The sequence below is a fragment of the Momordica charantia genome (assembly GCF_013281855.1).
Source record: "Momordica charantia cultivar OHB3-1 chromosome 6 unlocalized genomic scaffold, Mcharantia_2.0 BLBB01000006.1, whole genome shotgun sequence".
Lineage (NCBI taxonomy): Eukaryota > Viridiplantae > Streptophyta > Magnoliopsida > Cucurbitales > Cucurbitaceae > Momordica > Momordica charantia.
In genome coordinates, this window is record NW_028275164.1 from 8796979 (window position 1) to 8869067 (window position 72089).

Consider the following 72089-nt stretch of genomic DNA (forward strand, 5'->3'; position numbering starts at 1 on the left):
TATAGAGCAGAAGGATTAAGTCCTATGATAGTTTTTTTTTTAACTATCAACAACATTTTTTTAGATGCCGACATGAACATAATTAGTCAAGGCACACTTGAAATTTAAATATCGATGCATTCAATCTTAAAAATTAACAATAAACTAGCATGACAAAGAAAGAAGTCATTTTTAGATAAAGATTCATCAGGGAATATCGGCAAGGACTTCTCCTTTTCCTTTGATCGATAGTCTTCAAACCAAGCGATTTGGCCTCCACCTACGTGAACCCTCCTCCAGGTCTCATCATTTATTTAGATTTGTCTTCAATAATTACAATCGATTCTTCTTTACCATGAGTGAAAAAAAATAAAAATAAATAAAAAAAAGTACCTTAAATAAAGAATCTTAAGAAAAAGAAGAAATATTAAATAAAAAGAGGAAAAAGGTAGTGACATTGTGATCGAACAACTTTTAACTTATGGACAAAGTTAGGCTACATGATTGGTGAACTTGTCTATTCAATTGGATAAAGAAGAAAAAAGAAAGACTATTTGTAGTCTATGTTTCTTTATGGTCCATCATTGACATAGTGGATGAGAAAAAGTATGACCCATGAAAAAGAAAATGCCACTACCCCTTTCTCTTTTTGTTTAATCTTTCTTTTTCTGAAAAGATTCTCTCTTTCCTTAAAACACGGTGGTTCTTTCCACAACCTACTTCGTAGAATTTCATTGAAGTCGTGTATAATACACACGATTTCACTGAATTCGTGTACATGTACACGAGTTTTGTCTCCACCCCACCCCTCCCCCATCTCTAACTTTCAAACTAAAAACCCTAATCCCTCCCTCTCTTTCTCTCCTCCCTCAACTGTCTCGCTGCCATCCGTGTTGCCACCGTTGCCCACATCAGATTTAAGCGAACATGTGTAACTCGTATACGTTGTCCACAAATTTTGACTTTGACCATAACCAGCTAAACTAGTTTTGTCTATCCTATTTCGAATTTGTTATATTAGTTTATTTACTTTTTTTATTATATTTTAGTCTGTAATTTTCCTTAAATTTGTAATTTATTTTTAAATTACATTATTTATGAAATCAATCATAATATATAGTGCCTCCCCATCCCCATCCCCATCCCCATCCCCATTCCCAACTCAAAACCCATTTTGTGTGTTGCAAAAAATGTCAAAGCTTTTCAAGTGTGCAAGTTGTTGCTCCAAATCATCGTCTCATCCTCTAGACACCGAAGAATACGACCAAGTGGGGAAAGGCAAAGATGTTCTAACATGGAACATCCCCACTCTCCCCACTTCCAAAATCTACAGAACAAAACTCTTCAATGGCTCTCCTTTTTCCCCAAACTCCCTCATCAGAACCAAGGAGGGTCAATGCTCCCTCGACGAAGCTGCATGCCTAAACTTGTTATGTGGAAGTGACTTCTGGGTCCACAATAGCAGCCACACATCGTCATGGCACCTCCAAAACGAGTACCACTCAATCCATGTCGGAATGGTCCAAATTGGAGTCAAAACCTTAACAAGAAAGCCCTTGAATGCCACGCTTCTTATGTCCCTTCGCGACGCCAGACAAGGCAAACTACAGGACTCTCTTCTGGCCATGGTGGAGACCAGTTTGAGCCACGGTCCTGTCTACTTCAATGTCTTTCCCAACATTACGGAGTCGCTGTCCAAACCAGCTCGGCTGTTGGATTTGCTGTTGCTGGATGTCAAAGTTAGGGACTTTGAGAACCTGCCCGCTGTCCCCGATGACATTGTTTTTATCTATCGAGTTTGTTATAAGGTCGTAAAACCTGGGATTCAGACGCGAGGTTTGCTTGAGAGTCCCAATGAGAGGACTGTTTTCTTCGTGGACACTAATAATAATGTTTTGGATCAAAAAGTTACAGTGTGGGATAAAGTTCAGCTGCCCCAAAACTGGCCGCTCGCACTGTAACTCTGATTCCATCCATGTCTCATTGTTTGATTCAAACTCTCAATTTTATGATTGGATACCTATATTTTAATTGGCTAAATTTGACATGTTTGGAGATGTTACTATGTGTATATATATATAATTTTGGTATGTATGTGAGTTTTGGAAGGCTTTAGTTAATGAAACTAGTTATCTACATGCTGGTTAGTACAAGTGTTCTGGTAACTTTTTTTACCTTTTTTTTTTACTTATTTTTGATGCCACAAAGTTTTAAGCCAAGAGAAACATACCACGTTAGAAAAAAAATTAGTTACTGGTTTAATCTGTTAGTGGTTCCGTTCGGTCTGAAATAACGAATAAACCGAATTATTGGATTCGATTTCGATTTGAAATGGTAAAATGGAACTTCAAACCAAACCAAACTCGTTACATTTAAATATATATAATCTTTTTATATTGAAATATATGTATATGTATATTATATGTATGCGTGGTTGATACATCAGTTGTGATGTGAGTGGATGACAAAAAAGGACAAATGGATGACGTGTGCGACATGAAAGATGAGTAAGTGTCAGAAATGTCTTTTCCTTTTTCTTTTCTTTCTTCCGGTGAATTTCTTTCTTTATCCTTTCTTTTTCTTATTCAAAATAATTATGACTTCTTCCCCGGTGTAGAATTGAGGTTTTGATCCACCAATAGTTCAAATGGGATATTTGTCCTCTTTTTAAAAAAACATTGTATCTAACTCCAACGTCCCTTAATTTTAACCTTTCTCTAACTGAATTTACCATCGTACTCTCATGTTTAAAAAATCAACTCCCTCCAAGTAAAAGCGGCGAAATTAATCTCTTTTAACCTTAATTTCCACCCATCTCGGACGTTTCATGGCCCCAACGAAAATTTCCACCCCATCTTAGACGTTTCCTAGGTCCCAACGGAATTTTTCACCCATCTCGGTTCCTAAAACCCTAAACCCCATCTCAGATTCAATGCTATCTCGGACGTTGGACGAGTCATCCACAACATCATACAATCGCTTCCAAGACTTTTTCTTCCATTGTTTCGCACTACGAAGTCATCAATCACAATGTTAGTTTGGTCGGGTCAAATATAACGAAAATTTTAATTATTTGTTGTTCTGAGTATCATTATCGTCGCTATCTGAAGCAGCCATGTAGATCTAGGGTCAATTTCATTTTGTGCTTACAGGACTGAGAAATCAAACGAAAAATTCAATCTCGAATTCAATCTCGGATTCAATCCTGGAGGCATCTAGCTCGGGATAGAATCCGGGTTTGAAGCCGTCGTTCCGGGATTGAGATGACGTTCTGCCTTCCATCTCGGATGTGTGTCCCCGATCGATATCATCTTGGATGAGGCTGGCCTGCCTTTCATCCTGAAACGAAACGGTCCGGGATACAGTCTGAGATGTAAGGCAGAATGACGTCTTCGAGATGATCTTGGATGAGGCTCTCTGCCTTCCATCTCGGACCTTATCCCGGTCTGTTTCGTTCCTGGATAAAAGGCAGAAAATAAGGCTTTATTTTGCTAACAAGTTCGTCTTAATATGTTGTATACAAAAGCAATGAAATGCAGTGGGAAATACCTTGTCAATTGCCTTACAAATAGTTTGATGTCTATCGGAAACGAAAACCAAATTGTTCACTACGCCGAGCGCACCTTTTAATTGAGTCATAAACCATACCCATCATGCTACGGTCTCACCGTCGACAATAGCAAATGCAACCGGGTAAATCTAGTTATTCGCATTCGCACCAGAAGCTATTAACAATACCCTTCTGAACTTCCCTTTTAGGTAGGCCCCGTCGACAACCAACACTGGTCGAATACAAACCAGAAACCCTCTAATCGATTGACCACAAGCCATAAAGACATATTTGAAATATTTGTCATCTTTCAGTTCCAATTCGAAAATAATACCTGGGTTCATGAATTTTAATGCTTCACCATAAGCTGATAATAGACGGTATGACGATGCTGGATCCCTTCTAATAAGTCGAAGTACTTCTTCACTGGACCGCCAAACTTTGTCATAACTTAAATTGACACTATATACTCCTTCCTTATATCTTGTATGATGTCCTTCGATCTATACGTGCGGGAGAAGTCTGTAAACTTCGCTTGAACAAGATGTCCGACCACCTAACTCTTGGCTTGCCTATGATCCTGTTTCAAAACTCCACCATTGCATGTATGGATGATATAGTATTTTTTTTTATCTTAAACAGATTGCAGTCCATCAGCTTTGTAGCTCAAAGTCTCCAAGTGCAACTAGTATCAACGTAGCACAGTATATATAGTTCCGGTGTCGACTTTTTTACTTTAAACTGAAAATTCATCCGCATTGCAACTAAATGCATTCTCAAACTCAACTTCTTCTTGGTATCAAATACTTCGCCCTCCTTAACATCATTTGTTCCAAAAGGCTGTACTATGAATTGTAACTCTTCATCATTATGCTGTCTAGTGAGACCATCACACCCCATTTGTCGGACCGCTGCTTCATCCCTACGAATCTCAGCTTGTACCTGTTCCACATCGGGCTCAGACTCTTCATCAAGTGCATCGTCATAGTCATCATTCACAAATTCTCTCCTTCTTCTGACTCTCCCAACGAGTCATATGATTCATCACTTTCATCTTCATTATCATTCCATAATCTCGACACATTCCAATCACATACCCTGTCATCTCCTAGGTTACATGGAACAACATTTGATTCCAATGGTGTTAAACCCGCTATATCATGACCTAAATGCCCGTAGTAGGGGTGTGGTTGTTGGGAAGAAGAGGGGTTCGATGATGAGGAAGGAAATGAAGGTATCAGATATGTGGGGCTCTGGAATGGGGAATACGAGTTGTGGGCATACAAATCGAGGACACGTTTTGGCCTACATGATATCGGAAAAAAGGCATGTACGTTTCATTCACATGTACCTGCTTTGGCATGGTAGATATGTATATAGGCAATTCAAATACATCCTCACCAATTAAAAAAAAATTCAAGTCATTGTCATCAGTTATCTCCATTACACAAACTTTAGTTTTAAAATGATATACGTGTCTAAGTATAATATCAAACTGAAGGGGGTTTATATTACTCAATCTATACACGTGACCTAGAAATTCTTTGTACGTGGTTGTACTATCTACTGTCAATCCTCTCGTGCGACCACCAACGTAATCTTTTTCACTATCGTTCCATTCTCCACCAAATGTTATGAAAACACGAGGCATCCTGCAAATAGATAAAATCAAGTGAGATAAGAATATCGTTGAAAAAAAGTAATAAAAAATTAACAAAAAACACATGTCATCTTGGACTGTCTCGAACCAGTCTTGGTCCGAGACATATCTCAGACCACAGTGGTTTGGGATTGGTCCGAGACGTATCCTGGTTCATTCTCGAACAAAAATGAACTGGGATTTTTTGGGGATTGAATGTTCAATCCCGGATCTCGAACCTTCAATCCCGGACCATACTTGGTCCGGGATACCGATTGAATTTTTTTTTCTTTTTTCAAGAAGCCAAGTGAAAATGTATGAATGGAAAATATTTCAAATCATTTCATAAATTTTAATGTATAGTGTAACGTACCTCTAATTCTTTAAATGTGAAAATGTGGGACAACGATTTTGGATACTGTGGAGACAATGATCAAATACGTGGTAATGTTTCTTTAGAGGATTTTAAAAAACGTGATCTGTTAGGATTTTGGATGGTGTGAAGATTTTAGATTGTTTCAAATTCAAAACATAAGTAAAATATGAGTTTTAAAGTTTGGTGAAATGGTTGGGTGGAAGTTAATGTATCATAAATGCTATTTATTAACCATAAGGGTAAATTCGTCTTTTCACTCGAGGTAGGTTCAAACTTAAGTAGAGATGAAGTAAAAAATTAGGTTTTTTAAAAAGGACTTCATTTACCCCATTGGAACTATTGGTGGGGATAGAAACCCCAATTTTTCTTCCCATATCCACGAATTTATTTTTCTTATTTTATGTTGGAGGCTTGTGATAGACACTCACAACATTAAAATTAATAAAATTTATTCGAGAATAAACAATTTTATTTGAATTGAAAATTTATGACAAAATACATTTCATTCACAAACTTTTTTTTTTTCCTACTCCATACACTTGCTTAAAATACAATAAGAGATCATCCTATTTATAAAAGATCTAGAACCATAAAACTTCTATCTTATGAATCTATACATACATAAACCATACAATTAAATCATAATCTTAAAAAACTAAATACACGAATGTATTAGTTCATGTATATGTATCATGTACCTAAGAATGTACATGCATAATGTATCTCGAAGAATAGTGGTTCATGTAGTACCATGTTTAATTTTCAAGAGCCCGCTTAAACATGTCTTCCTTATAACTCCAAGTAAATTCTCTGACTTATTAAATACATCAACTTTGAGTGGATTTGTGAAGATATCTGTCATTTAATTTGAGTCTTCACATAATCAACTTAGAATCTTCTTTTTTGAAATGCATTCTCTGATGAAGTTAAATCTTTCATATCAATATGCTTACTTCGATCACAGAAAACATTGAATTTTTTGCTAGAGCAATTGCTGATTTATTGTCCATATTGACCATAGTTGCATCTTTTTTCACAATTCGCATTGTTTTCAACAAATTTCTAAAACAAACTATATGACACACACATGACGATGCAATAACATATTCCTCACAAGTAGATAGTGTCACAATAACATGCTTTTTAGAATTCCAGTATTGCCAATAAATAACACAAATGCATTTGTGCTTTTTCAATCATAATTAAGATCTCAAATCCAACCACTATCGCAAGAACCTTCAAGTTTGAATTCTCAAGATTATGAATAAAATAATCCATAATCCAGTACGAAGGATTGGCTTCGCTACTTTCAAATGAGTAATTGTAGGAGATTCCATAAACCGACTAACCAATCCAATACTGAAAGGAATTATTATTAAAATATCTATAAAAATTATTATTACTTTTCTTCAATGGAGATATGTCTCAATCTGTTTTATAGTATCTTTCCATTTAGATACAATATTAAATCTACAAGAATATTAATAAAATTAAAATATAAAGTTAAAATATAAAATATGAATGATAATAATTATATGTATAGAAGTAATTAACCAATTTTATAGGATAGTTCTAACTTTTTATTAACTATTATATTTAAAATAATTTTTCACTAATTTATATAAAAAATTGCAATTTCTCTCTTTTTTTTCATTTAAAAAAAATGGACCTAATTTATGATTTTTTGTATTTATTTAAAAATAAAATTGACAAAATATTTTCATTCTATAAAACTAACAAGAAAATTAAATAGGAAAATTTTAAGGAAAATCACGGAAAAAGATAGTGTTGAGAGAAAAAATTAAAAAGAAAAAAAGAAAAAAATAAACGCGTACAGGGGCTAATTCATGAATGTGCCATTGAACTAAAGGTAAATTTGTTAAACATTATTTAGAGTTTTATTTACTTATTGAATACATTAAAAAATTCAGGGGTTTCGAACCTTTCGGGCTCGACGTAGCTCCACCTCCGACCGAAATTACTTTTAAGACAGTGAATTTCTTCGAACGGCACAACAAGTCTATTTTAATTTAAATCTCCTTCAATTCCAACGTTATAAACCAAATGGATAACATTTAAAAAATATATATTTTAACTTTTATAATTAAAATATACATATATTATAGGTATAAGTGGTTGCTACATTGGGAGTATGACGTAAAAAAATACAAATAGGGTGGCGTGCGTGACATGAAAGATGGATAGATATCGGAAAATGTCTTTTCGTATCTATTTCTTTTTTTATTCTCTTTTCTCGTGAGTCTCTTCTTTCTTCCAATTTCTTTCTTTCTTTTATTTTTTCCTTTCGAAATATCTTATGAATCTCCTAATTCCTCTAAAAAAACCCACTAATTTCTTTTATCTTTTCTTTTTCCCTTTCTCAAAAATCAAAATACTTGCTCAACTAAGTTATGAAATTAGTTGACAAAATATATATATATATATATATATATATATATATATATATATATATATATATATTTACTTGCTCAACTAAGTTATGAAATTAGTTGACCATATATATTGGATAGAAATTGCGGTCAATATATATGATTTCTATCGTGACTTCTTAGAAGTCATGTCACACTGAAGTTATATTCAATAGTCGCGTCTTCATACTTTGGTCGCAATTTCGACTTAAATCGTATCCTATAACTGAAACTTATATGTCATTTTCTTTTTTAAAAAAATTCCTCTCCTTCTCCTCGATATCCAACCATTTCTTTTTTCTTTCTCTTCTAGGAGTCTCTTCAACTTCCATGATCCACAAATTTCTTTATTTTTTTTTAAATTCTCTCAAATGGTTCAAATTATAAAGTTTTCATAGATGTTTGTTATTTTAAATATTTACCAATCTAGATTTTTAAAATTTAATAAAGCTTTATTTGTTCTTAAATTGTCCTCAATGTACATCTATTATTAATATTTTAAAATGCATTCTTCCCTAATTCTATAGTTATTTAATGCAAAATATTTATATTAATGATTAACTTATAATATTTTAATAAATAACTAAACAAATATAGTAACTAAATAATGCATTTAATCTTACTTAATTTTCCGGCGTATATTATTTTTTTCGACATCTTTTTTTTTTATAACTTTTTGCCATTATTTAGTTTCTCAAACTTATGACAATGACTCTATCGTTTTCTCATAGACTTGATTTTTTCCGACGACTTATTTTGTTTTCTCGTAGTTCGTTTCACTTTTCCAACAAACTTTAATTTTTCAGTGGCTGAAAATTCCAACGACCATTATACTATATTTTTCATTTCAATCTAATATACAGTATAATAAACATATACTCGTCTAAAATATTATATAATATATACTTTTTATAGGTATATATTAAACTATTAAGTTATATAATATATATTGTTAATCTAACCTACAGTATGATAATAATATACCGACCTAATATATTATATAATATATAACCTTTAGTGGTATATAAAGTATAGGATATACCTAAATATACTCAGTAACAAACATGAAAGAATAATACACAAACTATGCCGGCTGAAATTAGTGAGATTACATATGTGACTAAAATAATCAAACCAAAAATACTTCATACTATTATTTCTGAAATTAGGGTATAAAAATACTCAAAACAAAATTCAGTAATGTATATATATGATACAAAGTTAAATAACACAACCAAAATTCAAACGAGTCGAGTCTCTTTCTCCTCCTTCCCAATATCCACCAGTTTCTTTCTCAAAATAGTTTAAGAGTCTTCTACTTCCAAGATCCACAAATTTCTTTATTTCTTCCTATATATATATATTTTTTTGAAAAATTCTCTAAAATAGGTCAAATTATAATATGATGTTTCTTTATGTCCAACCTTGATTGACTGCTGCCGGTGAAAAATCGAAAATCCAAGTTCCTTTTCATCCGTGGAAATCAAAAACATATTGGGAAATTAGGCGCTCGAAACAATTTCTCCATTCTACAGTTATCTCCAACAACATCACAATCAAACAATACATAAGAGATTAAGGGAAAATCAGAAAACGACACAAAGAATTTATACTGATTTACCCCAATAATTTATAGGCTACGTCTAGTCTTCCGCTCAGATGTCGGTTCCACTATAATAAGAGATTGTATACAAAGCATTCAAATATCCCACCCCGATATTCACCCTTTAGAGGTCCCAACAAAACCCCTCTAACTTCTAAGTATTATAACACACTATACTTAGGTACAGAAATGAAAAACTCATAAAAATCAAGATCTAATTACCCCGAACACGACAATATTGATCTATCTCAATGCTGCTGCCAATACTCAAAGCTGTCGCCTTAATCTACCACTAATTAACTGCTTTGAAAATTGACTGAAAAATCAAACAACATGGCGTTAGAACCATAAAATCGCAAAACAGCGAGACATTGATACAACACTACAGCACACTACGGACGAAAAACTTCATCTGCGCGCCTCATCAGGACAGCGCTGCGACGTCGTCCCTAGCACTGCGACGCTGCCTCCTTGGCCCTCCTGGCCTACAACGTCCCACTTCAATTGTTTTCATTCCTACTTCGTCCCGACGTGTCTAGCTAGATCCCGACTCGTTCCTAGCTCATTCGATGTCAAATTGGCTCCACCAATCCCAACAATCTCCCACTTGGAGACAAAGCGACCACCTCGCTTCCAACTGCACCAACAGTATCCCATCATCTTGGCAACCCTGCCAAGGTTCATGACTGCACCAATAGTAACTGACATTCATCTGCTTGGCCCCACCCAAGCTCTGTTTGAGTAATCTTACGTGGTCTTATCTCCCAGACGCTAGAGACACAGTCACGTGCTCACACTCGATCTAAATGGTCCACAATGCTTCATTTCTCCATCAAACTCAACAACCTCTAGAGGTAGATCTCCCTGTAGGTTGGAACCACCAGTGCTGTTGCTGGAGAGAAGAAAGTCGAGAAGGGGTTTGCCGTCGTCTGGTATTACTGCCGTGGTGTCTCTAATGCTTGCTATGGTGGGAGGAGGGCCTGGGGAAAGGGAGCGGCCATCGTTGCTCTTGGATTTCTGTTAGCGAGAAAAATAAAGAAAGAGAGGGAGAAGTATGGGAATTTTTACTAAGAAGTGAGAAAGATATTAGGGTTTAAAGAATTTGTAAAACCATATATGGGAAGTTTCCTAAAATTTAGTTGTTTCATTTTTTTTTGTTTGTAAATTATTGATTTATTTTATTAAAAATATATGAATATTTGTAGTTTTGTAATTTGTAGGTAGACTCTATTTTGACAAATATGTAAATATTAATGTTTTCAAACCTTTATGCAATTAGGGGTCTAAAAATGGTCTAATTGTATTCTTATCCCTTTGTTATTCTTCTTCAAAATAGCTTAGGAATCTCTTGGGAAATTGACAGATTTGACCCTTAAAAGTTTTCACTTTGTCCAACCAATCTCAATAAGAAAAAAATTTTCAACTGACCCAATTTATTATTTTCTGACGTATCAGAGAGGATGTAATGGCGAATATACCCCTCAATTAATGAATTTATAACAAATATTGCACAGATAGCGAAGGTTGAGGACATTAAAATCCCAGGCTTGGTGGACATGATTTTCGGCTGTGAATTAAATGAAGTATCACCAACTTATTAAATCCCCACCTCACTTTTGTACTATCACTTAATATATACCACACATTCGCACGAATTGCAGAGAATAAATTTTTGTTTTAGTCCTTATGGTCCTCCCGCACATCTTTCACGTTTATTTGAAGAACGTCCATACTTTTTCCAACATTTTCACATCTTGAACACCTTAAAGGAAGCCATTGTTGACAACCCTAGAGGGGGGTGAATAGGGTTTAATTAAACTTTATAAACTTTTTACTACGGTGGGTCCAAATTTAAACAAATAAGTAAACTTTTTTAGGAACAATTAATTTTATCACAAATTAAACAATAAATTAGAAATACAAACACCCTAATTAATTTCATCACCCAATTAATTCAAATATAAACATTGAGCATAAATATGAATAACAAATTCGAACAATTAATTTTATGCAATTTGTAATAAAGAAAATTAATTGCAAAAATTAAATAGAGTAGGATTAGAGAAAATTTTATCGAAAATTTTATAGTGGTTCGGCAACAACCGGCCTACTCCACTCCCCAAGCGCCTCTTGGGTATTCGATTAAGAAACTTTGACTCTTTCCACGGTAGGAGTCAAACCGGTATAAACCTTCTTTTTCCGGGAGCAAGAAGAAACTCGATCCTTTCCACGGTTCAGGATCAAACCGTTACAAATGCTCTTTTTAGGGCTTAAGAGCAACCCTTACAAAGGATATGAAATTTGAGAACGAACTTACAAACTCTCTCAAAGAGTGGGTATACAAATATTTGCTCACAAATTTGTAAGAAAAAATTCTTACAAATAAAAGCCCTCAAATTGGCTAAAAGAAATAAAATTGAAAGCTCAAATATCTCTCAAATAAAAAATCTCCCTCAAGAATATAGAACAAAAATTAAAGCTTTGAAGAGAGATTAACAATGTAGAAAATTGGAAGAGAATGAGTTGTATAAAATGTTGAAGGAAGTGAGGTTTAAATAGGTGAGGAAAAGTTGAAAATAAATTTAAAATCGAAATTGAATTTGGACCATTAGATCTTTCATGATTGAAAATCAAAGGTTGAGATTTAATTGAATAAAATAATAAAATAATAATAAAATATTATATATGGATGTGTCAAACGGATATATATATATATATAATATAATATAATATAATATATATATATTTTTTAAAACAAATATGCATTTAATGTGATGTGACATATATATATATTTTTACTTTTTATTATTATTTTTTTCTTTCTTTTAAGTTACCCTCAATGGTAACTTTGTTTTTTTTTCTTTTCTTTTTTTTCAAACATCATGCCACATGTCAACATTTTGTTGGACCACTTAGTTGATTCAACTGCCACGTCATCTATCTCGGGTAATTTTTCTTCCAACTTCTTTCGATCATAATTTCTTCGTTTGAGCTCCGATTTGGATAATTCAAAATTCGTTGGAATCATCTTATCGAGCTTTGCGCTGTGGACACTTTAAAACACTAAAATTATCAATAAACAAAATATGTATTATCACTAAATCATATAATATTATTGAAACTCAAAATAAATTTATGTTCTATAATAATAATTGTTACACACCAAAAACAATTAATACTAAGTGTGTTTGTTATCATCAAAATATTAATTAATTAAATTAATTAACCGAGATTAAGGGCCAAAAAGCCAACAACCATTTGTTCATCTTTGACATCCTGAACGAGGTTAGTCTTTGAGTTGTTTATAATATTGTTTTCGATTCTTTCAGAATTTGATGTATATAGTTGTAGTTCGAAGTGAATGTAATGTCTGATCTTTTCTGGGTATATTTGTTGGTTAATAGTTCACTAAAAGAAAAGAAAAAGTTTAGAAGTCAATGAAACACGATGGTGAACTTTCGTCACACGACCGTGGTTAATGTTTGTTTGATTCACGGCAGTGGTTGAAGGTGATATTGGCCGTGGTTGTTTACAGATACACTTTAATTGGTCGTGTTTCTTAATTATTTGATTCATGACCGTGGTAATTAGTTCCTTCGGCCGTGGTTGTATACGGATACAATTTCTTTGTCCCACGACCGTGGTCAGCTGTTGGGTAATTGTCTGCTGTGGTTGTGGGTTCTCATGGCCGTGGTCATTTGTTAGGTAATTTTTGGCCGTGGTTATGGGTTCTCACGGCCGTTGTTGTATATTTATATATTCACGGGCTTGTTTTTAACTATCATGGTCGTGGTGTGCAACATTGATTACTAATTACATGTGTGTTGTTATTATTATGTATGCTGAATGCATCGACTATTCGTGATCTACGGTGGCGAGTGGAACGAGGCTGGTACAATGTATGAAGGTGGCGTTATGGGTGGGCTAAATATTGATGAAGCAATAACATATGTCGACCTAGTAAGTGCATTGCACATGCTTACTAGAATTGATCTTGACCGATCTAATTTTGTTATACAGTGTGTATATAGATCTTATTTTCAATTCGAAGTCCCGAGCTATCTGATATTTGATGATGCCAGTTTGAGATTCTATTTGAATGACCCTCCCCATCCATCACAAGTACCCTTGTACATAACCGTCGAACCTAAAGCATCATATAGTAGTGGGAGCAACAGAGGAAATATTTTCTTGGAAACCCATATATCGTCTTCATTCCCATACTACCCAGGCCAGAATGATCCATGTTTCGGCCCTTCTGTGTCTATGCACTCTCCCTTAGAGGGTGTATATCCCCCTCATTCGTCCCACCGATTACACCGTTGATCGATAATGTTGTCCCATGTAATCTAGAAGACGATGAATCTGCATATTATGGTAATTGTACGAGAACAATGTTGAGTATGTGGATCAGAGCAACGTTGAGAATGATTATGATGAATATCATACTGAGGAAGGTGGGAATGGGTATGACAATATGTACGAGGATCTCGTTGAAGACCATTATGAGAATGGAGGTCAACTAGTCCATGAGGTGCATACAATGAGTGGCAATGCACCTACACAGACAGTTGAAGGACTAGTTTCACATCCGATGCAGAATATCATATCTGGCGATGAGGTGGACTATGTAGGTGACATTGCTGTTAAGGGTATTTTCCGTTCTAAGGGTGAACTATGCTTCAAGTTGTCTATGTTAGCTATGAAGCTTAATTTTGAACGTCCGATGCAGCATATCATATCTGGCAATGAGGTGGACTATGTAGGTGACATTGCTATTAAGGGTATTTTCCGTTCTAAGGATGAACTACGCTTCAAGTTGTTTGTGTTAGCTATGAAGCTTAATTTTGAATATAAAGTAAAAAAATCGACGAAGATATTGTACAACGTTGGATCTATTGAAGAAGGTTGCAAATGAGGTTTGCGTGTGAAGTCTATTCGAGGTGGTGACTTATTCATCATCTCGAAGTTCACTGATGTTCACAAGTGCAAACGTGAGGTACTGAACCATGACCACAGGCAAGCTCGAAGTTATGTGGTTGGTCAGTTATTGAAGTCCAACCTCGAGGATGTCAGCCGTCAGTACAGACCCAAGGACATTATTAACGACATGTGGAAGGATTATGATGTGAACATTAGATATGGAAAGGCATGGCGGGCTAGAAATGTTGCGTTGAGTCTGCTGGTGAGATCACCTAAAGATTCATATACTCTGTTACGCAAGTATGGTCAAACATTAAAGGCTGTTAACTCAGGCACCGTTTTTGAAATGGAACTGGAGGAAGATAAGTATTTTAAGTATGCGTTCATGGCCCTCGGTTGCTGTATTAGAGGATTCTATAGTTGTATCCGCCCAGTGCTCGTGATAGATGGTGCACATGTCAAGGGTAAGTATAGGGGTGTTATTCTTATTGCTTCTTCAGTTGATGACAACAATCAAATCTATCCTCTAGCATTTGGAATTGTCGACCAAGAGAATGATCAATCGTGGACGTGGTTTCTTAATATGGTCAAGCATTGTATTAGAGAGGTTGATGGGCTATTTTTCGTATTAGATCGACATGTCTCCATTACGAAATCTATTAGACGGGTCTTTCCTCAAGCATCTTACGGAATATGCCTGCACCACTTGTCCAGGAACCTTAAGGACAAGTTCAAGGACGATGCCATTCAAGAAATGTTCATATTAGCAGCAAAGTCATGCCGGAAGTCAGAGTTTAGGTACTACTTTTCCCAACTAGCCGAATTTCCAAAGGTTCAGCGGTACTTGGAAGGAATCTGTTTTGAAAACTGGACTCGTTCCTTTCAACCGGGTTTGAGGTATGACCAAATGACATCTAATATTGCAGAGTCTATAAATGCAGTCCTCGTCCATGCACGTTCATTGCCAGTCATTGCACTACTTGAATATACAAGAGAACTCTTACAACACTGGTTTTACGAGAGAAGAACATATGCATCCAGTCGCGAAACTATTTTTATTGTCTACGATGAGACTAAAATGCGTACTGCGGAGAACCTCTCTCGTACTCACTCCATAACACCAATTGATCACCACGAGTTAGAGGTGAGCGCTGGACTAAGAAGGGTGCAGGTGAATTGAAGTTCAAAGACATGTGCATGTAAAGAGTTTGACTACTTCCAACTTCCTTGCTCGCACGCCATTGCAGCGGCAACCTATCGGAACGTGAACAGGTACACACTATGCTCATCTGCATATAGTCTCGAATCTTTTATTAATGCATATGCTGAACCTGTTTACCCTCTCGATGATGAAGTGGATTGGATTTTACCTGATGATTGCGTTGAATTTAAATTAGAGCCGCCCTATGTTAATCGTGTTGGGCGACGTCAAACTGTACGGATTCCATCTACTGGGGAGACACTCCAAGTCCGCAAATGCAGTCGGTGTGGCAACATAGGTCATAATAGAAAAACATGTCGTCAACCAGTTTGAAATACGGATGGGGCCACGTAAAACATTAACTGATATATTTTTCATTTTACTCTTCTAAACGTTGTACTCTTATTCTTGAGTAACATTATTTTGGATAACGTTGTACTACTATTCCGTGTTCTAATGTTCGACGGAACTAGATGATTTATTTTTTATTACTCAGCATACTAACACAGTCGAAATATATCTAAATAGCCCGGCAAAACTAATGTTCTGGACTAATTCACGACTGAGGATTGTCGATCACGGCCGTGGTTAAGCTATGGAAAATGACCACCACGATCCATAATTCCAACCACCATGGCCACGAACTCTGCCTCTATTTCTCAGTCACGACCTCTATTTCTAAACACGACAGCCGTGAATTTTATCAAACCCGACCTATAAATAAACACCACGATCATGATTTTAAGCAAACACGACCTCCATATATGAACACCACGGCCGTGAATTTTATTACATCACGGCCATGAATTATGAATAATTAGGTCGTGGTTCCTGTAATATTACATCAACCTCAAATTCAAGTTATTTCTTTCATCAACTTATCCTGTATATGAAAGACGAACCCACATTTGACTATATACGATTCGAAAAAAAGTTCAATCATCACAATAACAACGTTCATAAATGTCACAATCACCATCCATCCATTACAAATGTATTACAAACATTCATACGATTCGAAAACTATTACAAATGTATGGTTTACATAATAGACTTGTTCGCCCAAAGCTGAACGGCAAATTGCCGTCTAAAAAATGACATCCTAGACTGCGTTAATGTATCAAAGCTACATGAAGTCACATCATATTCAAAAAAATTTATACAAAATATACCACAATCACCATCCATCCCTTGTTGGGGTGCTGATGAGACTCTACGGATGCGCCATGGTGTGAGTGGTATGTTCGGTTTATATAAATGAACCCCGACCCTGCAAATAAGTGTCGGGATAATAGTGATCATTGGCTTCAACTCCTGTTCCAACTGCGGTAATGGTGTCATGTTCATGAAGGAGTCCCACACGATGAGCTCACCCTCATCGAAGTCGATACAAATCACTATCCAGTGCACTCCACCGATGTTGTACGGTAGATATACTGCATCGACATCCATCCACCGCGTATCATTGTCAGAGTGAGTACCATCGATGTAGCTTAGCATAGACCATGCTCTTCCCTCCCAATCATAGTCCGATGCAACCCGCGAAGCAATGACGTTAGGTGATTGCATCATGACATAGACACCGTCGGTGCTTCTGAGGAAGTTCTGTAACAAGTACGACTATTAATTAAAATGTGGGTAAATAGACATTGATGAATGACCAAATAATAAAACTTACTGAAATCAATACGTCACCAGTGGTGAACTTGCGACGACATAAGTTCGGTCGCAATTTGAGCTTATTACACACGAACATGACCAATGAATCAACTACCTGTGAAACCAGTCACATATTTAGGTTCGGTCGGACATTAATATAGCAAATTTAAGCTACGGAAAATGGTCGTACCTCACACGAACACCATTTTTGTGGTGTTAGAATATCCCGGAACCATTGCTTTTCTCGATTTGCGTAGCACGTTTTCCAGTCAATTTAGGTTTACTGTCGTCATCTAGCCACTTCTGAAATTTGGAGTCTTGTTTATTCGGGATATTAGCAACCAAATTGTAAACTATGACCTTCTTTCATTTCCCTCCAACCTTAACTTCGAAGCACCCTTTAAGCTTCCATGGGGTTTTTTTTCTTCCGTTCCTCCCTACGAGGTGGAGGGTGATTATGTGGCTAGGATAGAATGCGCACGTCCCTTGGGGTTGTGACTGGACATCGAGGACATCTGATTCCGTGTCCGAAAAGTCATCAAAGACTTGGTCCTGAAAAACATTGTGTGTGGTACGTGAAACCCTAGTTAGTGAGGGAAGTATATCAAAACACTAAAATTCGTACTTACCTCGCGTGTCTGTGGAACTGGTACCTCTTTAAGATGTTCGGTATCTTGTTGTGCCCCACCGGCCGATACCATAACGTCCACATTTGACTACTTCCTGTCAACAGGTTCCGGGTCTTTCAAAGTCCCACCGACGTCTCCAGACACATCCGCAGCCTCTAATGCATTCAACTCTTCCCCAATCTCACCTCCCTGGTTTGTAGTCTCCATATCCATCGCGTAGGTAGGGTCCGTTTCCATCGCGTCGGTACTTTCACCACCGCGCTGGTCATCCTTATCATTTGTCGGACCACCGCTACCATCTCCCGATCCTGCAGTATCACCATCACCAGTGCCACCTTCATCCCCACTAGTGTTCTCTCGAAGAACAGAAGTTTCCACTGGTAGACCCTATATGCAGCAAACATGATGTAAGAGCAAATGTAATTGAGATATATATAACATTAATGGAGTACGCACCTTAACTAGATGACGTAGGAACTTCCGAATGCTTTTTAGATCACCCTCCATGCTAGCAACACGATCGTCAATAGAGGTGACTACCTGTTCCACATTGGCAAGCCGCGTATCTATAGCAGCCACCTACTCAGTTAGGATCCTCAAGCCATTCTTACATTTGCACCGATGCTTCTTGCCACTCTTGGTCTTCACTGTACCTCGTACATCAGGATTGACATGGCTGGCATCAGGCTGCATGTTACGACCTTCCACCACAGGGACCACTTCCTCCATTCCATGTTCATCGTCTACAAAATCATCACTCGATGGTGGCTCGAATTTCCTTGCCATGAACCTCTCCTCCGCTTTCATTGCGAACAGTCTGACGACCATTTTAGCCTGCACATCGGTATACTAATGAGGGCACGTTATGTGAAAAGAAATACTGAGGTCACGTTATATGTTTGAGTCCGAATCTTACCGAGGTCGACTGGAATATCTCCTTCTCCAGGACAACCCACGCAGGTGAATGTCTGCACTTCCACTTCAGTATGTGTGGGACAGCATCCGATTTTATAGGGTGAGCAACCCGCCCAGTCAAACAAGATATAGTTTCATATCCCCACACCTGTGTAGCAACATCAAATTGGGACAACGTTACATAGAATGAAAAAAATATAATATAATGTATAACTAAAATAATAAGAACAAATACCTAGAAGGCCCAGGGGAAACTGTACAGACTATACGTCTTCCTCAATCCCCCATCTTTCGCCTTCATATTCAGTACGCGCTTTAAACTTCTTATAATCTTCTCAAAAGACATCTCACCCCAGTCATAATTGCAACATACCTCTAGGTCATCCACGACTCCTAAGAGGCTATTGTCCAGCTTCAGAGTCCTCTCCCTCCAAAACAAGACAAGATCCACAAATAATAACATTGATATCTTCACTGCATCAAGGTCGTCCTCAAATCGTATCACCATGTACTTCGTCTCGAACTCACTTAGTAAAATGTCAACTTTGTCATCGAAGTACAACTTCGTAAGCCTTTTGGGAGAAGTGTCTCTACGAATCGGTCGCCTACTATATTTTAGTCCCATAATCAGATTAAATTCGCTCAATCCAAAGGATACCCTATTACCAAGGACGTCCATAGTAATTACGTCGGTCTACTATTATCCAACTCCCTAAGCAACAGGTTGTGTATAAGTGGCCCGTTAAGTACGAGCTCTACGTCTAGGAAATGGCCGAAAATGGTATTCCTAGACATACTAAGTTGTCTATTGGTTAGTTTACTTTTAATAGCTTTTACCGTGCTCCCTATGTGGGATTGGCAGGTCAAACTGGCTGAACGATAGCTAGAGGGAGGAATCTTAGGTACCAGTTCCATTTTATAAACCTGAAATACATTAACAATATGTACACATCTTAGTATTCAGCAAATCAAAAGAACAGAAACCAAACAATAGAAGGAACATATGAAAACATGAAAAGAAGAGTAACAAAACCATGTGAAACCATGATTTTGTCAAAATTCTCGGTCAAACCACGACCTAAATCGTGACTGAAAATTATGGCAGAATCTAATTCCCCTGCCAACGTGAATGGGATTTTTAATTTTGTCGAAATTCTTGGTCACGATTTCGGTCGTCGTAAGACCGAGGTTATGCATTTTCGAAAATGATGATTGAACCACGATCGTGAACGTGACTGTGAATTTGGACAGAACACTATGGTTCATTCCCCCGTTGTGAGTGCAACAATGAATTTTCGACGAACCATTAGTGTTCTGTCCAAATTCACTGTCACATTCATGGTCGTGGTTTAATCATAATTTTTGAAAACACATAACCTTGTTCTTCCTCGGCCAAAAACCCACAAAACCCACACAAAAACCTAATCAACAACCCACAAAAATCATACACTACAACGCAACCCCACAATTTCAACCATTTATGCAGCAGAAAACACAAACCCTAAACCCTAACCAACCAACAGCAGACAAAGGCGAAGATAGCAAAATCAAATATTGGGAAAATACAGAGACGACAATAGCATAAGGTAAATATGCCGATTTCGAGCCCTACGAGTGCATGAACTAAGAAAAATACTAAATAGGAGGCCATAAAAGCAATGCAAGGACGAATAAACGAAAATCACGCAACAATCAGTAGAAAAAATATCTTTCTCTAGCCATAAAATCGACGCAAATACAAAATAAAATGTACTAATCTCAAAATTTCATATATGACTTGCGATTCAGAGCAAAAAATTGGAAGAAATCAGTGGAGAGGAAGATGGAACAGAAGATTAAATCGGATGGGCCAAAACGAAACAGAAATCGTAAGAAAAGAAAGGAAGATGGATTGGGAGGATATCAATGGTTGAAATTTAAACATAGGGGTATAATCGTCATTAAATTCAAGGCCATGGTTCTCTTGTTTACGATCGTGGTACAACTAACATTTACCACGGTTAAACCACGCCCATGAGAGAAATTTCATTAACACGACGGCCGTGTTGATTCGATCACGCCCGTGGTTATTGATTCTTTTGCGAAATCTAATTTGCTTTCCATATTGAGGCTAAAATAGTAAATTAATGCTTCAATATTATATTCCAAATAATAAATTGGGTCAGATGAAATTTTTTTTCTAATTGAGGTCAGTTGGGCAAAGTGAAAGCTTTTAAGGGTCAAATCTGTCGATTTCCCCTTAGTTGGGTTGGCCAAGTTATCAGTGAAGAAGCTTTCCTTAAGGAGTCATTGAGTGCGATCAAAGAAAGAGGCTTTAGGGACCACTTAGTACGAGTGAGATCATGTGGCTGGGTCTCTTACGTCTGGAAGACAAGGCGACGCATGATTGTTTAGTTTCATGGTAATCACAGATGAAACTTTCGTTGGTGTGAAGAAGATGTTTGAAGTTGTCGGTGCAATGGGAATTAAGCCTTGGTTGGTGTCAAGAAGAAGTTAATCAGTTAGAAACTGTTGATGTAGTCAGAACTGAGTAATGAGGGACACTATTGTTGTAGTGGGAGGTTGATTGTCATTTTTTCTCCAAGTGAGAGATTGTTGGGATATGGAGATAAATGGGCTGACCCTAGATGTTACCATAAGGTGGTTCGTGTAGCAAGTGCTCTATCTGGACGTGCTGAATAGAAGCAAGCTCTCGTTGTCTTTGTCATGAGTAGATGAATTGCATGGCTATTTAAGGCAAGATACGAGTGACACTTTGTTTTAGGGGAGGCTTGTTGGGGTTGCAAGGTATGCAAACAAAGTCTCACATTGGCAAGAGAATGAGGTGATCCATGGTACATAAGATATGACAATTATCTCTATTGATATAAGGTCTTTCGAGTGAAACCAAAACTAAAGTCGCGAGGGTTATGTCCAAAGCGGACAATATCATACCATTGTAGGGGATACATGGTACCGTAGTCCTTAACAATTTTTGTATATTTTATTGGATTTCATGAGTTAAGTTTTAATTTTTCTTGAACTTAAATTTTTTTTTATTTAAATAAAGTCAAGAGTTAACCAATGTGATGGTAATATATTTCTACCCAACTTGAGAGAAGGGGCATTTGATAAATACTATATATACTTACAATTAATATATTTGAGGCTAGCAACATACATTACTAACATGTATTTTTTTTCTTTTACTAACACCACACCAATGAGTGAAAGGATCTATTGAGAAGTAGACATAGAAAATTAAAAGACGACATAGGGTAGAAGGACTAAGTACTGTGATAGCTTTCTTACCAAACATCCTTTAGATGCTGACATGAACATAATTTTACTAGTCAAGGCTCACTTGAAGTTTAAATATCGATGCATTCAACCTTAAAAATTAACAATAAACTAGTCTGACAAAGAAAGAAGTCATTTTTAGATGGAGATTCATTAGGGAATACTGCCATCACGACCTTTTCCTTTCATTTGACCAATAGGTCCTCGAATTAAGCGGTTTGGCCTCCACCTACATGAACTCTCTGTCAGGTGTCATCATTAATTAGATCTCTCTTCCTGTCGATGGAACCTCTTCCCGACCGAAGGTGGCCAAACACTCAACGGCCCTGCCGCAAAACAACCAGCGACCCTCGTCGCCGAGAAATGATAGCACCATTTCTCCTCAAGCAGTAGCATCCTCTTCCATAGCTACTACCTCAAAGGGCAAAAGGCCCATTTCTCAATCATTTGTACCATCTCTGATGAGTGTAGAAAATTACGCCATGGATATTCAGTTCGAGACAATATCCAGACGTCAACAAGGTTCTTCACAAAAGACCTTGTCAATTCAATCAGGCCCTTCTAGCCTTCCAATTCCTTCAAGTACGTTGTTACGCCCTTTCGGCACTACAACGAAAAGCAGGCGTCCTACTACAGCGGCCGCCTCTTCAAAATCTACTATTCCGAGGAATCCTTCCTCGTTCTCCCAAATTGTCAAGCTAAAGGTTTTTCAGCCAAGGCCCCCAATCAATGGTTATTTCACTAAAACTGTCATGGTGGATTCAACCATCGAATCAGAATTCGACGGACCTTTGGTCCAAGAAGTCTGCAAACAAATATTTCCTCACGGCTTTAACTTCTTGCCAGAGAATCTTCAAAAGACTCACACCTTTTATGAGTTTATTCTGATTGATTCTAAATCAGCAGAAATAACTCACGTTCCAGATAAAAATGATCCTTCCAGGACCATTTATTCAAAATTCAGCATCTTCCGAATTCTTACCCTTTCCTCTTGGAAGAAACTTACAAGACCCTTCAAGTCACAAACCTACAATTATCGCTACTACATGAAGGTGTGGTATGTTGTCTTCTGGCTTCAAGGCTACAACCACTATTGGTTTGTGACTTTTTGTAAACAAGCTTACAAATTTCACTTTCCAAATTGGTTTCAAAGTTGGTGGACGTATTTTGGACTGTTCGAGGAAATTTTCCCGGTCGAAGTTCAACGTTCGTACCATCTTTTCCAGTAGTATCTACTCGTCTCCCCTCTCTAAGACGTTTAGATTCGCTTTGTATTTCGAAATTCTTTGGATCTTCTGCTGGAATTTCCAACTATGACCCAGTGGCAATTTCAAAGCGTTGAGCAAAGCTTTACGCATCAAATGGTGGGAGAAATTTGATTATTCCTACCTAGAAGCTGATAAGATGAAAATTTGGTTCAAGACCAATGTTCATCTCCAAGACACGTCGGGGCAAGAAGACGAGAGTTTCCTTCTCGCCAAAAACGCCGTCATGAGCTCGCTAGCTGGAGCCGGATCTCAAGCCCAATTCAATTCAGTTCTCAATACCATCACGGTTCAAATCTCTGATCCAGACGACCTTCAGGCGGATGCTGATTCCTCCGCCTCTGTCAATAACGATGTTGAAGACGACGAAGACGACTTCGATCCCTTCGAAGGCTACGACATCAACGATCCATATCTAGATTCACAGCCCTGCTGATGATTCTGGAGCTGGATATCTCAAGTTTTTAATTTAATTGTAAATTTCTGTAAATTAATTTGTTTAAATTTCGTCTAAGTTTTTAGATAAGATCTTTGTATTCCGATCTTATCATCACTATCCCTGTCTGATTTCGTGAAGGAACTGCAGAAGAAATTCAGATGAAGTAGATGGCGAGCTCCTGATGTGGAATAACCAACCACAATGCAGCGCAGTTAGCGTAAAGGATTGACTCAGTCGAGAGGATTCTATATCTCACAAGGCAACCCTGGTCGAAGATCGAAGGTGTTCCTTGGGCAGTTTAGGCGAGAGGCCGTGAGTAAGACCGTGGATGGAATGGCCTAATCAGACACCGGAGAAGCCTATACGATGATATACAGAATCCGTAATCCTCGCCAAATCAGAAGAAGCCGGGTGACTTCATCAAAACTTCTGAAGCAAGTTTCCAGTCCGAAAACAGTCATATCAGCTTTTACTTTCTGTCTTTACTTTAATTTGCCAGTTTGTAATAATTTTCCGCTTTACTTTATTTCCTTTTGAAAGATAAGATGCCCCGTGTCGGCCACGCTTATCTTTACTTTTTATAAATTAGATTCCAAAGAGATAAGATGCCAGTCAAGGACTTGTCTTGTCAGCTAATCTTTATCTCTTTTGATGTATCCAATTATGTTGAGACAAGTGTCAAGACAATAGAAAAAATCAATAATTGTAGCAAGTTGCAATTATTGGTTCTTTTCTATATATAGCACTTGGCTTCGACCTGAAATGACAAGGAATATGCGTCAATGGTTAACTCCGACCAATTGATCTGATTGGTTGTAGAGTTTGCTACTGCCGCTTGATAAAATCTTTGAGCAATATAATGCGGAAGTCCTTCAACAAATTTTTGTTTCCTCGAAGAAGAGGAATAAGAGGAAGCTGTATCTATGATTGTTTGAGAGTGGGGAGAGATTTTAGAGAGAAGTTTGGAGAGCATAAGAGAAAGGGAAAGAAAGAATCTGGTGATATCAAGGAGATTGAAATAAAATCTTAATAAGAGTATATTCTTTAATTATGATAATAATCTATCTTTTAATTAAATCAAATTCTTTGATCGATCGATCTATATCCAAGCTTTTTCATATTCCTTAACTAGAAATCCTCAATCATGAAGATTAACCACGCCTTTATCATGATTTCTGAGAATAAGTAGCTAGAGAATATCAAGAAGAATCGAATAAGAGAGATACCCGAATTTGATTTCATTAATAGATAGATTAAGAATCATAAGGAAATAATATAATCTTAAAGAGAGATTAGATCCATCTTCCCTTCCACCCCCAGACTCAGAGAGGAGTCTATTCCATGAAAGAGAAGAGAGAAGAAAAGAAATGTCGGAGTGGCTCTGATACCATTTCTGGTCGAGGCCAAGTGCTATATATAAAAAAGAACTAATAATTGCAACTTGCTACAATTTTAAATAAATGGAAAATTTTGAATAAATGGTCCTGGAAGGATCATTTTTATCTGGAACGTGAGTTATTTCTGTTGATTTAGAGTCAACCAGAATAAACTCATAAAAGGTGCGAGCCTTTTGAAGATCCTCTGGCAAGAAGTTAAAGTCGTGAGGAAATATTTGTTTGCAGACTTCTTGGACCAAAGGTCCGTCGAATTCTGGTTCGATGGTTGAATCCACCACGGTAGTTTTGGTGAAATAACCATTGATTGGGGGCCTTGGCTGAAAAACCTTTGGCCTGACAATTTGGGAGAACGAGGAAGGATTCCTCGGAATAGTAGATTTTGAAGAGGCGGCCGCTGTAGTAGGACGCCTGCTTTTCGTTGTAGTGCCGAAAGGGCGTAACAACGTACTTGAAGGAATTGGAAGGCTAGAAGGGCCTGATTGAATTGACAAGGTCTTTTGTGAAGAACCTTGTTGACGTCTGGATATTGTCTCGAACTGAATATCCATGGCGTAATTTTCTACACTCATCGGAGATGGTACAGATGATTGAGAAATGGGCCTTTTGCCCTTTGAGGTAGCAGCTCTGGAAGAGGATGCTACTGCTTGAGGAGAAATGGTGCTATCATTTCTCGGCGACGAGGGTCGCTGGTTGTTTTGCGGCGGGCCATTGAGTGTTTGGCCACCTTCGGCCGGGAAGAGGCTCCATCGGGAGGAAGAGAGATATAATTAATGATGACACCTGACAGAGAGTTCATGTAGGTGGAGGCCAAACCGCTTGATTCGAGGACCTATTGGTCAAATGAAAGGAAAAGGTCGTGATGGCAGTATTCCCTAATGAATCTCCATCTAAAAACGACTTCTTTCTTTGTCAGACTAGTTTATTGTTAGTTTTTAAGGTTGAATGCATCGATATTTAAACTTCAAGTGAGCCTTGACTAGTAAAATTATGTTCATGTCAGCATCTAAAGGATGTTTGGTAAGAAAGCTATCATAGTACTTAGTCCTTCTACCCTATGTCGTCTTTTAATTTTCTATGTCTACTTCTCAATAGATCCTTTCACTCATTGGTGTGGTGTTAGTAGAAGAAAAAAAAAATACATGTTAGTAATGTATGTTGCTAGCCTCAAATATATTAATTGTAAGTATATATAGTATTTATCAAATGGTCCTTCTCTCAAGTTGGGTAGAAATATATTACCATCACATTGGTTAACTCTTGACTTTATCTAAATAAAAAAAATTTAAGTTCAAGAAAAATTAAAACTTAACTCATGAAATCCAATAAAATATACAAAAATTGTTGAAGACAACGGTACCCTATATCCCCACAATGGTATCATATCCTCCCAACAAACTCTAATTTGTTTATGAAAGGGATTCGATCTAACCATTTATGTGTTTTATGCAGGAAGGAAGAGGAGATATCCAAACACCTATTTTAGGAGTGTAAGGTAACTAGAGACCTGGGGAGTTATTTTCTTAATATCAATACAAATCCCTTTTCTTTGAACAAGTCCATGCTTTCTTGTCAGGACTATTGGGACAAGATCCTAGCTATCAATTGGAGTCAGGACGTCGCAAAAGCTATATAATCTTAGTCTGGCAAATATGGGGATACAGAAATTCAGTGGTGTTCGAAGGCGAACAACCGAATTAAGACCGGCTTAGGCTACTAATTGAAAGACATCTCAACTATCAAGCACAAAAGGTTTCACAGAGAATCATCAGACACAGTTCATGCGGATGGTTAAGCTATTTCTACATATGAAACTCGGAGATTCAAGCAATCAGAAAATTGGAACCCACCCCCAATCAATACTTGGAAAATGAACACGGATGCATCCTAGCTCGAGGATAGACGAGTTGGGGGCGTTGGCTGGGTTGTGGGAAAATCAAGCGGCATGGTGGTGCAAGCTGGAAATTGCTGCATTAGAGAGAAAATAAGTGTAAAATTTATGGAAGTTTGGACTCTTCTTCAAAGTCTTAGGAGTGAGTATCCAGAAGCTAGAAGGATACGACATTTACCTTGAGATTGATTCTTTAGAAGTGGTGCATTTGTTGAAGGAGGAAGGGGCTGATATCTCGGAAATTTGCTGGGTTGCGGATGAAATCAGGATTTTGTTAGCCCATGAATTAATTGTCTCAATCAATTTCATTCGGAGAGAGGCCAATTGTGTAGCTCACCTTGTTGCTCGATCTTTCTCAGAAGAATAATGGGTTGTAATTTGGGGAGGGGTTCTCTAAGATCCCCTCGTGGCTTAAAGCTGTGTGCATTCCCACTTCTGTTTAATGAGGTTTATTTCTTTCTAAAAAAAAAAAAAAATTTGAGGTTAGCAAGATACATTACTAACTTTGTATTTTTTTCTTCTACTAACACCATACCAATTAGTGAAACATAGAAAAAGTAAAGTACGACATAGAATAGAAAGATTAAGTCCTGTGATAGCTTTCTTTCTAACTACCAACAACATTCTTTAGATGCACATGAAAATAATTTTACTAGTTAAGACACATTTGAAGTTTAAATATCGATGAATTCAACCTTAAAAATTAACAATAAACTAGTCTAAAAAAGAAAGAAGTCATTTTTAGATTGAGATTTATTAGGGAATACCACCATCAAACCTCTCATTTCACTTGATCAATGGGTCCTTGAACCAAAGCGGTCTGGCCTCCACCTACATGAACAGCATTCAGGTGCCATTATTAATTAGATTCGTCTTTAACAATTATAATCAGTTCTTTTTTACTGCAAGTTGAACAAAATTCAAAAGGAATAGATTCGTGGAAAGATCCTTCAATCTTTTCACCGTAACTTAAACAAAGAATCTTAAGAAAAAGAAGAAAGATTAAATAAAAAGAGGAAAGAGGCAGTGACATTATGATCTTACAACTTCAACTTGTGGACAAAGTTTGGCTACATGATTGGCGAACTTGTCTTGTCCATGGGATAAGATAGAAAAAAGAAAGACTGTTTGTAGTCTATGTTTCTTTATGGTCCATCATTGGCATAGTGGATAGAAAAAGTATGACCCATGAATAAAGAAAATGCCACTACCTCTTTTCTCTTTCAGTTTATCTTTCTTTTTCTTAAAAGATTCTTTCTTTCTGGTTTCCACGAACCTACTTTTTGTGGAATTTCTATTCACAGAAAAGAAGAATGGACTATAATTATTGAACACTGATCTTATTATGGTGATGCATTGGTTTGGATTTGTATGAATCCTTCCTAGGGGTGACTTCTATTCTTTATCAGATAGATTATTTGTTTAATTGTTACGGTTCAAGAAATGGATTAAAATCTGGTGTCAACGTGAATACAATTCAACTGATTAGGACATATATCATCGATAGAAAATGTCAAGAATTCGAATCTTCGCCCCCATACGTTGAACTAAAAAGAAACCTTGAAATAATGTATTTACTAGTTAAACTATTTTCATGTCTACACATATAAAATGTTGTTGGTAGTTGGAAAGAAGTCATCACACGATTTAATCTTTCCACCATCTGTCATACTTTTACTTTTTCTATATCTACTTTACAATGGACCATTCATTTCACTAATGGGTGTTAGTTACGTGGTAGAAAAAAAAAGTTACATGTTACTAATGTATATTGTTGCTCAATTAATATATTTATAGTAAGGTATATATTACATATCAAGTATGCCCTTCTCTAAAGTTGGATAGATATTTGGTAGTCTTCTACGTCCTCTTGTGCGCTTTGAAAGTTGATGTCTATTTTTGTTGTACTACATGGCCTGGGAATTATTGTTTAAGCTCTGATCCTATATTTATCACGACTTGAGATTTGGTTTCTTGATTTATTTTCTGTTTTCTTGTCTTGTGTTTGCCATTTAGATGTTGTGCTTTGATCTCGAGCGGTGAGATCCTTCATTTTATTTGTTTAATATATTTGTTTTCTTAATTTATTTTCTGTTTTCTTGTCTTGTGTCTGCCATTTAGATGTTGTGCTTTGATCTCGAGCTGTGAGATCCTCCGTTTTATTTGTTTAATATGTTTACCTTTGAAAAAAAAATGTTGGATAGAGATTTTTCAAGTCTCTTAAGAACTTTGTTTCAATAAATAATTTAATCATGAATACAAATTAAAACTTAACTCGTGAAAAAGATAAATCATATCATTCTTTCCATCTCGTTGTTGCACTAAAAAAGAAAAAACTTCTCATCCTTTCCATCTTCAAGGGTGAATTATAAATTTCTCTCTGACCCTAACTTCTTCTATAATTTCTTTTAAAGCTGGTAGTCACCTATTTAGGATAGACGTGTTTTTTTTTTAACTAAATGTAGTAAGGTCAGACAGTTGTTCCATGAGATTAGTTGAGGTGTGCTTACACTCGTCTATACAATCACACATATATAAAAAGAAATTTTCTTTAGATTTATACCAACTCATCAATCTTCGTATCATATAAGTTTATCCTCGACCATATTTACTATTCACGGACAAAAATAATATAATTGAAAAATGTTAAAATGTAAGAGATTGAATTGAAATTATCAGGTTGGAGAACTTAAAAAAAGAAAAAAAGGCCGAACATTCTAGATTAAAACATATATTTAGCTTTCTTTTCCCTTCTTTCTTCCTTAATACACTAAAACATCAGTCGGCCATGTAGAAACATAGACTACAAAGTCTTTATTCCTTCCTTTTTCCCATAAAAATAGGCAACTTCACCAATCATGTAGCAAACCTTCGTCCACAAGTTCAAGTTTTTAAAAAATAAATTAATGCCTTTTGAGTTCTCTCTCACAACCCTTCAATAATTTACACTCTTTTTTAAAGGGTCATCTTCTTTCTTCAAGGAATCTTGCACCAAATATTTCCAAAGAGTTCCCAAAGTTCTTACTGGTTCTTCATTCTCTCCAAAGAAGAAGAAAAAAAAATCCCATTTTTGGTGTAGAAAAAATGTCACAATTTTTCAGGTCTTGCAGCTCCAAATTTGGAGGCGATCATGCCTTGGAAGGTGAAGAATACGTAGAGAAAGGAAACCATTTGGTGAAATGGGAGATGCCAAAAATCCCCACTTCAAAAATCTACGAAAAAACAACAAAGCCCTTCACTTTATTCTCTTCTTCAGATCGTTCCATAAGAACCTCAGAAGGAAAAGTCAGCTTTGGAAATGGTGGAGGAGCCTTCAAATTGTTTGATGAAGCCCCTTCTTCCTATGGTGGCAAAGGAAAATACTACAACATTATGAACATAGGCTCAGTTCAATTGGGAGTCAAAACCACAACAAGAAAAATCCCTTCAAACGCCTCCATAATTCTGTGCCTTCGTGACAACAGAGTGGAGAAATTCCCAGATTGTGTTGTGGCCTTGGTGGAATCAAATTTGGGGGATGGCCCATTTTACTTCAATGTTTTTCCAAACATAAATTTGTCTCTGTCTGATTATTCACTGACTAATGTTTTGAGTATCCACGTTTTGATCAATGGGTTTGAGCAGCTCCCAGAAGGGTCTCAGCCAATTGTTTTGAGCTGTAGAACATGTTACAAGTTAAGTTCTAGCAGCTTTGGACCAGAGGCATTGATTGAGAGTCCTGTCGGGAAAACTGTGTTTTTTCAGACACAGATTCGAGAGTCGAATGATGTTGTTCAAAAGGTGACAAAATGGGAGCACGTTCAGCTGCCACCTAATTGGCCTCCTCAGCTGCAGAAAAGAAAGAGGCCGGTATTGGTTTCTGGTGAAAATGGAACAGCTCGAGTGGTTTTTCAATGAATAAAGTTTTTAAGTATTATTGGATAATTAATTGTAATATTATGTGTGAGTTTGAAAACACAACAGTTGTGATTTAGAGAATGCGTGTACTATGTTTTTGGTCTAATGTATTATATATAAATAAAACACAAGTCCTTGTACCAAAAAAGACTTGTGAGTTCGGTTTATAAAACTTTTGTATGCATTTTTGTCACCTCGGTTGCAACTACTTGCACTGCAGTGCTCTGATATTCCACAATCCAAAACAATAATATCACTGGCAGTTAATTAGAAAATTAGTTCTTTAATGCATATGGTAATTGCTAAAATCAAAATAATAAAAAGGAATAAGTGAGGCTTAATTGATATAACGAGAGAAATTTCTTCCTGAACCATCACCGCAAGAAAACTACTCTTCAACCACATTTTTTAGGGAAGGAAATAAAACTCAGTCGCTTATAAAACAAATAGCGACAAAAAGAGGTTTTGTCGCTCTTACGGCGACAAAAAGTAATTTCATCGCTTAAAAGCATGATGAAAGGATTTTTCATCGTTGCGGTATGCGACAAATAAGATTTTTGTCACTTACATTTAGCGTGGGCTTAAAAGAAAGGCATAGTTTTGCCTTTTTAGGAAACGAAACGACACCATTTTGCACCAGGCGAGAAAAAGGTTTCGCTGCCTAAAGCCAAAGTGACGCTGTTTTGGAGGCAGGCGATGAAAACCTTTTCGAAGTGTTATGACTTATAATTTTTAAAAAACTATAATTATAGTTCAGGTTAGTTTTATCCGGATATATTTTATAGTATTAGTTGAGATCAATGTCGTCACGTTTTTAGGTTTAATATAAGGTAATATAAGATTAGGGTCATGACAATTGTCACGCATGGTTCATTTTATGTAGGCTGCCATTTTTCGAGCCATATCGAAGATTTGTCCAAGAACATAACGGTTTTTTTTTCAAAGTTTTGTGTCATTGGTGTCCATCATTTGGCAAAGACGTCTTGCAACTACCCGCCACTCTTCTTGATTACTTTATTTTGTAATTATTGTATCTCAGGCATTTTTTTTTTAAACTAGAGTGCTCTTGATATTAATGTCTCTTCTCTGGTCGTATATTTGTCACGTACTTTTCTTTTACATTTCTTTTACGGTAATTGTAGTGGGTAGCAAAAATACTTTATGTATTTCAAAAAATATCACAAACTTTTAAAAATTTCAAATATAACAAAATATTTGAATTTTTATTTTTGGAATTTTTATTATTCAAATTTTACCCTTATGATATCAGATATATATCTATATTTGATATACATCTGATGTATATCATACATCAAATCTATATCTGATATCATCTAATGTAAATTTGTATATGATATATATCCAATCTATATCTAATTTACATCCGATGTAACTCTGATATATTTCCGATATACATTCGATGTACCCCTAATATACAGTATCAAATGTACCCATGATATACATTATTAGATATTCTATTGATATATATCAAATTTACGTATTATACCTATAATATATATATCTGATGTACTTCTAATTTATCATATACTAAATATTTCCCAGTTGATATACTAAATATATCCGCTGTTTAAATTCTAGTTTACCATTTCAATTTGTTGATTAATATACTGATATTATCAATAATGTTGATTACTATATCACTACTATTTATTCAATATTACTATTAATTAGATACTAAATATAAGGGACATCAACTGTTTAAATTTATAAAATTATATCAAAATTTTAACTTGTCTTTTTGGACGTGCATGATCCACGTAAACCTTTTATATAATAACTTTATATTTCAAAAATAAAAATAAAAAATTTTGCGCCATTGTTTTCATATAAAAAAATTGGATATAATAATATTGTATCAACGCACATGTATCATAGTTATATTAGTAGATATAATGATTATATCATAGGTATATAAGTGGTAAATTATAAGCATATTAAGTATATATCAAATATATATCAGTGTTATATTAGTGGAAAATCATATAATCATATAAGAAGTTATATCAGTAGATACCATAGTTATATGAGTGGTATATCATTTGTATATCAATGGTAAATTAGATACATATCATATATATATATGTGTTGTATTAGCGTGGTAAACCAATGGTTATTATACGTATATTAGTGGTAAGACATGTTAGAAGTTGAGTAAATATCATGGTTATACCAGAACTAAATCAATTGTATATCATTATTATATAAGTGGTATATCAAAGATATATATCAGTGGTCAGATATATTACAGATATATATCAGATATAGTAAAGGGTGAATTTGTAATTTTATAATTGGACCTCCGTTCTTTCTGAAAAAAAAACGTTATATTTGAAAAAACTAAATGTGGTTGCTATTTTGCTTATTTTACTAAATTTTTTTGTCATATTTGCAAGTGCCTCTCTCTTTTATCTAATGCTAATACGATATTTAAAAAACCATCCATTTAAACTTTGATTAAACTTATTTCTATTTTAATCTCTGCATACTGCACAACACAGTGTAATCTCAGCTCATTCGATTTCCAAGCTTTGTGATGTACACTTTCGAGGAAAGTTCCTTCACCCTATAACGTGACCAAAACAGCATAAAGTTATGTGGAAAAACAATTAACAAAGCTTTAATTTTCCAATGTATGTCCATAGGAAAGGAACTTGAGAAGAAAGAAGAAATAAATTTCCAAAGAAAAGGAAAGGTGATGAGATATGTGGGTCATTCCTATTGGCTACTTTTGCAGTATAAAACATGATGACGATTCAAAGGTGAGCTAAAAATTACAGATAATGATATCATATATAAAGAGAATAAATCATTTTAAATTTTATCATACAATAAATTTTTTAATAAATAAACTCAACAAAACTCCAACATAGGTTAAATTATATAAAATCTCGTCTTTGGAGTATCCTACTTTCATGCCATTCACAAGGTTCAACAAATAATCGATTTTTCACGATCAAGGGTATAGTACTATTTGTAGTAGCAGTCCTTATATATTTTTAAATTTGCTCGTTTAACATCGTCGGCTAGGAAAAAGGAAAAATCAAAGATGTGCCTTTACTAATATATCATTAGTATTTTCCCTCTCCTAACCGACATGGATTCCTAACAATATATGTAACATGCAATGCTTACTATATTATTTAAGGTTTACGTAGTATGTTGACTTTAGGTAGTTTAAGTACCGCGTTAAATTGGACTAAGAGTTAAATAGTGACAACTCATTATTTTTCAAAACAATTTTTTGTTTTTGCATTTTTCTCCTTGTTAGAGATATTTAATGATGGTAAGGAAGAAGTTGCTTAGTAAAGAGTCAAGTATTTTCCACATTTGGTGGAGCGGCTATTTCTTTTCAACCCCCTGCTAAAACACAATCCTAAAAATTTAATAAATAATCTTTTTTAATTTTCCTCTCTTGAGAATAAAATGGTCACATCACAAAGAAAAAAAAAAAGAAAGCATCAACTCAAGAACTTGCTTAGCAAGTTCAATTTCTATCTTTCCATGAATCTTCTCTCTAACACTCAATAATACACACACAGCACTAAAGAGTCTATATAAAGTCATCATTTTCCTACCATAGTCATCAAAAACCAAAATAAAAAGCACCATTTTCCTACCTTTCTCCACTGATCAAAATCTGCCTTAAAAAAAATGCCACAGTTTTCCAAACCCTGTTGGATCTCAAACATTGGAGGAGGAAGCCATGCTCTGGACACAGAAGAATTCATCAAAAAGGGGAACAATCTATTGAACTGGAAAATCCCCAAGGTACCCACAACCAAAATCTACAAAAAAAAGTCCTTCACTTCCTTCTCTGATCCCTCCATAAAAACCATAGAAGGGAAAGTCTCTTGTGGAAATGGCAGCCAAGCCTTCAGATTGATAGCTCAAAATCCCTTAATTGATGGCCTAAAGGACAGGAGACTCTACACCATGTTCAATGTGGGGCTGCTCCAAATTGGGGTCAAAACTTTAACCAAAAAAATTCCCTCAAATGCCTCAATTATTCTCTGTGTTTGTGACACTCGCTGTGAGAAGCTTGAAGATTCGATTTTGGGAGTGGTGGAAGCTAGTCTAAGGGATGGCCCTTTGTATTTCAACATATTTCCAAACATTACCATGTCTGTGTTTCATCCCAAGTTGTCGGATGCTTTGGTTTTGAATGTCATTGTCGAGGGTTTTGAGCAGCTCCCTGTGGGGACACAGCCCATTAGTGTAATGTCTAGGACTTGTTATAAGTTTCAAGGGAGTGCAGCTCCTGATGCCCTTCTTGAGAGCCCACAAGGGAAAACTGTGTTTTTTCAGACAGATTTTGAGAACTCCAATGTTGCTGTTCAGAAGGTCTCAAAATGGGATGAAGTTGTCCAAAAAGTCATCTACTCTTGTGCTGCAGAGTAGAAAGAAACGTACTCGGTATCTCCACAATTTTATGATATCGTCCATATTAGGTCTAAATGGTGTGATTTTTACTTAAAACAAAAAAAACTGTCGTGTTGGTGGAGATGATATGTTGTGTCATTACTTATATATATTATAGATTTTTTTCTTTTTGGAATTGATGAGAGACTATGTTTGTATCTATAATATGGATTAATAAGTGAAAGAAGTGGATTTTTTTTTATTTAATGAAGCACTGTATATTAGTTGTTATCTAATATAAACCAAGTTTATATATATCCGTGTGTGAAATATAAGTTTTTGTATTAATTTGTATTGTGTATGCCTTTGTTACATAAATGTTATGGTTATTTTCGTACATGTTTATTTATAAAGTATGCTTTTTATTGCACAAAGGTGTCGTCTTCTTTCTTAGAAATGTTTTATCTTAATGGCAAAAAAAAAAAAAAAGTTTTATCTTCTTGCCTACTTTAATAATTCATGTGGGGATCTTTAGAATAATGTTTAAATTTGTTACTGTTTTTTCATAAATGAAAAGTTGGAGTCTTTTATGAATAATGGAATAGCTTTATGAATGATTGGGCTGGGTCTTTTCATGAAGTGTTTGTCTTCTTTCTCGAGCAAGTTGTTACCTTGTAGTCCATTTTTCTTTCCTCTTATATCTAATAAAAACTCATTTTCTCCGGGATCTAAATATGGTTAATTTTTCACTTGTCATCGAAGGGTAGCCCGATTGACAAGAGTTTGAGTCTTTTGGTCATACTAATTTAAAGATCTCAAGTTCGAACCACTAGAAGAAAATTAAGTATTTTCAAAGGTCAACTACCTTTGAAAAAGTATAAAATAAACTTTCGATAAATCCTTTTTCGAAGGTTTACTCAACCTTCAAAAAGTGTCGAAATAGGTCTCGTCGAAAAAGCTTTTTCGAAAGATTTGTTAACCTTCAAAAATTCATATTTTCCAAAAGTTATAAGCCTTCGATAATTCTTAAATTAGTTGTCAATAATTAGTTAGTTTCAATTACTTTTTTTCGAAGGTTTCATTATTTTCTAAGGATCATAATCTTATCTTCAACCATTTTTAAATCTTCAAAAAAAAGTTGTTTATTGACATTTGTAAATCCTTCGAAACAAATCAAATAGAATGATAGCGTTTGAAATTAGTATTAATTTAATATTATTTGTTTGGAAAAATTAAATTACTTTTCCTAGTTAAAATTTATAATTTCAAAACTATATTCAAACAAAATATTATTTACTATAACCAATAGTTACTGCAAAAACAATCAACAAGTAGTCACGATATTTCTAAAACTAATTCAAATAATACAAATACTTCAAATACGTAAAACAAACAAATTTTCTAACCCCTACTTTAGGATTTCTTTCGCATCATCTCAGCCATCATTGCTTGAAATCCATGCTCAAAACGATTTTCTAATTCAATAATTTGATCTTTGAGTCCTTGTACCTCAACTTTTCTTTGTCGTTCTGACTCGTTAAGGCGTCGCTCAAGATCACGAACTTTGGAAGATGATCCAAACAACCCAGAAGGAGTAACACCGGCTCCATAACCTCGAACACACCCATGTTTCTCTGGTTCAAATACTTGGACAAAAATCTCGTTGTTGTTCATGTCAAGTGTACCATCAATCACTTGAGAGACATATCATTTGAGTTCCGACTAAAGACATAAATAAAAAGTTTAAAGACAAAAATAAGATATTTTCTAGTAATATGAAAGTAATATCGAGTAAAAATTGCAAAACAAATATCAAATAAGATCATCTCAAATATTGCTCAAGAAATATCAAATTGCAACAAATTCTAAATTCTAAATTCAGGTACCATCTCTTTTCTATATAAAATTTTAGCTTATTGAGCAAAAATGTATTATATTCTTCGTTAGCTCCAGACTTCTAAAAAGATCAAAAAACAACAAATATATAATTTATACACCGCCAAAACAAACCTTGTGTAAGGAGGAGTGATGCAAACAATTGTCAAAACTTAAATTGCACCAGATTATGCAGATTCTGTGATTCGTATTTGAGAAACTCATATTCCAACAAATAGCATAGTAGCAAATCCCGAAGAAAAACCAAAAGAAATGGAGAGATTTCAATTTGATTTTAAACATTTAAGAGATAGAAAGGCATGAATCATTTTAACTTAAGAAATATAAATCCATATAGTGTACTTATCAATTTCTCTTGTATAGTTTCATTCACCGTCGTTCCATCATTTCTTAAGTGAGTTATCTCCCAAATTCTTATGCGACTAGGTTCATTATTAATGTCATGAACCTAGCTATTTAAATGAAAAATATATATTAGATGATTGTACTAGATTAAAAGAAGTTTATGTGATTATTCATTTACCTATTTCTCAACCCTTTGTTGTATACTCTGTGAACCCCATGTGTGATATACATTCAATTTAGAACGGTTCACTTTGTTCCTGTCACACATCTCCTACATTTCAAAAATAGAAAATGAGAATGATTACCATTTAAAGAGATAAACATATTCTTGTTATATGTACTAGAAGACAAATTTTAGAATATAACCTGATATTCAGTTGACTTCCACAAGTTAGCAAGATATTCTGCATCTTCTCTTGTAATTTCTGGTGGAATATTAGCCAAAGCTTCTGCAACTATATCATATTTGTACAACCATTTTTTCTTCAAGCTATCTCTCCAATTATTATAAGATCGATTAAGTTGACGTAAAACAGAAGCCTCATGACCTTCAACTTTAAATCGCTCTTACATGGCAAAAAACAATGACAATTAAAGCAAGTAATACGTAAATAAAATAACTATTAAGTTTTTATATCACATATAATGAAAGCTCAAATAGTTTTCTTTTTGTTGCCATGTCAATATCTTTCCAACGTTTCCCTTGTAGAGGTGTAAAGTTGACTTGTCGAGCCAAAATAGTGGATTGGCTTTTGAAAATATCAGCATTATCTCCAACGGGTCTTTTGTTCCTCCATGATACTTCAAATCTAATCCCATGAGGTAATTTAACTAGTTTAAGATTGCGTGTGGGACTACACACTTTTCTTGGCCCTACAAAAGAAGATTCTGAAATAAAAAGATAAAAAGAAAGGGAGAGTTAGAAACAAATCAAATAAAATTAAGTTAACTAAAAAAAATATATTACCTCCATTAACAGTCCTTTCATAATTAGTAGTTGATCCAATTTCTCTTGTAAACGATGATGAAACTTCTAGACCAACTTGTCTTTTAGATTTTGTTGAAGATATAGATGTAGTCGCCCCTACTATTCTCATGACTATTTATACTATTTCTATCTTGGAATTTGAACTTTGCTCTATGAGATGAGAAGTTTTTCATCTTTTTCCCTATCGTATATTGCACTTAAGAGTAGAAATTGCACTTTCAACCTGCAAATTATAACTTTCTCAAATACAGATAATTCTACAATTCAGTCTCTAACAAATAAACAGTACATAATATTCAATTCAAATAATTTTCTAAACATATTAATAAAGTCATATAATTGGACAGTTGCTTAGGAAAATCATTAATAAAGGTTCATAATACCAAATAACAAGAAGTAATTCAAAAAGAAGTCACCATCACCAAATAATTATCAACATTAAATTCCTTCATAGCCATCTTCTTCTTGACAATCTGCATCTTTGATTACAGGGATCTTGTAATAATCTCTTGGATCAACCTTCAACACAAAATACCAAGTTGGATTTTTTCTATCTTCAAGGTAAACAACTTGTTCAGATTGACATGCCAATACAAATGGCTCATTTGTAGCAAATGTGTAGGTCATATTCACACTAGTTAGTCCATGATCATCAACTTTAATTCCTTTACCATGACTATTGACATCCCACCATTTACATTTAAACAAAACGACATTATTTCCTCCCATATACTAAAATTCAATAATTTCATGCAACACACCAAAGTACTCTTGATTGTCAGTTCCTCTCACTACTACTCCACTAATTTGTGTTTTTATTAAATCATCAACATCCTTTATACGAAACCTAAAACCATTAACAATATATCCTTTGTAGTATATTACTTCTTGTGATGGACCTTGAGCTAAATCTAATAGTTGTTTGTCAACTTCATGCTTCCTTCATTATATAGTTCAGTAATCTACATAGACAATAGTATTATGTTTAATAATAAGTAGATAAATACAAACAAATAGATCATAACTACTATGTCTTTTCTTACTTACATGACTTACAAACCATTCTATAAACTCTTTATCGTGCTTTCTCTGTGCATTTCTGGCATCAACATGTTGTAATGCTTGTACGTGTTCACTAAAAAGAATTATAAAATCAAAACACACTTTACGTTTCATTTTAAAATATTTATCACTAATGAAATTTTTTCTTACCCAATATACGATAGGACATCATCACAATTCTTTAAAATATAATGATGTGCTTGTCTTCACTCTTCTGTCGTGAGCCTTCTTCATTGTTTACCTGGTCGCATAGGATGACCAACTGGTTTAAAAATAGACAATCTATCATATGAACTATGATCATTGTCTTCATTTCTTCTCATTTGATTGAACTTAGTTTCAATGGTATGAAAATATCTGGTGCAAAACATTACACATTCATTGGCAATATAACCTTATGCTATAGAACCTTCAGGATGAGCTTGATTGCGCACATAAGCCTTTAGCTTACTTAAGTACCTTTCAAATGGGTACATCCACCTATATTGAACTGGTCCATAAATTCTAGCTTCATTTGGCAAATGAACTAATAGATGCACCATTACATCAAAAAATGATGGTGGGAACATCATTTTCATTATTCTACAAAGAATCCTTATAATCTCATTCTCAATAATTTTTATAGCATCAACTTTAACCACTTTTGAGCACAATGTCTTAAAAAAATTGCTCAAGTCAATCAATACGTCTCGTACATCCTTCTTCATCAATCCTTGCAATGCATATGGGAGCAAATATTTCATAATAACATGATAGTCATGACTTTTGAGACCAAATATTTTTCTTCCTTTTAGATTAACACACCTCCCAATAGTATAAGAGAATCCATCTGGAATCTTTAATGTGTTGAAGTACTCACAAAATGTATTTTTCTCATCTAAAGATAATGTACAACATGAAGCTGGCAGGTGCCATTTGTTTTCATGTTGTACTGGATGCAATTCTGTTCTTATTCCCATTTGCTGGAGATCAAGACGAGACTTTAGAAGAAACCTAGCCGCAACTAGGGTACGTTCTTTTTTAGAAAGGTAAAGTTATTTTTTTCTAAACAGTAAAGTTCTTTTTTTCTTGTTTAGAAATTAAAGTAAATTTTATTACTTTTAATAATATTATATATTTTTTCCAAGGTTTTAATAACCTTCGATAAAAGGTTTATGTTTTTTTAAGAGGTTTTCAATAATCTTTGATTAAAAATAAAATAATATTTATAAAAGGTTTTTAACCTTAGGCACCTTCGGCGAAGAGAAAATTTTTATTTTTCTAAATAGAACCTTTTTCAAAGATTTCTAGCAACTTCGTAGAAAAAAGTTAATAATTTCGTAGCTTTTTCGAAGGTTTTCTTAGAACCTTCGATAAAAGATCATGTATTTTTCAAAGGCTTCAAATATTTGTTGATAAATATATTGTTTTTCAAAGGTTTTCAACAACCTTCGATAAAATACTGAATAATTTTCAAAGGTCTTCAGAATACCTTCGATAAAAGATTATCCTTTTCGCAGCTTTTTAATAGCCTTTGATAAAAAAAAAATGTATAATTTTCGAAGGTTTTCTAAAAACCATCAATAAAATGTCATATATTTTTCAAAAGTTTAATATTTGTTGATAAATATGTATTGTTTTTCAAAGTTTTCAATTACCTTAATAAAATAGTAAATAATTTTCGAACGTTTTTCAAAATACCTTCAATAAAGGTTAACCTTTTTCAAAGGTTTTTAATAACCTTTGAAAAAAATGCATAATTTTCGAAAGTTTTCTATAAACCTCCGATAAAGTATCATATATTTTTTAAAGGTTGCACATATTTGTTGATAAATATATTGTTTTTCAAATATTTTCAATAACCTTCGATGAAAGGTGGTCGAAACAACCTCGTTTTCTTGTAGTGAACCTTTCGGTGAGTTTAATACTGAAAACTCTTGATGTCTTTCGAATTTAGACTTTGAGACGGGTGTGAGTGCCCTTGGATATAGGAGATCAAAGCTCCAGCTCCCGGCTATAAAAAAAAAAATCCTTCACTTATTAACTTGTTTCAAACAACAGTATTTGCATTCGTTGATCTGTGCTTCTTGTAAAGGAAAATTCATTGCATCTAAAGATGTTTTGTTTAGTCTTATACTATTAAGGGTTTCACCTTCCAAGTCAAAATGATAAGAAATATTAATGAAGTTTTGCTAAGATCCCATCCATGTGTAGTGAATGAAAGAAAGATATTAACAACAATAATTCCTATAAATAACCTTCTTCCTTTCGTTACGTTTTTTTTTTATCAAATTGACATTAATTGGCTCATAATTTAGGCATACACATAGTAAAGATTGACCATTATGTCGATTGAAATGCCAAAGGCGACATTTTGTTATCCAAGGGAAAAAAAAAGTTTCCTCCTATTGATAGACACAAGTGTTGATGCAGAAATTTGGCCTCCTGTGATTCCGTCAAATTCGCACCAATCTTCAAGAATGAAAGGGATCAACGAAATCTGTAAAAAATAATAGCATTAAAGACCGGTGTGGCTCTTACCACACAGGCTCCAATCATTAAGTCAGAATCGGAGTGGTTGAATATAAAGTGTAGAGTGTTGTGAGCATAGCAAAGAGCAGAAATTTGTAACCTATCAAATAGTAGGGATTTGTAGCATACTTTTATTATGAGTATTTACCTTCTATTTATAGAGGTAAAATCCTAAGGTCATTAGGATATCTTCTCCTTTTGAATATAGGATATATTGTCCTGAATCTAGGGGAAATCCTAAGACCATGAAATATATCTTCTCCTTTTGAATTCCTTAAATAAAGGGAATTCGAATTGTAGAAAATAGGGATTTTCTCGTCCATAACAATAGCCCCCACTCTCAAAGTTGAAGATTGTCAAAGTTCTGCTTTGAGAGTATTTTGTCGTTCATGGGTTGACTATTTTTGTGGAATAGCCTCTTTTTTATTGCTGTTGATTGTAGTCTTAATTGGGCTAACTTTCCTAGCCCCCATTCTCTTTTGTTGTAGTTGGCTACCATCGAGTCCCTTACTGTTGAGAGTATTTGTCGTTATCAATTGTCGTTTTTATAGGCTGGCTTGTTATAGCCCCCATACCCTTTTGTTGTAGTTGGCTGTAGTCAAGTCTCTTGGGCTCTACCGTACAATTATTTCTAACTGTTTAGGTTTTCGCCTTGGGATCTAACTTTTAGCTGCCAAGCTGTACCCCTTGGGTTTCTAACTTGTTTAGATTTTGCCCAGGGTTTTATACTCTATGGTTTACTCTTGGGTTTCCAACCTATTTGGCTTTTGCCAATGGTTTTATATTCGAGTCTAGTCGATACCCTTTTGTTGTTGTCAGTTGTCGTTTTATGGGCTAGCTGTCATAGCCCCCATTCTTTTTTGTTGTAGTTGAATGCAATGAAGTCTCTTAGCTAGGCACTGCTATACGGTTAGTTTTTACCATTAGATTTTGGCCTTGGGATTTAACTTCTCAGCAGGGTCAGTGGTATTTATTTGGATTTCTAACCTATTTGCATAGTTCTATACCCTAGGATTCATTCTTGGGTTTCTAACCGATTTGGCTTTCGCTAATGGTTTAATACCCCAAGTCTAGTCGGCCTTGGGTTTATAACCTTTTGGCTTTTGCTGGTTTTTTACCTTAAGTTAATCAACACCCCTGAGTTTTTAACCTATTTTGATTTTTACCAAATGGTTTTCTACCCCTGGGTTTCATTGATTAGTTAGGTTTGCCTGCTTTTTGTTTTAACCTTGCAAGGCCAGTACGCGTGCCTTTCAGTACCTTTCAGATTCTTTTTCCTGGTTTCACTTAATGGCTTCTAGCTTATCGGCCTGCTTCTAGGTCTATTCTTGCTCGAGTTCATTGACCAGCTGTTGATTTACTTATCCATACCCCCACTTGAGGGATTTTCATTTAGAATAAGAGATAAACTCTCAAGTAGTAAAAATTTAATTACAACTCAAATGTCACTAATCTTATTCAGAATATATAAAGAGATAATTGCTCGAGTAATAAGGAATTAATTATATTCCAGATGCTAGTAGCTTTTTTAAATCACAAACGAGTAAGTATCTTTGGAAACATAATATTTGACTTTATCAACATGCAGTTACCAAGAAATCAGTCCTAAATTATACGATCTACCAAATATGCGATTACCAGAAAATTAAACCTAAATTTTCGTAATCATAAACAACTACAATTACACAGCAAACTTACCATTGTGTAAAGTAGAAACTCCGTATGTTAATCAGTTGCTTTTTCTTTTATGGGATTTGTTGACTAGTTTATCGCAGAGTCAGTTTTGGAATCCGTCGATTTATCTTATCGAGGATCTATCCTGAAATTTTTTGATTTGTTCGTTCTGGGTCCTATTTTAGAACTTATTGATTTGTTTTTTTTCCTCGGCTACCTCAGGTAAGGGAAGCCCCCGAGTCGTATGGCATTCATCGTTAGAAAGTTTTGGTCTGCTTCTATAATCCATGTCGATTTGTTTCTCCCGAGATCTCCTTGGATCTAGATCTTAGTTATCCCCACAGACGGTGACAATTATTAATGTAGAAATTTGGCCTCATGGGATTCCGCCAAATTCGCACCCATCTTCAAGAATAAAAGGGATCGACGAGACTTGTAAAACAGAATAACATTAAAGATCGGTGTGGCTCTTGTCACACAGGCTCCGACCCTTAAGTTAGAATCGAAGTAGTTGAGTATAAAGTGTAGAGTGTTGTGAGCATAGCAAAGAGTAGAAATTTGTAGCATATCAAATAGTAGGGATTTGTAGCATACCTTCATTATGAGTATTTACCTTCTATTTATAAAGGTAAAATCATAAGGCTATTAGGGTATCTTCTCCTTTTTAATATAGGATATATTGTCCTAAATGTAGGAGAAATCCTAAGACCATCAAGATATATCTTCTCATTTTGAATTCCTTAAATAAAGGGAATTCGAATTGTAGAAAATAGAGATTTTCTCATCCATAACAACAAGTTTACAAAAACTGTTATTTTACTTACTTCATAGCATAGTTCATCAGTCTTTGCTATGAAACATAGTTCATCATGTTAAAAAATAAATAAACCACCGCTCAACCCAAAAACTTATGTTTTTTAGACTTATGTCTATTATTGATAGAAAGTTATTTATCTTGTTATTATATTGGTCTATTTTCCTTCGTATTCCTTGTGTTATAGTTAGTTATTTGGTCACCTATTATTGTATTCTATGTGTCCAACTACACTTTTTATATTTTGAGCAGTACATCTTTCCTTGATGAGTCGATTAATACAGAAATAATATTATTCTTTGGCTGTATGGTACCTTTCTTCAACTTTTTTAATTATAAACTTTTGTTAGGTCATTTTTCTTTTTAATGTGGGATCCTTAACATGCTCCCTCAAAATTGTAGCTCATTTAGCTCATCGATCTTAGTCGGATCCCATGTTTAGACTTGATACTCGTTTGAGCTTTTTGGGCTCTAATACCATATTAATATGCATGAGGTTTCATCTTAAAATCAATTGACAAATAGAGAAGCCATGTCTCTATTATAAACCTTTGTTAGGTCCCTTATATCTTTTCAATGTGAGATCCTTAACATACCTCTGATTGGAAAAAAATATGGATCATTCAATCCTCATGTAAGTTCTTCAAAAAGGATCGGAACTATTTGATTTTCCCCTTTCACAGGCTAAAAGCAGATAAGTAAGTAACAAGAATAAAGAAATAAGAGATAGGGATAGAAAAGCTTAACACCACAGGATTATATTGGTTCGTCCCAACCTTAGGACTACGTTTAGTCTTCAGAAAAAAATAGGTTCTATTATAGTTCGGGATATTACAATAATGGAGATCTCACTCAATATATCATTATACAATGACTATCTTGCTTCTAAGTGAAGGGATGTAAATCCTGGAGCGGAAGCGGGCCGTTGTTCGTGATATTTGGGTGACAAAATCAAAATGTGCAAGAAGAAAAAACAGAGGAAAAATTATACGTTTGAAGAACTTTTCTTTAATGAATTTGCCTCAAACAACACCACTGAATCTTCCTTGCTATCCTCTTGGGTTTCGAGATGACGCTTGTGGGAGCGTTTCCTTGGAACGAGAGGGAGAGTTTGAGAGAGATCGATTGAGAGAAAATGAGAGTTCTTTTTTTTTCCGTTCTGTTACTCTTGCAGAACTGCCCACTCCCCACGTCACTTAACTGCCCACTCCCCTGCAATTTTGCAGGGGAGTTAATTATTAACTTATATATTAATATTATTAATAATTAATAATAATAATTAATATACATATATATCAAATAAATAATTAACCCTTAATTATTTATCACATGAATAGAATGATATTCTAAAACATTTCTCTCGTATAACCTATAGTTCTAATGTACATCTTATGCACATTATTTTTAACCTATAGTTTTAATATGAATCTTATTCATATTAATTTTATTTGAATCTCATTCAAATAATTTCTCTCATAATATAGTTTTAATTTATAATTAACTATATATTATAATGTATCAATATACATATAATCCCTTAAGTAATTTGAACAATTCAAATTCTTCCAAAAACTTGATCCTCATTTTACCCGTTATGAGTTAGCAAGGGGACCTAATGGATCTACAAATCATAAGCTTCAACGATGCAAGATCAATCGGTCAAACTTATTGACCGAGTTAATCAAGATTCGTTAATTACGGGTTATTCCACTAAAGACCCACAGTTGCACTCTTCTCACTGCAGAATGTTTTCGTGTCCATGGATATACGACCATTAATGACGAGTCAATCCTTCACGAGTGCTTGTAACTCAAGTTGGGTCAAATTACCGTTTTACCCCTGAGTTACATCTTACTCCTTATATACCACTACTCCTCTAATGAACAACTCGGTTATGGTCCGACCAATAACCGGAAGTCCCTCTCGGGCCAATGAGAGGGTGGGGCCCCTTGTTCAAGTCCCGGAGTCAGCATTTAAGGGAACACTCATCTACTCCCCTAAAGTCGGGGAGGGCCCGGTGTTTTTGGTGGGTGTTTTCATATTTTCGAAATATGGGTTTGCGAGTTGGAAAATTTCCGGTTTTTGGCATGTAGATTGCGATTTAAGTCTTGATTTGATCATGTAAGGGCCCGGTGTTTTGGGCATTGTGTTTCTGTAAGTCCGGGTCGCTCGAAAGTCATTCGTGGCGTCGAATTTGGCAAAAATTTGCAGAAAACATCGAAGAAGACGAAGCAGATTATGCAGACAGCGCGATGACGCTATGCAGCAGCGCCATGGCGCTGCGGGGACAGCACACAGCGCCACGGCGCTGCCCTTAGGCGCCGAGGCGCTGTTCCGGGTGTTTTTCGACGCATTTCCGTGGTTCTGATTCGCGGTTCGAGGGCGGTTGCAGTCGTTCTCTCTTTTTTTGTATTAATTTGCTTTCTTAGGGTGTCAAAAACCGTTCTAACTTTGCTATTTAATTATTTTATGCATTATGAATGTATATTTTAATTAAAAGCATATTGCATATTGTATGCCATATAGTTTTAAAATCCCACCATAGGTTACATGCATAATATGTATGTTTGATATATAGTATGTATGTATGGTCATGCATCATATAGTTATAAATGTTATAATGTATGAATGCATGTTTTATTTTCATAATTAATATAAGTGTTGTATTAATTAGATGAAAATAAAGTTGCATTGAGCATGACATTAGTTTGGTTAATATAATTGTTATATTAATGTATGCTTACAATGCATGATTATAGTTTTAATTTCTTAAATTTTATAAGAGTTATAAAATGTGGTAGAAAGAAATTAAAATCTATAATAAAGAATTGCATGCAAACATAGGGTCTAAGTTAATTAATTTTAAAGGGGTTTAAAATTAATTAGACCTTAGGTTATATCTTCTAATATGATTAGGGGATAGTCTTTTATTTTATTTTAACTAGGTTTAAAATGAAATGATAAAAGACTAAATATAAAATATTGCCTATAAAGGAATCCTGTCTAAGGAAGGTTCTGTCTAGGTTGAGGTATTTAAGCTGACCGTAAGGGAACACCTCTACCTGGGAACCGACCTGATGGTTGAATTAGTCAATATTTTATATACATGCAATAATATCGTTGGTTTATTAAAGTGTTTAAAGAACTAAAACATTATTGTACAACTACCAATATAATAGTTATATTGGGCCGACTAAAAAATCACTTAGTTATTTTCACTTAGCCGGGATTTATCTAAGTAATATACCCTAGTCTTAGAATACTAAGTAGGAGCTAAAGAGAATATGTAATAGACAACGTATATATTTGATATACAAAGTATATATAACATACTTTTCTCTCTCTATCACGTTCTCCTTTATATTCACAGTGTGAGTTCCATGCTCGGCCTCGTGTCGCCCTGGGCTCGGCCTCCGTACGGAAGGTGTTTGCATGGTTCAATATCGAGGTGAATGGAGATAGTATTCATAGTAAGTGGGAAAAAGACGTGTGACAACACATCATGCGGTCTCCGCCATTGGTTTGCACCGTGAGGTTTCATACATGACCTGCGTGTCGTCCTGGTGCGACCATCCCTACGGAGGGTTCATTGTATGGAATCAAAAGCAAGGCAAACTCCAGAAATGGATAAGGGTCTCTTAGGTTTTGCTCAAATATTTTCCTTCCCTACGGCGAGATTATTGGGGTGGATCTCTGAGGTCCGGAAATGACGGGTCACACTTACGAGGGGTTGTTAAGTTAGTTAACAACTTCCTGACCAAATAAACGATGACAAAAGTTTATAGGAATAAGAGTTATTCTGGTGTAAAATTTAGTTGAGAACGTCTCAATTCAGTAAAGGAGTACAGGTCAGCCCTACGGTAGCTGTTGCTCTAAATCACTGAAGCGTCGTTGCAAAACAATTTTGTTAGGGTGCTTAATTACTTTTGCTAAAATTTGATTGGGTTTAAAGGCTAATGCATGAAACTGATATAGGTTGTTTTTACTTTCAGCATGTCTACTTCCATTATTGCACTCCTATCCGCTCAAACACTTAACGGCGAGAGTTACAAACAATGGAAATCGAATCTAAACACTATTCTCATGATAGATGATCTTAGGTTCGTCTTGCAAGAGAATTGTCCTCAAGCTCCTGCGCCTAACGCCACTGTAGCGGTGCGCAATGGCTAAGACAGGTTGATCAAGGCCAATGACAAGGCCAAGGTCTACATCTTGGCGAGCATATCTAATGTGCTTGCCAAGAAGCACAAGGACACAGTCACCGCTAAGGAGATCATGGACTCGTTGCAGAGCATGTTTGGACAACCGTCCTCACAGGCTTGACGTGAAGCCCTTAAGTTCGTTTACAACTCCCGCATGAAGGAGGGTTCCTCAGTGCGAGAACACATTCTCAACCTGATAGTCCACTTCAACGTGGCTGAGTCGAACGGGGCCGTCATAGACGAGCATAGTCAGGCCAGCTTCATTCTGGAATCTCTTCCGAAGAGTTTCCTGCCATTCCGCAGCAATGCGGTTATGAATAAGCTGGAGTACACTTTACCACGCTCTTAAACGAGCTGCAGACCTACCAGTCTGTTATGAAAAGTAAGGGACAAGAACGAGAGGCAAACGTTGCCACCTCAAAAAGGTTCAACCGAGGTTCGTCCTCTGGAACCAAGTATGCGCCCTCTTCTTCTGGAAGTAAGACTTTTAAGAAGAAGAAGGCTACTAGTAAGGGATCTAAACCTGACTCCGCTGCTGCCGCTGCCAAGAAAGGCAAAACAAAGGTTGCAGAGAAAGGAAAGTGTTTCCATTGCAATATGGACGGGCATTGGAAGCGCAACTACCCAAAGTACTTGGCCGAAAAGAAGAAAGCCAACGAAGGTTAATATGATTTACTTGTTTTGGAAACATGTTTAGTGGAGAACGATAACTCCCCCTGGATATTGGATTCAGGAGCCACTAATCACGTTTGTTCTTCATTTCAGGGAATTAGTATCTAGAGACAGCTTGACACTGGAGAGATGACTCTCAAGGTCGGAACGGGAGAGGTCGTCTCAGCTGTGGCGGTGGGGGAGCTCAAGTTGTTTACAAACAAGAATATGTATATAGTATTAGATAATGTGTACGTGGTTCCTAAAATTAAAAGGAACTTAATTTCAGTTTCTTGTTTGTTAGAACGTATGTATTCCATTTCATTTCAATTGAATGAAGCGTTCATTTCGAGAAATGGTGTTAATATTTGTTCTGCTTTGCTTGAAAACAACTTGTATGTGCTAAGACCAACCATAACTAAAGCAGTTTTAAATACCGAGTTGTTTAAAAATGCTAGAACTCAAAATAAAAGGCAAAAAGTTTCTCAAAAAGAAAATACCTATCTTTGGCATTTAAGATTAAGTCACATTAATCTCAATAGGATTGGGAGGTTGGTTAAGAATACCATTCTAAGTGAGTTAGAAGACGATTCTTTACCACCATGTGAGTCTAGTCTTGAAGGCAAGATGACTAAAAGACCTTTTACTGGAAAATGTTATAGAGCCAAAAAGCCCTTAGAACTTATACATTCAGACCTTTGTGGTCCGATGAATGTTAAAGCTCGAGGAGGGTATGAATACTTCATCTCTTTTATGGATGATTATTCAAGGTATGGTTATTTATACCTAATGCAACATAAGTCTCAAACCCTTGAAAAGTTCAAGGAGTACAAGACTGAAGTTGAAAATCAATTAGGTAAAACCATTAAAACACTTCGATCTGATCAGGGTGGAGAGTATATGGACTTGAGATTCCAGAACTATATGATAGAACATGGAATCACTTCCCAACTCTCAGCCCTTGGTACACCTCAACAAAACGGTGTATCAGAAAGGAGAAACAGAACCCTGTTGGACATGGTTCGATCAATGATGAGCTATGCTCAGTTGCCTAACTCGTTTTGGGGTTATGTAGTGGAGACTGCGGTTTATATTTTGAACGTAGTTCCATCAAAAAGTGTTTCTGAAACACCTTTTGAACTATGGAAGGGTCGTAAAGCTAGTTTACGTCACTTTCGCATTTGGGGATGCCCGACATACGTGCTCATGACTAACCCAAAGAAACTGGAACCTCGTTCAAAAGTATGCCTATTCGTAGGTTACCTTAAAGAGACGAGAGGTGGTCTATTCTTAGATCCTCAAGAAAACAGAGTGTTTGTATCGACAAATGCTACTTTCTTGGAAGAAGACCATGTTCGAGATCATAAACCACAAAGTAAGGTAGTGATTAACGAGATTTTCGAAGAGGCTACAAACACGTCAACAAGAGTTGTTGATCAAACTGGCACTACAAAAAGAGTTGTTGATGAAGCCAGTACATCACGTCAGTCACATCCACCTCAAGTGTTGAGAGTGCCTCGACGTAATGGGAGGGCTGTGTCACAACCTGACCGCTACGTGGGTTTAACTGAAACCCAAGTTGTCATACCTGATGACGGCGTTGAGGATCCATTGACCTACAAAAACGCAATGAAAGATATTGACAAGGATAAATGGGTCAAAGCAATAGACTTGGAAATGGAGTCGATGTACTTCAATTCCGTTTGGGAACTTGTAGATTAACCTGACGGGGTAAAACCCATAGGATGCAAATGGATCTATAAGCGAAAACGAGACGCCGAAAGAAAGGTACAGACCTATAAGACGAAACTTGTGGCAAAAGGCTACACACAAAGGGAAGGGGTGGACTATGAAGAAACAAATATATACACAATATATACCTCGTATATCAGGGGTATATCAAATATATACCCAATACATATACTGTCCCGGTTACACTAAAATAACCTCGGATGTTTAGTTTATTGGATTTTGGACAATGCAATGCTATGAATTCAACAACAAATTTATTGAATAAAACTTTATTGAATATACATTTGTTTTTACACAAAATACAAACTACGAGTTTAGGGCAAGATACCCAACACTAAGAACCCTAACAATGGCTACCTAAGATTACATAATTAAAAACACCCTCACTAAACCCACGAGATACAAACTTCTTTTCACACATTGCCCACAACCACTCAAGTCTATTTTATTTGGATTCTGTACAAATAAAACCTTAATAAAAGGACTATATTTATAGGAAGCCAAGTATCATAATCCTTATAGGAAAATAATATTATAATCCTTATAAGAAAACAATATTTTGCTTCTTGTAAGAATTCATAGTAGTGTTGAAAATCATTTTCCTCATAGGACATAATAATCTATTTTGGCAGCTTAGGAACTCTTCGTGAAGTAACAACGCCCTGAATTTGCCAGGACTATTCCAGTGAGTCCTCCAGGAGAATTCGGGATTGATTGTTCTGTATAGTCAATTCGCTCACTAGACCAGAAGCTTCTCAAGCTGAAGCATTTACTTTTGTAGTTAGAGAAGTTTTTTTTTCCAAGCGTGGAAACTTCAGGACCGTCTGCTCAGCAATGCTACCTTGGGGAGGAGACAAAACACTCGCAAAAATGCAGCGTGATTTTTCTCTAAAAACTCAGAAGGTTCCGCCAGAAATAGTTTGGGACATAAAAAATCGTTTAAATCCGGACTGGGCTCTCGAAAGCTCATGTGCCAGTGCGGAGCCTTCCACTGTGGACCTAGACTACGCAAAGGTAGAACACCATCGAAACTTCATTGACTGGCATGGGTGGATAGTAGGTTGGATTCTTTCCATTTTCATCGAAAAACACGTAATATGTGGGTGGCTAACCCGAGGTACTATCTTATTATGAGTTAGTATATTATTATGTGTAGTATCTCATTGGACAACCACTAAACCAACTCCTAAAAAGTGGTTGGATCGAAGTATCTTGAACATTCTCCATCCGTCCGCCAGCTACATTATCTCAACAATGTCCCGCTTGGAGACAAAATATAGATCTTGTCTTCCACTACAGTACCAGTCTCTAATAATCTTGGCAAACTCCTACCCAAGGCTTCTTCTGCAATAACTTCTGACAATCTTCTTGAAAAATCTTCAAGGCTTCTCCTGCAAGTTTAAATACTTGTAAAACAAAATATCAGAAATCACTGCTCCCATCTATCTTTGCCCTGAGGTCGATTAATCTACGTGATCTTGTCTCTAAGATGCAAAAGACACATCACGTGCTCCCACTCAAACTAAATGGTGATATTTAAAGTTTCTTTCTTCGTACTCAAACACTGATTCTTGAAGAAAGAACTTCCCACTAATGACTTGACAACTCTATTCAAGTCTGATGCCAGAATTTAAACTCCACTCTTTACCGCAACATCGACTTGGTTCATCTTCTCTGATACTACTGTTCGCTGACGCGACTTCACCAATTTACCCATCCGTCTGAAAATTGGGGATAATCCATGACAACCTAAAGAACCTATTTTTGTTCCCTGACTCCCAATTGTTGTTCCTTATTTGATGACAGATCCTCTTGATATGTTCTAGTTATCCCTGTTGATGGCTTAAACCTACCTCTTTGGATACCATCTGCAACTTACATCCATTGTTTCAACGATCCTCTGGCAACACTCAATTGTGACGTGTAAACTGTAGATTTTATGTGGCCAATTGCCACCAACTTGGATCATTTGGTGAGCTTCCATTGGTTTCCACCAAACTGATAACCATCATCATTCAACTTACCTATAAAGATAAGATTCATTATGATATTGAGTACATACCTGACATATCGCAGTAATAACTCAGTTTCACTATTGGTCTTCAATTGTATATTTCCAATCCTTCTAGTCTTGAAAAGTCTTCCGTTCCCCATCCTCACGTGGCAGCGATTGCCTCTTTAGGAAGAATGTGAATAATCTTCTATTTGAAGCATGTGTACTGAAGCCGCACTGTCTATTACCCACTCCAATAATGATTGATTTTTCTGTTTTTGTGTTGCTCTCAACACATACGAGGGCATCATCTACAATTACATTTTCCTCCGCCATATACCTTTTAAGATCATCTCTTTTAATATTCTACAGTTTTTCTTGATGTGGTTCTTCTTGTGGTAGTGGTTCGACCTCTTTCTTTCGATTCCACTTACTATGCTTTTGCTCCAGTCGTTAGTCACAACCTTCTCTTTACCTTCTTGAACATTAAATTCTGAGTCTTGTTTAGAAGTAGACTCTTTTCCGATCTTCTTCCTACAAATTTCTTCAACAATTACCGCATCACAAATTTCTAAAAATTTTAATAATTTGTCCCATAACGAATTGGATACTGCTGTCTTCATTATTTCCCAACTTCCAAGTAAAGATGTTAGCATCAAAATAACATTCATTTTATCACTAAAAGTAATCTTAAATGATGTCAATTGATTGATTAAATTTGTGACCTCATTTATGTGGGAATTGACATAAGTATTTCTTCCATGCGAATGTTAAAAAATCTCCTTACGAGATAAACCTTATTATTAGCTGAGGGTTTTTTGTACCTGTTCTCCAGTGCATTCATTAGACCTATTGTCGTCGTTTCATTTGCCACGAGACTTGCCACATTCATCGACAAACACAATTTGCTGGTCATTCCTTAAAGCTTCTAAAGTTTTTTGTAACTTGTTGCAAATTTGGAAGTCCTTAATCTACGTACCCCCAAGTATCTCCATAATGGTATGATATTGGCCACTTTTGGCATAACCATCATGACTTTGTTTTTGGTTTCACCCAAAAGGTCTTATGCCAATGGACATAATTGTCTTTATCTATATACCATGGATATCACTTTGTTCCTTAGCCAATGTGAGACTTTGTTTAATTTGTAAACTTTACATATCCAACAACTCCCTTCGGATCGATGAGCCAAAAGATCGATGAAGTCGTGGTATTTTCTTCAAGAGTATGTGAAAGGGAAAGAATTGGAAGTCTTTGGGTGTGTGTTATGGCTTTGTGAAGGAAGAAGGATAACAAACACTAAGACAATAGGAATTGAGAATTATTGAGGTTGAGAGAGAACTTTCAAAAAAAGCTTATATTAAGGACACGAGAACAAGTTGTACACCAGTATGGAGTAAAATGATTTAGGACTATTTCTACCAGAATGATATTTAGGTGGTGATTGGTCATTGCTGTCTTTTACTGACCATAATTAAAATTTTGTCATGTGCAATAGGGAAATGTAGAAAGATAGCTACCTTTTCTGTAAAAAAAAAAAAAATATGAGTTGTAAATTTATTTTAGTGATGGTACAAGGAGCTAACCAATAAACACCTAAGTATTTTTCTTTTCTATATAGAAAAAGGGTAAGCCGTTCTGTTTTTTTGTTAAGAATATTATGTATCCAAACTAACTCCTTCAATTTCTAAGTTCAACAATGATTTAATATGGTATCAAAGTATAATGGAGGCTTGCGTTTTTTAGCTCATATAGTTGTTAAGATTCCATATTGATAAAAGAAGGGATCATAGGTTTATAATAGACATGAACTACTTCTCTCATTGTCAATTGATTTTAAGATAGAATCTCATGAATGTTAATATAGTATCAACTTCCTCCTCCTTTCCCGCTTTAAATTGATGGTTCTTTCTTTTTGAGATACATTAAAAAAGTTTTGGGGTTCTTTTTTAAATGGATTTTAACAAAAATAATAATAATAATAATAATAATAATAATAATAATAATAATAATAATAATAATAGTCTCAAACAACCCCATTTGGAAAACCATTTTAGTTTTTGATTTTTGGCTTTTTCTAACTTTCTATTTTATGTTTTTAATAAAAACCGTAAAGTAATTATCCTTTATTTTATACTATAAGTTTTAAAATTTGAAACACCAAATATATATACTTGGACTCATTTAATAATCATTTTGTCTTTTATTTTCTAATTATAAACACTATTTCCATTTCAATGTTTCTATATTTAAAAGTTAGTTTTTAAGAATTAAAAAAAAATAGTTTAGCCAAAACAAGCCTAGCTTAACGGTGATTGTGAGGTTGTGAGTTTGATATCCCACCCCCCACATGTTATACTACAAAAAATAGTTTAAGAAAAAACTTCGAAATCCTTGGAATATTGGTATGAGATTGTAGGATAGTGTAAAATTTTATTAAATACAACTACAATGTTTTAAAAAAATTATAAAAGTATTTATCAAAATTAATATATTAATATTATTATATATAAAAATATAAAAACTAATAAAATATTAAACTGGGACTGGGACGGGGCGGGGAGACCTCCCCATCCCCGTCGGTGACCCGATTTGACCCCGTTCCCGACCCGATCGGATCGGGTCCCACGGATATTTTTGTCATCTCTACCGTCTATTAAACTATTTTCATTTAAGAATAATGCTTGGAAAATTCAAAGTTGTCTCTTCAATTTCAAGAGACCTATGACATCTCACGCCTTTTCAGTTGCATGGTGTCTTGCCATGTTTGTTTTTTTTGTTTTTTTTAATTCTGTCATATGGTCTTTTCAAGAAAAAAAACATAGGCCCAAACTATTACCATTTACCCTTTACCATTTTGGTGGAGTGGTTGTACACTTATTTTTATTACAAAGATCTTGGTTCAAGTCCCACTTTTTCTTTTCTTTTTTATTTAATAGAATGTTATATTGGAATTGTTTTCTCTTTTAATAAATTTAAATAAACTATTCTAAAATAAAATAACTACTAATTCTACAAAAATAAAATAAAATAATTCAAGAAACGACATGTCAGAACTAAAAAAAACACATACACATGGCGCCTGTAAGATACCATAACTACTAGAAAATTGGGTTCTCGTGACGTTCATGAATAGTAAAATACTGTTCAAAATAAAAATATGTGTCACGAAAGGCAAAAAATGTATATTTGGACAAAAAAAACGGAGATTTCCAAATATTTGACCTTTCGTGACGTTTTTTAACCGTCACAAAATGGTGGTCAAAAAGTTGGTTTTTCATGACAATTAAAAAACGTCACGAAAGGTTGATGCGCGTTTTTGGCTGGAAATGACGGAATGTTCCGAATTTTTGACTTTCTATGACATAAGTCGTCCATCAATCCTCCAAGCAAAAGTGCGTAGATCGTCTCTTCCTCCAATTTTCCAAGCAAAAATCCGTATGCAGGCACACCCTTCAAATTTTTAGCATCTTCAGGTTCTAATAATATAATTTGGATATATTAATACGTTTCTATAATATTTTAGTTGGCTAAATATACCAAAATGTTCCTAATCTTTTTAAGTAATTCTTAATTTGGTACTTAATCTTTTAGAATTTATAATTTTATTCCCAATAATATTAAAGTTCTCAAATAAGTCTTTTTCCCAAAAAAAAAAAATTGTTAGATTTCCTTACTAAAAAAAGTTGATGTATTATATAGTTATTATTTTGATAACATATTTGAGTAGGTGTGTGAACGCCAAATATATGACACATGAAACTCCACTAGTTGATTAAAAAAGTTCGACTCACTCATTAAGGAGTTCATTTCTTCTAAATGAGTTGTCATCTTAATAGCATGCCTATGTGTTGAAATATATTAACAAAATAATAACACATCAACTTTTGTTCAAATAAAATTTAACCTATCTTTTGTATGGAATGATTTAATTAGAAATTTTTAACACATTAATAGTAGAATTAAGAATTTTTTAAAATAAAAGCCCAAATTGAAAAAAAAATTAAAATATTAGGGACAATACCATATATTTAACATTTATGACATTAAAATTACAATGCAGACACGCAAGAACAAAATTGGAAAGGTTGGGTTATTTCACCTCTCTGTATTTCAGTTTTCAATGAATACAGGTTTCTATACAGGTTTCTACAATTGTGAATTTATGTAACCAAATTAGATTTTTGGAGAGAGAAACAAGAAGAATTGTAAAGTATTTTTGGTACAAGTGTTGACTACATAATGGTGTTAAATAATAAAGGTAAGACAAATTCTTGTTAGTGGAGAATTCTAGAACTACTGAGGTGTCCATCATTAGACTACTGTAGCTGCGGATTTGTGCACATTCTCCTTTACATCCCTCATCAAATGAGAGGGGAGTTCAGCAACATCAAGTTTAGACCTAGGCGAACTGAGAATGAGTTAGGGACTTGGTAAGACAGTCGGTCAATTAATTAGATGAGGGACCATAGCGAACCTCAAGAGCACCACAAAGAATCTAATCTCGAACAAAGTGTACATCAATTTCGATGTGCTTCGTGCGTGCGTGAAAAACTGGGTTTGTAGTGAGAGAACCAACACTTATGTTGTCACACCACAGGATGGGAACGGAGCGAGAGCAGATTCCAAGTTCATGTAGAAGTTGTTGGGGCCAAACAATCTCGAGGCATGAGCTAGAGCACGATATTCAGATTTTGTGCTCGATCAAGATACGACTGTTTGCTTTTTGGAGGACCAGGAGAAAAGTGTATTTCCAAGAAAAACACAATAAGCAGCAACTGATTTTCTGTCATCGACATTGGATGCCCAATCAACGTACGAAAAGGACGAGATTGATAACTCATCACTGGGGTGAATTAACAACCCATGTACTTAGTAGCACTTAGATAACACAAAACTCTTTTAACAGCTTGCCAATGAATATCAAACGGTCGTTGCAGGAACTGGCTTAAGTGATTTACAAACCACAGGCTTTAACACAGGCTTCGACCTCGACTTGCATCGGGTTTGATTTAACCGAATGAGAAAATGAGGCAGACCTGGCTTTAACACAAGCTTCGACCTAGACTTGTATCTGTTTCGATTTAACCAAAGATAATGTTTGATCACAAAAATTACCAAGCTTGCGAGCTCGGCTCGGACAGAAGGATGACCTTGAGGATGAACTGAAATGTGTTGAGCAGGAGACCTGCAAAAGAAAATACTCTAACGCCCAAGTCAAGAAGAATCTGAGCTGTATTCGAGAGAAAATTCAGTATTCGCATACCTGGGATAGGGCAAATGATTTCTATATATAGGAAAGATCTCTGACAGAATTCCCGACAAGGCCTCAATGACTCTTTAAGGTAAGTGTGAATCACGACGTGCTGTCGTGGAGTTTGTTAGAATATATGGTGAGCAAGACACATCTAGGTCGGTCTGACCAAAGAATAGGAACGAGATGAAAAGAGATCTTGTCGGCTTGGCCATTACGGGCGTTGGCTCGGTTGATAGTGGAAGTACCAAGGTGATAAAACTTGTCTTCATAGGCTTAAAGCCACGCGTGCTTTTCTCCTCCAATAAGGAGCGTCACGTGTGAGGTAAAAAACTACCTTTAACATATTAAATGTAATTTCCTAAAAAAAGCTGAAGTGATTTGATTTACTTGAAAGCTCTTTACCTAAGTGCAGGGTTTAGAGATTCTTTTAAACTTGCTAAGTGCATGAGATAAAGACTTAACGCATGACGTTCATGCAAATGCGAACTTCCAATGGCAGAGTACTTATCGTAGCAGGAGTCTGACATCCAGGCGAGAGGTTAAACCAATTCAATTCATCCTAGCAACCGACACTATACTACGTAGGTACCTGTACAAGTGAGGCATCGGTCAGTCCTATAAACGGTCGCACGGTGTGAGGAGTTAACGACTGGAATGCCTAGAGATCATAAAGAATGGGATAGGAATGAAGGTGGTGGAAAGTTGTACTGATATTAAATTGCGTCCCCTTGTAAACGAAAGAGCTCCTGCCAGAAATAACTAATGAAAATCGGGTATCCTGTCGCTAATAATTGAGTGTGGCCTATCAATTAGCTCTAACTCTAAAGGCCGAGGAAAAGCTAACGAGATCCGCAGGAGACTCCATGGGAAGCTGATGCGCTACCTCTGGTGCAACTATCTTATGACAGATGGGTGTATCTACAAATGTGTATTGCCAAAATGTCATGAATGACAAATGATGCTCCTTTTTTATTTTCCATTTTTTTATCACTTGAAGAATGATAACTCACTGACAATGCGTGACAGCATATGACCTATTTTTTAGCTTAACCAATGAATTTGACCCTCAATGCATGATGCAATAATATATATGCATTCTAAAAGCTCGATAGTTGCAACATGTATACATGATACTCATTTTTGTTTTGGCTCAAACAATAGAATGTGACTATGAATGCACAATGCATGATATTTAAATTTTCATAATTTAACCATGATATGAAAATGATTTTTTTTTTTTTTGAAGAATATATATGCAAGTGATGTGAATGCATGATTTATGAAAATATGGATGAGAGAACAAGAAGGTTTTCCATATTTTACAAAGATATTATCTTTTGTATACTCTCATCCCTCTTATTAGCAAATATTTAGTAAAGAAAAACAATAATGTCGACATTGGAGGAAACTTGTCAATATTCTTTTCTTTGCTTTTGCTTTTTTTTTTAATGAATGCCTTCACATCAAGGTAATTTAAACCATATCGGGCTTGGTGGGTTTCTTTTGTAGAGGTAACTCATGTGCTAGTTTAGAGAACAATCAAAGGTAACTCATAGCATTGTACATCTTGATTGATTAAACTGCTTCATAACCTCGACCTTATAATTGATAAGAAGGTCGGATACGAGACAACAAATTTAAATTAGGAGCAAGTGGAGTGGCGATCATGATTTTGCACTAAAGATTAACAATGAATGAAAGTCGATGAACTTCCTTTTTTTAAAGACAATGAAAAAAGTGTTCGATGATAGTTTGTCAAATCTCTTGAACAATAAGAGATTGAAATTTTTTTTAAAGCTTTGGTAAGATAAAGAGTTAAAATGATCCAATATCTTTGGATAAATACCCTTGAGAATTAGTTGCGTAACTCTCTCAATAATTCATCTCATGTGCCTCACTCCTTCCTTGAGCTTAGCTAGAGACATTTGATGAAATCATCTTTCTAGCCACATGTTATTCTTCACCTAAATGTTGTTGCGGTCCACTTTTGAATTTAAAAGACTAACTTTTTAGTCTTTGCTCCGAAGTGCAGTTCTTCCTAGGAATATTGTTGCAGCCCACTTCTTGAATGTAAATGACCTCTCCTTTTAACCTTCAATTTCAAAGTTATTTATGGGATGTTGTCTAACAGCCCACTTTATGCAATGAAGGATTGAAAGATTTCCTGCGAGAGAAATGAGACCTTCTTAGTCTGAAAACGATATTTGTTTCAAATTTTTGTATAATGCAGTCAAAATTTTTCCTTGACTTACCATTGCTTGACTTTGCCCCAGTTTGGAGATTTGTAAAAAGGACCTTGAAGCCTTTGAAACTGATATCTTTGATCTATGTGGATTGCCCGAGTCATTGAATTAAAGAATTGTCATGCCCTTGGACATTTCATATATATATATATATATATATTATCTTTTTTCCTTATTATTTTTATGCTTTTTTTCTTGTATATATAAATATATATATTTTTTGGCTAGACATACTCTTTTTACAAGCACAATATGGTGCAATCACATAAAAAATGGTCGATCATGTGTAGTCGCTTTTTGCAACCTTGACCATTGTTCCAAATTATTTGTTTGTCGATGCTGCTTCAGTATCATGATAAGATCATTCCCAAACAAAACTCATTGATAGAGATTGATATCTTGAGACTATTTCTTAGGTTGTTAACTTCTCAATTCTCAAAATCATTATCCTCAGCCTTGAAATCACTTTTTACTTAAAAGATAAGAACAGACAAGGATTAAGCTTGAAGAACAAGACGGAATAGATTTGAGAAGAAAATTTTAAATATGAATAAAAGGCAGTCAAAATAAGGAAATGTTTGTGCAACTACAAGTACCAATTCATGAAACAGTAAATCATAAGAGCCCAATATTATTTTGTTACCTTCAAAGTTCTAAGAGTAACACTAGGTGAATAATTTTGGACGTTTGTCACGCAATTAGATGTGTGACAGACTTAACAAAAGACTTTTATGGTAAGTACACAAATATTGATATCCATCACAAAAATTGTATGTGACGGGTTGAGCAAATGATTTTTTTTTGTAGTAAATGGTCAACTCTCAATGTTGACCATATTTACCATATATTGGTAGGCTAAGCTCAAGGTAGATTAGACTCAAAGTAAGCTTAGGCTCAATGTTTTATAGGGAGTGAGTAATTTTGAATTTTCACTTTAAAAAAATTCGTGCCCCAGTATGAAAATTTTGTGGTTTGCTAGTTACCACATGAAAAGAAATAGGCAGGTCAAGATAAAGTTGTTTTGAGTCAGAGATTTAGCCCGACAACAAACCTTGGAGGAAAAATCTGGTAAAAGAGGGAAGTAAAGTAGTTGAGAATTGATAAACTTTCTACTTTATTGAGAACATCGAAGGCATTCATTTCTTTTTCTTTTTCATAATTTTTTTTATTTTCACAATTTTTTCACTTTCGTTTTTTCAAATGTTTTCACTTTTTTTTCATTTTTTTAACCTTTTTTTTTTGTTTCCTCCAGGTGACTTACTATGGTTGGTTTATGATTCTTGCTAAAGTCTCAACTAACAAGAATGATAAGAGTAGACCATATTAAAATTATTATTGAAATTCTCAAAACATGTAATTTCCCTTTTTTATCGAGAGAATTTTCAAAGAAAACACTTTTTTTCAACCAATGATATGATATTAGTGATGAATGAATGAATTTATGACTTTGAGATTTTTTTTTTTTTAAGAAAAATAGCTCAATTTCCACGTACTCACATTCTTTTTTTCAAGTACTTAGTTAAATCATGGATGAATAAAACTTCGTTGTCGTTTTAACATTAGCAAGCTATGAGTCGTTCGCTATCTTTCAATCTTAGCAATCTCAAATATGACTTCAAAGAAGAAATAGACTTTATTCATAATGGAAAAATATTAGATCCATATAGATTTCCATAGTCTTGTGAACTCATGATTTTAGAACTTCATGTGTGGACCATATTCCTTTGAAAACCTAAATCATCCTGCCTTCATTAGAACTTGCACTTTATGCTTCAGTGAAGTACAGTTCTCAGTTGAATGACCTACAGCTCAAGCATGGTAATCACAGCGGACTTGTGGGTCGTACCACTTTGGATAAGGCGGTTGCAATGGTTCTACGGGTACCAGAGCTAATAAATTACTTTGAAATAATTAGGATAACAACTCGATATAGGATATTACATTCGGATGACTTCCATTTTTCTTTCTTTATACCTTTTCAAGGTCTACAATTGGAAGATCTCTCGCTTTAGTTGTCTCCGACTACTATGATTATCTGATAATGTTGGCGATCTTACTTGTGGGTCATACTGCAGAACCAGCAAGCTTATGGATACCGTAGAAGGATTGTATGCCACGAATCATTGTTGGTGCTTCCACTTGCGCTTCGAAATTACTACCTGTACTTTATATGTCTTCTTAGTAGAGCCACTATTCTTTTTAGGGACTGATTGAACCTTCAGCTCTTTATCAATTGAAAGCACTGGCACTTGTTCGACATATTCTTTCCCTGTACTTTTTTTTTCCATTCTCTACTGAGCGTGGCTCATACCGATGTCATGCTTGTATTGATTTAGAAAATAAATTTTCCTGGTTTCTTCAGCATTTCCATTGGTAACATTATCTTTTCTTTTCCCTTTTAAATTATTTGAGTAATTGGCCTTGGATGTTTGTCCATCTTAGAATGTAAATTCAGTCTGACATATTATTGAAGCTTGTTGACCTTTCTTGGAATGCTGAGTATCATGTGACGAATTATGTTGGGGAAGCCCTTTGTTGGTTGACAAAGAGGTAGGTCAATCCTAGATGATGAATTATTATGAGACTCGACTAAATTATTAGGTTGAGAAATGCCTCTAACTGTAACAATATTCTTTAAGACGTTGAAAATTTTCGTGATTACTTGAATCTTTTTATCGATGTCTTGTTTCATCTTCTTTAGCTCAACATTATGCACCATAACCTGTTCTTGAATCTCGTCTCCTATTTTTCTTTGGCTCAACATTCAATTCTTCCATGACCTGTTCGTGTATTTCGTCTCTAATTTTCTTTAGCTCTGCATTAAGTTCTTCTATGATATGCTGCTTTATGTACCTTGTATATAAAGAATGGTAAATATGTGGTTGTTGAGCTATTTTATCTAAGAGTTCGTGTTAATGATGTAATGGAGAATGCACAGGTTTTGATTTTTTTAAGATAGAATTTGATATGTATGTGACAATGTGATGCAAATGTTGGATCACAAATTATGAGAATTTTAAATAATTATGAACATGTGAAAAATGATGCATGCATAAGATGATATAGAGTTTTTTTTAGTGTTGCATGAGAACGATGGACATGTAAAATGATAAATACAAGATATATTCTTTTAATTTATGATATGGACACATGTGACATTGATGCATGAGAAAGACAGAGTTTTTTTTTTGTTTGTTTAATTTCCCTTACGGGAAGGAAAAAAAACTTATTTAAAAATGCTACAAAACACCTTAATGATATGATACATATTTCATGCAATTATTTTTTTCGAAACAATATTTCATACAATTATTAGTGCATGCAAATGCAATGCTAGACTCTAACTCACCCTAAAATAGAGACATGAATATGTATGACATTTAATTCTAGAGTTAAGGCTTAACTCCTAAGTTTTGATCGAAAATGAATGAATTTGAAAGTCTTTGGCGTGCCTAGGGACATTTATAATCCTTTGAAAGATAACACTTATAAATTCATTTAAAAGTAGACTAAATATGTGACTCAAAAAAGTAAAATAAATGTGATGTAGATGCATGTTGAAAACGAGTAATAATTAAATAAAATAACTAGGAAGAAATAAGGTAAATGATTTTTTTTAATTAAAAAGTGGTTCATTTAAAACCTTATGGTTAAAACTCCAAATTGACCATAATTTTTTATTTTTTAAAATAAACAATATGACATAACAATACAACAAAAATAAAATGTAATATGAATATGAGTGGGAAGTTATGTACTAATGCATCCTAGAAGATAACGGCCCCCAAATGTTTCATATGATTTGGCAGTATGGTCGACTTAAGTGGAGAATTTCATGCGCCTGCACGGGAATCGAAATTCCACGAAGGTCACACTACTCAGTCTCTGATTTAATCTTAAGGGTAAAGTCCGGGTAGGAGGCTTGTGAATTTGTGCGAAATACATGATAATGCAAACTTACAAAAGCAAATAATTAAAACACAAAATGTGCAATAAAAAAGGAATGGCCAAAAATATTTTATAACGGATAGTAAATGACAAAAATAAATGGTTTGATTCTCATAGTCCCCTGTGGAGTCTCGTGCAACATCATCGCGATGCGAAGCGGCTAACATCATCCTCTGAAGGGTCTCTTTCGAGATAAGGGTTTGGAGTCGCCATCAATCATCTAAGAGGTGTGATTGGTTGCCTATTTAAAAAAAAAAAACTTGGTCTGCGAAAACAGATTTTTGATTCGGGAGTCGACTGAGCGTAGGGAAGGTGTTAGCACCCTACGACACCCGTTCGAAAACGGTACTACATTTTGTCAAAAAATCCTATTATTTTATTGGTCCAGAAGAAAATATTTTATGTTTTTATTTAAATGTCTCATACTCTATTACTTCATATTTATTATAAAATATGAACTAATAATTATGAGTGGCAGGAAGGCTATTAGAAAAAAAATTTTATTATGATTTTTCCTAAACAACTTATATTTGCAAAATCATTTACTTTGTTTTCCAAAAATTTATTTAAACCTTATTAGAAGGTTTCCTCTTTTTTTAAAAAAAAAACTTGGTTTATTTTACTTTAAAAAAGAAATACATTTTTATTTTCTTTATTAAAAGGAACTTTCTTTTCTCTTCTTAAAAAAAAAAAAAAAAAAAAAAAAAAAAAACTTCAAAACGTAACCCACCTTTACTCACCGATCGTCAGAAGGATGGAGGTCGTAGAGTTTGTACAGGGTTACTCAGAAAACGAACCGTCGAGTCCTGTCATTGCTGGAAGTCGTCGTCTAGTCCGACCACCGTCTGGGCTCGTGATAAGGTAAGATAGAGAGGAGAAGACAAATGATGGTGGTAGAGTTGTGGAGAGATGGATTTTCTTTCCCTTTGGCCTTTCACGATTGTTTTTTTTTTTATTTGGTTATTAAAAGGGAATAGATTCCCAACCAAAATGATAGTAGGAAAAAAAGTTTTGTTTTAATGGTTTGATAAAAAATGAAAACTCGGATGGAGATTGATGGAATAAAAAAAAAAGTAATAAAAAAAAAGAACAAAAGAAAGAGACACAATGGAGGAAGCTTTCCCAGTAAAGTATGGAAAAAAAAAGGGTTTTGACCTATGGAGCTGGATGAGAAAGAACTAATAAGCTACCTATGTAACACTTTGACTAAGAAATTTTCAAAATTGCAAACATTTAATTAATCAACTTTTAACACACTTAAAAATAAATAAAACTCACTTGAAAATAAATAAAAAAAAACTTCCAATTTAAAGAAATGCTTATTTTTTTCAAAAAAAAACAAAAATCAATTTATTTTTATGTGATGCTTCCGTTATTTTTCTTTGTTTTCTCTAAAAACAATAATTTAAAAATAAAAAATAAAAACTAAAATCAGACTTTTTTTAATAAAAATAAATAAAATAAAATTTTAGTCGGAGCAGATACGAGGTCTAAAAAGGTATTTTTCTTATTCCTCTTCCCTCCCCACCAGACAACCTTATTTCATTTTAGTTGTAAATGCTCTTCATATTTCTCACATGATTGCCTCCCCTACACCATCCTCTCTCTCTCTACTTTTGATCTCTCTCTTTACCATTCTCTCTCCCCATCTGAAATTTAGACTCTTCAGATCTCAAAACCCACCATGTCCATGGCTACACCTTCTCTTCTACATCATTCCACCACTCCCATTTTCACAAAACTCACTCCATTTTCTTATTCCTCTCCCCTCCCCAACAACATTTCCCCTTTTCCCACAAAACCCACTTCATATAATTACTCAAAAAGTTTCCTTCCAACAACCTTAAAATCCCCATCATCATCTTCTTCTTCTTCACCTTCTCCAACAACTGTGGAGGATTTCGAAGCTCAAGAAGAGGAAATGGAGGAGGAAAATGATAGAAATCTTCCTCCACTCAGTGAAATCTGGAAACAAATTCAAGGTTTCAACGACTGGGAAGGCCTTCTTGACCCTTTGAATCTTCACCTTCGTAGAGAAATCATTCGTTATGGTGAATTCTCTCAAGCCTGCTACGATTCCTTCGATTTTGACCCTCATTCTAAGTACTGTGGCACTTGCAAATACCAAGCTTCCCAATTCTTTCACAAGCTTCTAATGGCTGATCGTGGATATCAAATCACCAGATATCTCTATGCAACTTCCAACATCAATCTCCCCAACTTCTTTAAGAAATCCAACATCATCACCCGGTCCGAACCCAGAAATTTTTCTCAGAACAGGTCAAATTTTACCTTGTAACTTTTTGTACACACTCGTTAAACCATAAGTTGGATTTCGACATTTTCGAGTTGTCTAATAGGACAAATTTTAGAAAGATATGGAGTAGATCTCTAGACTTTCAATTATGTTTAATCGTTAAAAAGTATGTAATAGGTTGTTTAAATTTCAAACTTGTCAGTAATGGAAGAGGGATTTGTTAGATATAAAATAGAAAGTATAAAGATTTATCAGACATTTTTTGAAATTCAGACAGCCATGGGATGAATTAACTTTATAGTTTAACCTATAATTTTTCAGATTTAAAAAGATAGGATGGGAAGTAAATTTTCTTAACGTTCTCATTTCTTCTTTGTTTCGCCTTCAGGAGCAGAGTTTGGAGTCAACATGCTAATTGGATGGGCTATGTTGCGGTTGCCACGGATGCTGATGAGATCAAACGACTCGGCCGCCGTGACATTGTCATTGCTTGGAGAGGAACGGTAACGTACCTCGAATGGATCCATGACCTCAAAGATATTCTCCAACCAGCTGGGTTTAATCCGAAGGACATGTCAGTTAAGATCGAATCTGGCTTCTACGATTTGTACACCATGAAAGAGAAGAACTGCGACTACTGTGGATTCTCAGCTCGTGAACAGATTTTGGCTGAAGTGAAACGACTTGTCGAGCAGTACTGCAAATTGGGAGGAGAACAAATCAGTATCACAGTCACTGGACATAGTCTTGGAGCTGCTTTGGCTTTGACTACTGCGTACGACATTGCTGAGATGAAGCTGAACATTGTCGACAGCGAAGGTGGGCACCTCACGGCGGTCCCGGTCACCGTCTACTCGTTTGCCGGTCCTCGGGTTGGGAATCTCAAGTTTAAGGAACGATGCGAGGAGCTCGGGGTTAAGGTGCTGAGAGTGACCAATGTACATGACAAGGTTGCTACTAAACTCAAATGCTCAAGTTGATAATTTACGTAAATTTATTTTATTCATACTGTAAATTCACTTACCTCAATTTTTCATTAATGTTGTCTACTCAAAGATAATTTAATGGTTAAGGTACAATTAACTATTCCTGACTCGAAATTCACACTTCTACAATTATTGTAATAATGCATGCTTAAGGGAAAAAAAAGTACGATTCTCAATCGTATTCTCAAACCTTTAAACCAAATATATCATTGTGAAATTACTATTAAATCCTAAAGTTTGAGACGCCACGAAGTTCGAACACAAACTCACATACTCTAATACTAATTAACATTACTAATTCTAGAAGTTTAAGCTGTGAAGGTTATAGTAATTTATATATATATATATATTTTTGTTCATATTCTTTAACAGGTTCCAATGGTGCCTGGCATTATAGCCAACGAGAAGTTACAATTTCAAAAGTACTTGGAGGAAGCCGTGGCATTTCCTTGGAGCTATGCTCATGTTGGTACAGAACTTGCATTAGACCACACTCACAGTCCATTTCTAATGCCAACAAACGATCTCGGATGCGCACATAATCTCGAAGCTCACCTACACTTGGTCGACGGATATCATGGCGAGGGACGGCGGTTTCGACTAGTGACAAAGAGAGACATAGCCCTTGTGAACAAGAGCTGTGATTTTTTGAGGAGGGAGTACGGCGTGCCACCATGTTGGCGGCAGGAGGAGAACAAAGGAATGGTCAGAAACAGCGAGGGGCGGTGGGTGGTACCGGACCGGTCGAGGCTGGAGGCCCACCCGCCGGACACCGCCCACCACCTTCAGCAAGTACTCAAAGTTTCAGCTGGTACTTAGGTTTATTATCATGGAGAGAGTAGGGTTGAATAATTTCTCTAAATAATGTCATTGTTATGAAAAGTGGCATTATGTGATGTCAATTAATGTAAATTACTATGTGAATTGAACTTTCCTAAATGGTATTATTGTCTAGGTACGGTTTCCCTTTTTGTTTCGTGGGAATTCACGATCTCTTAATCGGACATATGTGTCTAAATCAGACTCAAGTTAGCATGTACCATCTTGCTTTTGAATCAAGGAACTCACGACTTCTTGATCGGATATATGAGTCTAAATCAGGCTTAGATTAGCATGTACCCTTTGCTTTTGAATTGTTTTTGAGATATTTTGTTTCCATATATTTAACGGCGTATACAAATTCTTAATTAGTTTTGAGATCAAATTTATCTAATAATTAAAATAAAATTATTATTTAATTAAACATGGTCTAGGTAATATTTTTATAGTTAAATTACAAAACATCAAATCTCTCAAACGAAATATATCCAAGTCTATTGTGTCAAATTTGAACTTATACTTTATTTTAATTTAAAAAAATAAATTACAAGCAGTAATAGAAGTCTGGTGTGTGTATGTATGTAATTAGCTTGCACGTACCTAGATTATTCTCACAAGACAACTGCCTGAACGTACTATAGTTAAATAGGTAATATTTTTTTTATATTGGAGTTGATGCTTCAAAACATCAAGTCTCCCAAACGAAATATATCCAAGTCTATTGTGTCAAATTTGAACTCACACTTTATTTTAATTTAAAAAAATAAATTACAAGCAGTACGTAGAAGTTTGGTGCGTGTATGTATGTAATTAGCTTGCGCGTACCTAGATTATTCTCACGAGACAACTGCCTGAACGTACTATATTTTCCTAGATAAGTGGTCATGATGAGATTTGAACACATTCTCCCTATAAATTCTTTTGATTTATCTTGATCCGTTCCGACCAATAAAACCAACCCATGATAAAACCAACCATGATGATTCTAGAAGCATGTATAGGCATTAACTGTGTTGGACACTATGCTTTGATTAGGAGTTTGAAGAAAATTCATTCTGGATCCCCTTAAAAGTGACCATTTTGTGCACATTTTGTACTCTCCGTTGTTTGATTTGATGTGTAATGGAATTGGCATTACTAGGTTTAGGTTGTTAGGTTGTTCTCCAATAAGAGAACAGCATATAGTTTTATAACACTTTTCAACTATGTTTTTCCACTATATATTATATCCACATGGTGTGTTGTTGCCAATTGGAATAATAAGTCTTGTGTGAATTTTGTATCATAGAGAAAGGTTATAATTATAATATGTTCCTCCTATACTATGGATTTGTCTTTTTAACACTCTTCTTGAGAAACCTATTCAAAATTAATATGATATCATAAAATTAATTAATATAATACTTGATTACGAAGAATTAACTAAACATTAATACAAGTGAATCCAAGTATAGCTGAGTAGATAAAGGGATTATCATCTATGTTATTGGTTTTTCATCAACCCAATGACATAATATTGCACTCGTTGAAGCCAAAACCTGCAGAACAAGAAATTTTCATCCAGATAGAAGCAAAATTCTACATTCTAACCTCATATATATATAGAAGGGCAAAATAGAGACCATTTTAATCTCTTAATAATATTTGTTGGCCGTTGAAATTCAGTGTGGCCAGCCGGTGATGTGGTAGCATACTTCTGTGTGTAACTTGCAAGACCAAACTCAACACCAATGCGAGCCCAAAGGAGAGCAAAAGAGTATGTTGCATGATATTGCCTACTTTTGAGAATGATTGGACTCCTTTTATAAGGGAGTGATTTGGGAGAACGTGCTCCGTAAAATCCAGGTGGTATCCTCGAGTTAGCCTCTTCAAAAGATACTCTAACACGCAAGGTCGTGCTCCCGCTCAATGTTCAGTAGATATTCCATCGGGTGAACTCTGCCCATTAAAAGTAGTCAAGCTAGACTGCTCAATTTTGGGGCACGCGGACTTTTCCTTTGTGGCCTGTCGAATTCAGACTGCACCCGGAGATTTGTCCATGTGTTAACATAGAGATTCTTTCTTGTTCTTCACTCTACCCGTGATTGAGACCATATATATCAACAAGTGATTCGCGAGCACGCCGAGCACCATGTGGAAAACACATCCACAAATAAATCCATATGCAGAGGCAAAGAAAATGTTGTTAAATTCTAAAGAGAAAGATAGGGAATATAGTGCTACCTTTTGACTGTAGTGTGTGAGTGCACACCATTTATATGGAAATGGAAGTAACTTTTTCCCTATTGCTTTGAATGGCCAACATCAAGTCCTACATATATGCTCCTTTTCTCTCACCATTTCTTCTCTTTCTTTCATCACACACTGTCAAGAGAGGGAAAAAAAAAGGTTATTTTTAGATGGTGTTGGGTAATATGTGGCATCTAGAGATGTGTCCATCATATTGTATGTGTGATCATGGTGGCCTTTTGCTTTGTGCTTTCTTACCAAAATATATCACTCCCACACCAAGGAGGGCTTCTTTTCTAAGGGTCTTTCAAAATGCCCCCTCTACATCATTTGATTTGAGTACTCCTTTGAAAAATTTTAGGTAGTAGGTATGGTACTAGTACTATTTATTGTGAATCGTTACATTTCAGAGGATTAGAACATCTAGTTATGAATTATGGTGTCGAGGTTTCGAATCTCTCCTCTCCTTCAATTGGTCAAAAAGGGAAGGAATAATGTTTCTTCTGGAGGTAGGAAAATCATGATTTAAGTAGTGGACCTAAAGTTATGAAACTTGTGCGTGTTCAGTATTTTCTCGAATCGAATACTTTTCATTTTTCATTAATGGGTAAGGGTAGAGTTACGGTATACCCAATCTGAATCAATCAGTATATATTTTTTTTGTTTTAGGTCCCGCAGTCAAACTTGAGCAGAATATAGCGTTGTTTAAAAAAACCGTTTGGAATTAGAGCCGTCTTCAAAGAATTATTTATGAATGAAGAAGATTATAATAGTGGAAAATCATGATTCGTACTCGGCTATCTTCCTATCATATCTTTCATTCATACAAAAAGAAAAGGGACACTTGCAAATATGGCAAAAAATTTTAGTAAAATAAGCAAAATAGCAATCACATTTAATTTTTTCATTTTCAGAAAAAACGGAGGTTCAATTATAAAATTACAAATTCATCCTTTAATATATCTGTAATATATCTGACCACTGATATATATCTCTGATATACCACTGATATAA

The 72089-nt window shown here is 35.1% G+C and overlaps 3 protein-coding genes and 1 pseudogene across 13 annotated transcripts; 2 read left to right on the forward strand and 2 right to left on the reverse strand.

Moving 5' to 3' along the window:
- Window positions 1-16634: 16634 nt before the first annotated feature.
- On the reverse strand, window positions 16635-28230 carry LOC111021646 (uncharacterized). Of its 9 annotated transcripts, none has more exons than XR_015791580.1 (11): window positions 28216-28230; window positions 27950-28002; window positions 27350-27630; window positions 27131-27248; window positions 19139-19827; window positions 18905-19051; window positions 18445-18822; window positions 17989-18375; window positions 17550-17911; window positions 17379-17474; window positions 16635-17305 (listed from the first exon to the last, which is right to left on the reverse strand). XR_015791580.1 is itself a non-coding variant. In XM_088125409.1 (9 exons), exons 5-6 carry the CDS (start codon window positions 18493-18495, stop codon window positions 18076-18078), a joined length of 351 nt encoding a protein of 116 aa, XP_087981535.1. In that variant the 5' UTR covers window positions 18496-18822; window positions 18905-19051; window positions 19139-19827; window positions 27131-27248; window positions 27350-27623; the 3' UTR covers window positions 16635-17305; window positions 17379-17474; window positions 17550-17911; window positions 18013-18075. The 9 variants fall into 9 exon arrangements, 2 of the variants coding, with proteins under 2 accessions (XP_087981535.1, XP_022154364.2); XR_015791581.1 differs by having other exon boundaries at window positions 27942-28002; XR_015791579.1 differs by having other exon boundaries at window positions 27939-28002.
- A 6424-nt stretch (window positions 28231-34654) lies between these two features.
- On the forward strand, window positions 34655-35763 carry LOC148210642 (uncharacterized). Its single transcript, XM_088124840.1, has one exon. The coding sequence runs from the start codon at window positions 34741-34743 to the stop codon at window positions 35485-35487; it is 747 nt and encodes a 248-aa protein (XP_087980966.1). The 5' UTR covers window positions 34655-34740; the 3' UTR covers window positions 35488-35763.
- A 1027-nt stretch (window positions 35764-36790) lies between these two features.
- On the reverse strand, window positions 36791-40741 carry LOC111021644 (uncharacterized; annotated as a pseudogene). The gene is made up of 5 exons (XR_015791814.1): window positions 38657-40741; window positions 38056-38577; window positions 37868-37960; window positions 37692-37792; window positions 36791-37171 (listed from the first exon to the last, which is right to left on the reverse strand). The product of XR_015791814.1 is annotated as an uncharacterized LOC111021644 (transcript).
- Window positions 40742-66334: 25593 nt separating this feature from the next.
- On the forward strand, window positions 66335-69110 carry LOC111021612 (alpha/beta-Hydrolases superfamily protein). Of its 2 annotated transcripts, none has more exons than XM_022298625.2 (3): window positions 66335-67064; window positions 67436-67991; window positions 68400-69110. In XM_022298625.2, exons 1-3 carry the CDS (start codon window positions 66469-66471, stop codon window positions 68844-68846), a joined length of 1599 nt encoding a protein of 532 aa, XP_022154317.1. In that variant the 5' UTR covers window positions 66335-66468; the 3' UTR covers window positions 68847-69110. The 2 variants fall into 2 exon arrangements, with proteins under 2 accessions (XP_022154317.1, XP_022154316.1); XM_022298624.2 differs by having other exon boundaries at window positions 66337-67064; window positions 67430-67991.
- The last annotated feature ends 2979 nt before the right edge of the window (window positions 69111-72089 follow it).

What these genes read in the sequence shown, in the direction of transcription:
- LOC148210642 (XM_088124840.1), top strand. Translation starts at nt 34,741, where the DNA reads ATGCCACAGTTTTCCAAACCCTGTTGGATCTCAAACATTGGAGGAGGA.
- LOC111021612 (XM_022298624.2), top strand. Translation starts at nt 66,469, where the DNA reads ATGTCCATGGCTACACCTTCTCTTCTACATCATTCCACCACTCCCATT. An exon ending in AGAAATTTTTCTCAGAACAG is followed by an intron (nt 67,065 to 67,429) that starts GTCAAATTTTAC and finishes TTTCGCCTTCAG; the next exon opens with GAGCAGAGTTTGGAGTCAAC. An exon ending in TGACCAATGTACATGACAAG is followed by an intron (nt 67,992 to 68,399) that starts GTTGCTACTAAA and finishes ATTCTTTAACAG; the next exon opens with GTTCCAATGGTGCCTGGCAT.
- LOC111021646 (XM_088125409.1), bottom strand. Translation starts at nt 18,495, where the DNA reads ATGGAGGGTGATCTAAAAAGCATTCGGAAGTTCCTACGTCATCTAGTT. An exon ending in TCCTACGTCATCTAGTTAAG is followed by an intron (nt 18,376 to 18,444) that starts GTGCGTACTCCA and finishes TGCTGCATATAG; the next exon opens with GGTCTACCAGTGGAAACTTC.